The sequence below is a fragment of the Rhinolophus sinicus genome, linkage group LG03 (genome assembly GCF_036562045.2).
Source record: "Rhinolophus sinicus isolate RSC01 linkage group LG03, ASM3656204v1, whole genome shotgun sequence".
NCBI classification, from domain to species: Eukaryota; Metazoa; Chordata; class Mammalia; order Chiroptera; family Rhinolophidae; genus Rhinolophus; species Rhinolophus sinicus.
The window spans coordinates 102,570,022-102,640,760 of record NC_133753.1 but is presented as its reverse complement, the minus strand read 5'-3'; the positions used below and the strand labels follow the sequence as shown (position 1 = coordinate 102,640,760).

Here is a 70,739-nt window from a genome sequence, read left to right as displayed (position 1 = left end):
GCATGGGGGCCGGGGAGGGGGCTGCTGGGCCCCGAGCAGAGAAGCCTCATTTAGCCACAGTGGCCAGGAAGGCAGGACAGGGATGAACCCCCACCCCCTGTGGGGCCCCTGTTGGGTGGTAAACACAGAGACCCCCTTCATGGTTGGGGGTATCCCATGAGGAGGAAGATGCAGGTTCTGTCCAAGCCTATATGTAGCTTGGCTTGGTGGGAAGCAGAGCCCCAGGGCCCACCCCTAATCTTCAGGAGGGCCCTTTCACATCTCCTTACTGCCTCCTCTGCCCAGGCCCCCACCCCAGGCTCCAGGATCCCATCCCCAAGTCAGGGAACTCTGATTTCTCAGCCCTTTACTCTCACTGCTCTGCCCACGGTCTCCCCACCATCCCGCTGTCCTGCAAGCTGCACAGTGACATCCCCTAACACAGCTGTCTCTCCTGGGGTTGGGATGGGATCAGGAGCTAGAAGACAGGGAGAAGCCTGAAAAGGAGCCCCTCTCTCAGGGCTGTGGACTCTCGGGAGGAGCGGAGCTCGAGGAAGTACAGGGGGACTCAACGCAAGGAGGGGTCAGTGAAAGGCCAGGGACTTAGGCTTGGGACTCAGGAGGGGGCCCCTCACAGTCATGACAGGGTGGCCAGGGCCCTGTGTGTCTTGGCCCAGCGGGACCCCTGGGCCGCCAGGTATGTAACAATTCCAGCCATTTCCTGCCCTATTAATGAGAAAGGGGCTGATATAAATACACGCTCAGCATAAATAAATACAGTCCAGGCCCGGGACTGCATAGCAGACAGATTGCGTGGAGCTGCTGGCCAGCCCTTCAGCCAGTTCCCCCCACCCTGCCCAAGCCCCACCACCGCCCCCTGTCCTGTTTTCCCCCAGCAGGCCGGGGCCCCTCCATACTCACAGGCCTGAGACAGACAGATTGACTGCCCTCACCCTTGACCTCAGAATGGGGTCCCCGTATCCTCTGGGAAGGCGGCAGGGCCCGAGAGGAAGCTGGGATTCCCAGCACATCCTGCAGCACAGCCTGAAGCAGGTACTGCTCATGCCCAGACCGGCAACAGCCCTGTAGGGCCAAGGTGCTATGACTGTGCCTGTTCACAGGTGGGAAACTGAGGCTCCCCGGGTTAAGGGACTGGTGCAAGATCACAAAGCCAGGAGGTCCAGGATTCAAACCCGTGGCCTCTGATCTGCCCGCTGTGTGCAAGGGGCGGCCAAGGGCCTATTCTCGACCTCTTCCCTTTCTCCCAAGGCCCAGCCCCAGGATACCAGAGCCCTTGGGAAGACTGGGAGGACTTGCATTCAGGGCCTGGAAGCAGAAGTTTCATGGAAGCAGATCTCAGCTTGTGGAAGGGCCTGTCCACAGATCTGCACATGCTGGCCGGGCTCCTCGCCAGTCCGAGACCACCTCCCAGCTGGGGGTCCAGGACATTGAATGTTGACTGTCTCATCAGGGATCACCCAGTCTCCCCACATTGCACAGACATGGAAACAGTCCCAGAGAGGGCAGAGCCTCATCTAAGGTCACAGAGAGAGGCAGGGCAGAGCCATGGACACCAAGCATCTGCCCCCAACCCTGGGCCTTCTCCTCAGGCCTTCGGCTCGCAGTGGGCAGGGCCACATCCTCTCACTAGCATCTCCTTCTCAGTGCTGCACCAGCTCCCCAGCCTGCGCCCTTCCTAGGGCAGACTCAGGTATCAGTCTGTGTACCAGAACCCAGCCTGTGGCCCTGGGCACAGACCAGCAACGGCACCAAAGGAAACCAAGGTCAGAGAGGGTCAAGCCTGACAAAGCTCACACAGCAAGGGGCAGACCTAGGGCCAGCAACCAGGGTTTTGCCCTCTGACTGCAGTACATTTCTCTCTTGCAGGCCCAGTTCAAATGCCCCCTTCTTCAGGAAGCCTTTCCAGCCACCCCAGCCCAAAAGAATGCCTTCCTATCCACTCCCAGCTCTACTCTGACTTCAAGCTTTTGAAGTCTTCTCTCACAGCTGTATTTGCTAAGTGGGTACTTAGCCCAAGGCATGGCCACTCTAGAGTGTCCCCTGCAAGCCCCCTGTGGAAGGTAGGGGCTAGGCCTTTCCAAGTTGCAGTCTTATCGCCACCAGCAGCGGACAATTTGGGAGCCCGACTTGGGAGCCAACTATTGGCGAGGACGAGACGAGCAAGCGGGCATGCTCAGGGCAGCAGGGTCCTAAGCCCCAGCTGGTCTCTTGGCTCCACCCCACCCCCAGGTCCAGGGCCCAGGCTAGGTCCTCTCCCTCTGGCAGACTGGGGCTGTGTCCTCTCTGCCCCCAGCCCTGGTGCCTTCTTCCCAGGCTCACTCCAGCTGTGGGAGGTCTCAGCCCCAGGCCCCCAGGGATGCCACAGGAGAGGTGGGAGCATAGCATGTGGCTGGTCAGAGAAGAGCTCCCAGGGCAAGGGCTACCTCCCAACATATGCCCCTCCACCCGCTCACCAGGGAGTTCCTCTGAGGCCCACCCCCTCCCATGCTTCAGAGCAACACTGTGGGAAAAAGCAAACAGGAAGCTGACCTGAAGGCCTCAATACAGCCGTTACAAAGGATAAGGTATCCATGTGGATTGTCTTGGAAGTGGGTGGGTGGTATATTTTCAAATGCAAAAAAGCAATTTGCCTAAAGAGATGCACAGCGTGCTAGGATCTCATCAGCACAATCTATGGTGTATTACAGTGAGCAGGGCTGCAGATATGCAAAGAATCACGGCTGGAAAGAAGGAAGCAGCATGCAGACCCTGTTTCTCTTAAGTTTCGAACTAGAGAAGTAAACATTTTTCCCTTAACATCTCTGTATTGTTGGCAATGTTTAAAAACGTAGTGGAAGGAAAAGATACCAGTATCACATACACGGCCTGGCCTCTAACCCCGCTGCCCAGAGCCTCCCCACCGGGCTGCCTCCAGCCCATCCCCCGCTCCATCCTGGCTCTGGTCTTCTCTCCCGACGGGCAGGCATTTGCCACCACCCATCCTTTCCCCTCTTGGCCTTTGAGGTCCCTTTCCACTTGCCCCTCCTTAGCTCCCTGCCTCCTTCCCTCCCAGTACCCTGGACCCGGCCCCGCAGACCCCATGCTTGTGAAGCACCAGCTTGGTCCCTGGCAGCTCAAGACCCATCCAGCTCCACATGCTGCTCTGGGGCTTCCTCCCCGTCCCCCCAGACCCCACCCTCAGCAGTGGGCCAACTTCACACTCTTCTGCACTCAGCGTTCCCTGAAAGTTGGGTGCGTTCTGCAATCACCAGTGACTTGTAGGGCCTTCTCCAGCAGATATTGGGCTTCATTGGCCAGATGGAGCCCTTCACAAGTCTTCCCCCAGGGACAGGCCAGGACTGCTCCTCAGACTTGGCTGAAGGGTCTAGAAGTTCACCCCACACCCACCCTGAGCCATCTGCAGGTCCATATGGGAGGCAGGGCAGGAATGGGGCCCTAAATTCCCTGAGAACCAGAATGGGGAAGGAGAAAGCAGGGCAGAGCTCTCTGGAATATCTTCTCCCACCACCCTCAGGCTTGGAAGTGAGTGGGGGGTGATTGCAATAAACCACCCCTTCCCCCTCACAGTGTCACCTACCTAGGGGCAGTACCTGGGGGATCTGACCCACTGTAGCCTAAACTCTCAAAGCAACATCAGCCACCCCTCAGCAAGACTAGACAACTAGGGGTGAGTGCTAAGGTATGGATATTTCTCCCTCCCTGGAGGAGACGGATGGATCTGTGGATGGATTTGTGCGTGAGTGGGTAGGTGAGTGGGTAGACAGGCTCAGGGATGGATAGATAGGTGGGTGGATGGATGGATGGATGGATTTGTGGGTGAATGGATGGGTAGGTGGGTGGGTAGACAGGCTGAGATGAGTGGATGGATGGATGAGTGGGAAAGTGAATGGCTAAGTGTGTAAATGAATGGATGGGCTAGCTACAGACTGGCTCTGGCGTAACTACTTCTCAAAGGAATTTTCTGTTTCTTAAATGTGAAACCCTGGCACCCCCCAGAGGCCAGAGTCTCTAACTACCCATCTCCTTTAAAGCACTGTAAACCAACAATCCCGAGAGCCAGGGGCATGGGCCTAAAGAAAGTTAGGGGTTCTGGGAAACAAAAAAATCTAGGGTCCAGTGCTGGCTCTTCCCCTAACTACTCTTGGGATTGTTTAATCTTCTGAGGCTCAATTTCTCCTCTGGAAAATGGGGCTAATCAAATCTGATGCCTGTGTTGCTATGAAATTTAAACAAAATTGCATATGTAAGGTATTTGAGGTGGTTATCTGGCAAGTATCATGTGCTCACAAAATGTGATTTCCTTCCCATAGGCAGCCCTAGGGCACACATGCTTGTGTACACACATACATGCACACACATACATGCACACACACATACAGGCGCACACACATATACATGTATCCCTTCAAGACAGTGGGAAAGAGGAATGGAGAGTGAGACCCTAGACCGGACCAGACCAGGAGAGACAGATGGGGACACCTTTATTCCCCAGGCGTTCCATGCTCTGGCGGGACTGGCCCAGCCTTGGGGACCAAGGACTCAAGCAGCAGGGACTCAGACAAAGGGCCTGAGGCCTCCTGCAGCTCAGCCTCCTTGGCCTGGGCCAGCTGGGCGGTGTGTTCAAAGGCAGCCTGCAGCAGGTGTGAGGCAAGGCAGGTGGTCCAAGTGACAAGATAGGCCAGGTGCCAAGCGGTGAGTGCTGTTGTGCTCTCCACCCACCAGTACAGATGCTTCAGCAGTGCCAGTAGCTCCAGTACCACATGGTTCTCCAGTAGAGCCTGGAGGTGGCAAGAGGATGGGCAGGTGGCCATCATGAGCTTACATGGCTGCACTGCCTGGCTGCTAGTCCCCGCACCCAGCCCTGGTCATGCCCCGTATCCCAGGCCTGCCCTCAGCAGCCTGGCCGGCACCCTGCCCACCCACCTTGCTGGGCAGCCAGCCCAGGCTGTAGCGGTGGGCCTTCCAGCACAGCTTCCAGGGGAGCAGCAGCAGCAGCAAGGCTGCCAGCATCAAGCTGTGCAGACATGACAGAAGCAGGTCCATCCAGGTGGCTACAGACAAGCCCAGCCGCTCCCAGGCACCTAGCAGTGTCGGGGCCAGGCCCGTGGCCCGGGCACCGCCCAGCATGCCAGCCCACACTAGCCTGGGTGCCCTCAGTACCAACCATACAGGGACCTCTATCAGTGCCAGCCCAGCCCGTAGAACCCAGCCCACAGGGCAGGCTGCAAGGCCGGGCGGTGAGTGGGCCCGCTGGCCGCAGGACCCCTGGGCCTCCTGGACCAGCCCTGACAGCCAGTGGTTGAAGAGCATGACCTTGAGGAGAAGAACCTCGTAGAGATGGACCCGGTTCCGGACCAGCTACAAGAAGAGAGAGGGAGAAACAATCACCCACCTTCACTCACTCAGGGAAGGAACCTTCCCTGCAGCAAGTTTTATTGTAGGCGTGGGGCTGCCAGGTTACCTTGGGCCAAGCCCTCCTCCTCGCAAGGCCTCAGTTTCCCCACACATAAGAATTATCTTTATCTGTCTATTTCTAAGGACTCCATTCTCAGGAGGGACATTTAGAAGGTGTTTCATATTATATTTGGTTTTCGCTCCTTTAGATTTAAATGTTATTTATAATACTCCCGACTGAAGGAGTTTGGTTGATTATTCTTATTATATAAGGAGTGACCATCGCCGTCAGCCCTGCAGGATGAACCCAGGTCAGTTTCTTCTCCCAAGCACCTGGGCTTTCTCGCGCATTGGTTGGCTCGGTGTCACGAGGCCAGCTGGGAGCAAAGGGCAATATCATTAAGGTTAGAGAGATATGAGGCGTGAGGGGCATTGACAGAATCAATCACTGACCTACTGAGAGGGGTGAAGGAGAGGGAGGGACCCAAGAAGATGCCCAGATTTCTGACTTGTGTGAGGGTGGATATGATGTTTCCCATTCACTGGGAGGAAGAGTGGACTTGGGTGGGGAAAGAGTCTGCAAATGAGAAAGCTTCAATTGAGTCCTGGAGCTGAACGGCCCCTCCTCAGAGGGCTGAAATGCCCAGCCCCTGAGTAACACCAACCCACCAGTCTGGACCCCACGTGTCCCTGTTTACAGGACTATCTGGAGCCCTAAGGGATGGTGTGGGAGGCCTCCCTCTGGGGTTGGCCATGTAGCCCATCATAGGAAGGATTAGTGGAGCCAAGGGGGTGGAGCTATGCTGGGAAAGGGAGGGAACCCAAGAGTACAGCTTGAGGAGGAATTGAGATGCAGATAGGAAATGGCAGCTGCCTCCGCCTTGCCAACTCATAATGTTGAGACCATGGAGGACAGCAGCCTATTATATCCTACATAATCCTATAAGCTCAGTATAAGTGAAGAAACAGGCTCAGAGAAGTGGATTAATTTTCCCAAAGTCACACAGCTAAAGAGTGGAGCAGCCAACATTCAAATCCAATTGTCATCTCTTTCCACTGCACCATGTAATCCCTCCTTTCTACCAGCAGAGCCAAGGAAGCCTTTTCTGAGAACTCAGCCCACTGAGGAGCTGTGATTTGGAGATGTGGCCCCAGTCATCAGCATTTGCATGTTTTAAAAACATGGATGGGCAGGGCAATGCTTAGCCCACAGGAGTGACCCGCTATAGAGAAAATTCTGGCACTGTGGCTTGGGGTGGGGCTTCTGGGAGCTGACAGATCCCTCCAGGAAGCAGGCAGTCACCGAGCTTCACAGGTCAGGACAGGTTGCCGAGTCCAGCAGCGCTGAGGTAGCTGTGAAGGGCCAGGTGTGTGTCCCCTGCCCCTCTGTCCCCACCCCCACTCACCAGCACTGAGAGCTTTACCACCTGCAGCAGGATCCCCAAGAGGCTGGATCTGACTGAAGGGAGCACCTCCATGTCTGGCCTCCTATCCCTCCTCCAGCTGGGAGGAGCAGGGTGACCTCACAGATACTGCAGGGTGGGGGCTGAGTTACTGTGGGGACCCAATTGCCACAAGAGACTTCCCTTTACTTGCTTCCCACCCTTCACTGCACAAAGACTGGGGTATTTGTCTTCCATGTCCTGTCCACTTCCTGGTTGGAGACTGCCCCTAGGGACATCATCTCCACGAACCTGTGGGCTGCCCAGCACTGGCACCAGGAAGGCCCTCCAGTGGTCAGTGTGGATGGAAACAAGCTGCACCTCCTCATACCCTCCCAACTCCCCAAGTATCCAAGGCCTGGGAAACAGACATCTTTACCCCCAGGTGACAAAATGTTTGGAGGCAGAGGGAAGCCTCACCTGCCCAAACCTTTAGGCACCCTACCTAAGCACCCCCATCCCAATTTATTCTTCTTGCATTTTACTAAAGGTTGATCCCCAGTCACAAAGCAGAGGGATGATGTTATAACCTTCATTCTCAGATCTTAGTGACACCTCAGTGGGCTCAGAAACAAGGTTAGAGGAGAGCAGGGAAGAGAAAATGGACTTCAGAGTGTCCTGGAGAGGGCAGGTCCTGGGGAAAGAGGTTTTCTTTTCTTTGGATTTAAATTATTATTTATAATGCTCCAGACTAAAGGAATTTGGTTTATTATTATTATTATTATCATCATATAAAGAGTGACCACCCCCCTCGGCCCTGCAGGATTTGAACCCAGGTCAGGTTCTTCTCCCAAGCCCCATGGCTGAGTGAACCCCCTCAGGGACACAAGGGGTCACAGGAAACTACAGGCTGCCTGGAGCATCTTGGAAAAATTGCCAGAGCTGTGAATTGGGATCAAAGGCTTAGAATTCAGGGAGAATCCAGAACCTTGATCACAGCGTTCCTCGCATTGCTTTCCTGTCTGGGTCCCAGAAAATGGCTCCAGGAGGCTGCAGGACAAGGCTCTCAGACTTTTAGGAAAATTTTTAAAGCACGCCCTCTGGTGCATATGCCACTGTGAGTGCAGGGCTCTGCGAAAAGAGGACCCATCTGTGCAGATTGGAAGGGTGGGTGCTGCCCAGCCCTTGCACACTGAGTGGTTTCAGTCCTTACTCACTCTCTCAGCCAGACACCAGTGTGCAGGACACAACCTGCCCAACGGTACATGGCAGCCTGCCATAAAGAGTCCTTGGAATGTCAACGATGACCTTTACCCTGAGCAGTTCTGTTCACCAACTTATTTCCTCCCCTAGGGTAAGAGCTGGGGTCGAGGGTGGAGCGTCCAAAGTCCTTCCACTCTGTCCTCTGCCCTTGCCCCTCTCCCACCCACCTTCTGTGTCTCCAACACTATGGCACCGAGAGGTCACTGGAGCTTCAGAAAGTACACATTGAGCTAAGTTTTGAAGGATGAGTAGGACTTTTCCAGAGGAGAGAGTGTTAAGAATGGTCAAGGCAGAGGGAATAAATAGCATGATTCAACCAACTCAGCATTACTAGAGTATAAAGTGGGGCATAGGAGGAGCACAACGCAGGCAATAAGGTCAGGAAGGGCCACCTGGGTCCTGGAATTGTCTATTAAATGATAGGATCCATCGAAGAGCTGAAGCTGCAAGGCAACTGGCAATCACTGTGGGCTTTAGAACAGTCCCTCCAGCTGCATGAGGAGGCTAGACTGGGGGGCATGGGGTGAGGGGATCAGATAGGAACCCACGGCAATAAACCCTCCAGGCACAAGATGATGGGAGGAGCCTAGACGGGGGCTGTGGCGCTGGGAAAGGAGAGAAGTAGACAGAAGCCAAATATGTGCAGCAGGTGGAACCGGCAGGGTTGGAAGCTGCAAGAACAGTGAAGAGTCAAAGATTGTACCCTACTTGCAAGCTAACCAGCCAACCTGCCAGAGTTGTGCTGGTAGAAGGCACAAGACTCCTAGGTGGGGACAATTTATTACTCACTACACTAGCAGTAAACTAGAGTATATGTATTTTGCATCAGCTTTGAATCCCAAATCCCACAGGGTGACGTGAACAGGGCCAGATGACACCTGAACACCCAGGTGTTATGAAAGAGAAACCGTGAGCTTAGGGAACCCAAGCCTTTTATAATGGGCAGAAAGCAAGCTTGCACCTTGCTCCCAAGAGAGACATTATCTTTCTTATGGTGGAGAATGCTTGTGCTTTGTTCCAGAAGGAGACATTATATGCTCCAAGGCTGAGACACGAGCATCTTGGGAAAAATCATTCAGAACAAAGAACAATCAATTCCTTTGCAGAAACACAAGAAACCTATGAAAAAATTGTCGCCCAACAGAGGATTGAATAGGAAGAGTGGCAAATTGAGGCAGGGGTCAGGATCCACCTCAAAAGGGTAGGTGGTGATGCCGAGAGGAGGAGTGAATTTGGGGAAGAGTCTCAGAGATTGCTGAGAGTCACAGGGTGAGGGCTGAAACTAGAATTTGAAACGTGTTTCCCCTTCTTTTTCCTCCCCTCTTTGGCTTGTCACCCACCAGCACCCAGCATCACTGTACCCAGAATTTGTCACTAAGGCTGAGTTGATGGTCCTCAAGCTCATATTGAGCAAACTCCCTGGACCATGTGCGCAGGCAGAAGCTGGAGCTGAAGAGACCTCACTCTGTCCCCTTGCTCCCAGGGTGGCCACTCAGGGTGCTTCCCAAGTCCCATTAGGATGCCAGAGCCAGTTCTCAGTTTCAGCTCCCGCAGGAGCTGAGGCAGAAGAGCCCTCTCCACAACTTGAATCCTTCGGCAAGGAGTCCTCCACCCCTTCTCTTTCCTACTCAATACCTAGGTTCAAGGCCATCCCTGCATTATTGTGCTGTGTGGCTTTGGACAGTACCTCTCCTCCTGGCCCCGTCCTCGCCTTGCTGGGTAACAGGGAGGATCGGTGGGATAACCCAGTTATCAATTGCCGCTGCCTTGCCCGACGCCGGGAGGCGCCATTCTCTTGTCCCTGCCTCGCACCGCACCGCGGAGATTCCCTCCCCTTTGCAGGACCAAGCGCGAAAGGAGAGGCAGGAAGTCCACCTCCCATTCCTCCGAGCCCCTGTGCCGAACGGCTCTCAAGTGCTCGCCCCTGCGGATGCAGAACCGCGGCGCGGCCGCACGGGGGCAGCAGACACCAGGGACGCGGGACCCGGCGCACAGGGGCGTGCAGAGCGAATAAATGGGTGGAAAGTTTTCGATTGTTCATTTTGTCCCTTCCCAGCCTGAAGGCCAGTTTCCGTGACAACATTGTGTCATCTCCAGGAGATCATCTGGTGCAAGTCCCTTCATACCTGGGTTACTAGGAACGAAACCACCGAGAAATGATCAGGATATATGTTCTCCCTTCTTTCATGTTCTAATGTTACAACTTAACTTTATTTCAAGTCATTTTTCCCCCGAAGTACACAAAAATGATAAACATGCCTTTGTACTTACTGGAATTTGTTTTGTTTTGTTTTTTTCTTTCTAAAGATGGCTTCAGCGAAGCCACTTTAAATGGAAGAATTAATGATTTTAAACTGATGTAAGAAAGCATGAGGGAGGGACAGACAGGTTTGAACTGACCTCTGAGGCTTAATTACAAGTCTATGCTCCCTACCTTAGTTTTTCTTTTTTATTTGTAAAACTGGAATATACTTTGCAGAACCTACCAGGTGACGTTGTGGGGAGGAGTGGATGAAATTGGATCTGTGAAGTGCTTTGAGCAGTACCTGGCTGGCCCTCAGCACCTGTGGCTGAAAAGGAACTCAAGAATTTTTTAAAGCAAAATAAGCTATAAATTGTACAAAACTACTTTAAAATATGTGCAAATTTGTAAAAAGGAATCACCTCAAGAGTGTATAAATTTATTACTTCATAAACCAATATGAGGAAATATTCATTTCAACCAAATCACTTTCAGGCAATTCACTTGGAGCCCAAGACTGGATATTTGAAATTCCAAAAAAAGCACTGCCACATATAAACAAAGGTCATTGCTACCGTCAAATTAAGTCAAAATTTTTAGCACAAATAAATGAAATGCTTTGAAAGTGTTCTTTAAAAGCATTTAAAGTTGCCAAACCATCCCATTGTTCAAAAAACATTCACCTCCAAAATAAAAATTCTGATCAATGGACAAAACACATAAACACCAGCAACAGATTGCAAAGTCACACCTGTGAGGTACAAAAATCAACATATGAAAAAAACAGAAATGAGAAATATAATTTTCACCAATTCATTTATTGATCAGTTTGTTCTGAACCAACGTGTTTAGTGCACTTGTTTTCTTCCAGCTCATTTAGACTCTTACCCGGGTGCTCTCCCACCCACCAGCCCCATCTTCAACCACAACCACTCCCTTTTTCCCTGCTTGCTCTTTACTCTGCAGGCCGGCCTCTTGAGTCCTAAAGAAAATGTTCCTCCACCCATTAAAGGATATTTAGGTTGTTTTCATACATTGGCTATTGTGAATAACGTTGAAATGAACATGGAAGTACGGATATCTCTTCATGATTCTGATTTCAATTCCTTTGGATAAATACCCAGAAGTGGGATTGCTAAATCATAAGGTAATTCTATTTGTAATATTTTGAGGAACCTTCATGCTGTTTGCTATAATAGCTGTACTAATTAACATTCACACATGTGAGATCCTGCCATTGTGATGACATGGATGGAGCTGGAGGACATTATGCTAAGTGAAATTAGCAAGACGCAGAAAGAGAAATACTGCATGATCTCATATATGTAGAATCCAAAAAGGCTGGACTGTTAGAAACATAAAGTAGAGTGGTGGTTGCCAGAGGTGGGGTTATAGGAAATGGGGTGTTGCTGGTCAAAGGGTACAAAGTTTCAGTTCTACAAGATGAATAGATCTAGAGATCTAATGTATACTATCGTCACTATGGTGATGATAGCCAACAGGATAGATCTTATTAAATCTTCTCAACACACACACAAATGGTTACTGTGTAGAAGTGATAGACGTGTTAATTAGCTGGATTGTGGTGATCATTTCACAATATATATGTCTATCAAAACATTAAGTTGTATACCTTAAATCTACACATTTTTTATTAAAAGAAAAAAAAGGAAATGTTTCTTAGCGCCCCCTCACCGAACCATTTAAACCATGTTGTTGAAAGGAGTCCTACAGCCACCTTATCACCCCCGGCAGCCACCTTATCACCAACTTCTGTCCCCATTCCCCACTGCCACTGCCCTGGCCTAAGTCACCAATAAACTCCTTGCTGCTGAATCTGGTGTAAAGACACCAGGAGCAAAGCCAAAAGACAGTGAGAGCCTGGGGAAAATGTTTGAAACCCATGAAACAGTCCAAGGACCAATATCTAGAATATCCAGAACATCTAAGGAACTACTGTAAACATAATAATAAACACTAAGATAAAATCAAGTGACTCAAAAGAACGTATAGGTAATGGCAATTCACTGAAGCGGAAACCCAAAGAGCCAATAAACTTATAAAAAGTTGTTCAACTTCATTAGTAATCAAGGGAAATGCAAATGAAAACCACAATGAATGAGATTCTATCTTGTACTCATTTGGGAAAACAAAGAAGTCTGACGATACCTGTGCATTGATGAGACTGAGTCCATGGGGGAACCAGCCCATCAGACAGAACTGTGCCCTGAGCCAGCAGTCCCATGTGGAGTTTTCAGATCCCAAGAGCCACCCAGAGAGAGAAATCTATTGTACAAAGCCACCCATTACACACACGTGAAACTGAAGCAAGAAGTTAACAAAACAATAATTACTCTTACTACTTGCGATGAGCTATTTTATTTTCTATTCATTCTATTTCACAACCAACTGAATTGTTTTCACTACTGTCTAATGCATTCCAAACCCCAATCTAAAAAGCACTCTTTCGAGAAATATCTACATGTGAACAAAGAAACATGTGCAAGGCTATTTATGGTAGCATTTTTTTTCTATCAATAGGGAAACGACAAAATGAACTGGGCATAATTGTCTAAGGGATGAGAGTAAGCAGTGGTTAGAATGAATGAGATATGCATCAAAGTGGAAAGATCTCAAAAACATAATGTTAAGTGAAAAAGGAAAGTTACAGAGTAACAGCTGTAAAATGATCACATTTATATATATTTTTTCAAACCCATTAGCAATATTAGATGTTGTTTGGACATCAAATTTATACAGTAAAAACATCATTCCAGTTGGACACATTTTAACTACTGAAACTGAGTGATGAACAAATACGTGGAGGGGGGCGGGGGGGGCTACTGTACTAATCTCTTCTTTTGTGTGTGTTTGAAATTTTCCAGGAAAAGTTTAAAATAATAATCAATACTACCTTTGGCTACTGTGAGGAAAATGGACTGTGGGTGGGGGCAAAGGGGGAGGCAGGGAGGCCAATGAGAAGGTTGCTGCAGGGGTCTGGGTGAGAAGAAAGGGTGGATGGGGCCAAAGTGACAGAAGTAGAGGAAAGAGGCCAGAGGATTTGCTGATGGACAGAATGTAGGACAGGAGAATGACAGCTTGGGCTGAGCTCTTAGGTACATAGTGGTTCAGAGGCACCTGCCGAGACAGGAGGCCAAGAAGGGGTGGATTTGGGAGTGTGCAAAAAGGAAGCTGGGTTTGGGCACGTTGCCAGCAAGAAACCTGTGGCCTCCAAGGGGAGATGGCAAGTACACAAGTCCAGAGTTCAGAGAAGAGTCAGGGCTAGGTGCCACCTCTTTGGGAATGACTAATATATGAATAGTATTTAAAACCACAGGGCTAGCTAGATGAGATCACATAGGAAGTGGGTGTAGATGGAGAAGAAAAGAAGTCCCACAACTGAGCCGAGATCTCCTTTCTTGAGGTGGACAGGAGCGGAGAAGAGGGGAAGAGAAAGGAGGGGAGGGGAAGGGGGAAAGGAAGGGAGGAGAGGACAGGAGAGGAGAAGAGGCTGCAAAGGAGAGATAAGGAGCAGCTTCTGGGATAGGAGGAAACCAGAAGGAAAGGAAGTTGCTCCCTTGTCACCCCAAACCTCACAATCTATCAACGCCAAGGCAGCCCCCCCAAGGCAGCCCCTGAAACTGATCAAAATTCCAGCTGTCACTTACATAACTGCAACGACCTCGCAACTTACATGCTATCCACTCTCCACACTGCTTTCAGGCGCCATCTTAGTAAAATGTAGACTGGACGCTTTAACTCCTTGTAATTCATTCAGGGTTGGAAACCAAGTGCCAGCCTGGTGACCATGCTCCCCGTGGCCTGGGTCCTGCACATCAGCAGCTCCACCTATATGTCAGACACGGACACACATGTGGGTGCAAACATTCACACACCCCGAGGAGCAGCGCTGTAGCTTGCACCAACAGCAAGTCCCCCCTCCCTCCTTCCCGAAGGCAGACTTCCTTTCTCACACCCCAGCCTGGAAGTGCCAGATCACACTTTCCCAGCTGGAGCTTCTGGGAAATATCCTCCCCACAAAGAAAAAGACAGAGACCAGGAGACAAGGCCCATCCCGAGCCTGCCTTGGGGCTTTGTATGTGAGAACACACAAATGCCTGAGCTGCTGCCACCATCTTGAGAGTAAACAGTGTGGCAAATGAGAGAATGGGTCTTGGGTCCTTGGTGAAATCTGTGGGCCACTAAGCCAGCCTTGGTACTGCTGACCACTGGACTTCTTGTGAGGAGAAATAGCAAACCCCTACTATTTCAATGACGTTGGGGTGGGTTTTTGTCTCTTGCATTCAGAAGTATCCCAACTGACCCCCCAACACACACACACACACATGCACACACTCCTTCCCCCTACAGCCTGGCCCCCTGAAAGTGTGCCATCCCCCAGAACTCATGCTCACTGGCATCACCATGTCTTGTCCTGAGAGGCCCCCATTCTTGCCCACTCACTCTGGCACAGGATGACTCTCACCTCTCCTCAGCCACCCACAGCCCTTGGCCTTCGGCTTGTATATCTGTAAGACTAGAGAATACTTTTGAAACACGAACTGCTGCTTTTACTACCCCTCCTCAGCCCCACACTATATTCTATTACCCAACCCTTCCCCCATTTTGGCAGCAGCTTAACAAGATGGTATTCCCTGACTCGGGAGGATCATTTTCAGCAAATGACACAAAAAGGATTTAGGGTCCCAAAAGTTTAGGATTTGAGGGGACTAAGGATTAGAGGAAACAAAAACACTTGATGAGTCAGAGTAAAGCTTCCTGCCCCAAGGCTAGCGCAGGATCCTGAGTGGAGGGAAAAGTCAGTGGGGCCTGAGATCCATACCTGGAAGGAGCAGAGCAGCACCCAGAGACCACCAGCCCCCACTAGTGTCCCCAAGGGCAAGTCTCATCCTCTACCAGGGCCCTGGAGCCATCGCTGTAGGAGCCATGTTGGTGCCCACAAACTGTGCAGCCCTCATCAGTGAGCGGGATACCACTCACCCGCATGGATCTCTCCTGGAGCAACCCAAGCCATCCTCTGATGGTCCAACAGGACTATCTTTACTGGGGCGTCTACCTTACCTGAAGGGTTATTCCTCACTACGACATCTCCATCACACCCACCCACCCCCACCCCAAACAAAGGAATGGTCCTAGACACCCAGAGTGGGGGTGGTAGCTGAGAAGGAAAAGCCTGCACAGATACTGAGGAGATAGTGAACAGAGCCGAAACAGGAGAACACACCCCTTCTGCGCCTCTCTCAGTAGACTGGGTTGGAGTGGGGCCTGTTTCTTACTCATCTTTGTGACTCCAGTGCCCAGCCCTGGGCCGAGCAAATAGAAGATGCACAATAAATATTTATTGGCCTAAACAGGATATGAGGCTACAGAGATGGGACTCACACAGTCAGCTGGCTGAGCTAGCCTCCGTCCCCAGCCTCTGTGCAGGCTCTCATCTTCCACTGAGGACTCAGGATTGGCCATGTGATCCAGCCTGGCCAATTGGATGAAACAGAAGTCACGAGGCAGGGCTTCCAATAAAGGTTTTATGATGATGAATAGACTAAGCTGGCCTAGATTTGTGCCCTTTCCCCTTAGTCATGTCCAGAGATGTAGCAGCCATGACCAGGTGACAGCCATGAGGACAAAGGCCTCCATGCAAAAGGTGGCAGACAGGGAATATGACAAGAGCCTGGGTATCTGACAGTACAACTGAGCCCCAAACCATACTGCCCAGTGTCAGCTTCCTTTATTAGACCAGTAAATCTCTCTCTAAGTCACTGCTATGCAGGTGTTCTGATATTTGCAGCTGAACAGAACAGGTGCACACATATTCACCACACACCTTTGGACTAAGACAGAATTGGGTTTAGATTTTGGACTAAGACAGCTGAAATCTAAGTTTCCTCTGCTCTCTCCACTCCCTCAAAACTGTTCTTGCCAAGGTGACTGTATTAAGGAGAATGACAATAGCTTTTGTCATAGACAAATCCTGAAATATCAGTGGCTTAACATAATGAAAGTGTATTTCTTGTTCATGTTGTTAACCTAAAAATAAAAGGCCAAAGTAAGAGGTAACAAGCATTTATTTGAGATCCAAAAGAATAGCTATTAAGAAGCTGTCAATGTGGGGGCCAGCCCAGTAGCTCAGATGGTTGGAGCTAAGTGCTCCTAACTCCGAAGTCTGCCGGTTCGATTCCCACATTCTCAAACATAAGGTTGCCAGGTTGCTTGGTATATATCAAGTCCCGCAACGGATAGTGGGCTGCACCCCCTGCAACTAACAATGGCAACGGGACCTGGAGGTGAAGTGCACCCTCCACAACTACGATTGAAAGGACAGAGACGTCATCAAAATGGCGGCGTGAGGTGAGCCTCTGTAAAGCTCCCCTGGAATTTACAACTAATTGAACAACAATAACTCCACAAAGGACTCCCTGCACAGCAGACAGGCAAGACAAGGAGACCCACTGCTGAATTCACCTAGAGGAGGGCGAATCGTGTGAGCGGGGGAGAAGGGTGGGGAGAGGTGCGCAGGATGCAGACCCAGCTCAGTGCTCCGAGCTAGTGCTTCCCGGAACGACCGCAGCTGCTGGAGAGGGAAGAACTCGGACTGCTAGGGCTCCGCTTATGGCCCACAGGGCTGAGGGGACAGCATATAACATGGCTGAACCCAACGCTCACGGCAGAGACCTCGGAGAAAAGACTTAGGGAAAAAGGGTGAAAATGGTGGTTTAAGCCCTCACTGCCGAGCAGAGAACGGAGCCTTAGGCACTGAGACTAGCCGCCCCCTCCCTCCCCTCCCAGAGCTCGCCCCGCCCCCACCTGCCCGGTGCTAGAAACGGAACAGTAGCAGTGTCAGATCAAAAGAACAGAATATTTGCAGTTCTGAGAACTGTGGACTGCAGACAAAGATTCGCAGCCGAACTAGTTCCGGCAAAGGGAGGGAGCTGTGGAAGCAGGACCGGCTGTGGTGGTGGTCGCCACCATTGCTCTGGGCCACCTCTCACAACTCACCCTGCCCCTGGCCCCACCTATCTGGGCGGATCCCTGCAGGAGTAAACAGAACTGCTGAAACACACGGGCTCTGAATCTGGTGCAGGAAGAGCTTTGGAACTTCAAAAGCTCTCCGCATACCCACTGGGACACTGTGCCATGTGACCCAGGTGAAGTATTTACAGAAGAGAAGCCCATCTCACAGGGAATCCCCCCATTGTGTGAGAAGCTGGAATAGTGCAGAGAAAACATAGCACTACCATGTGTGAGAGAGAAAAAGACTAAAGTCGGAGAGAAAATAAAACATTCTACCAACAAGTACTGGAAAACAAAAGAAAGATCTCTTCCTATCAACCTGTTGCAGAAGCCACGCCTGTAGATGTCTAGGAAGAAAAATAATAAATCAGTAATTGCCATGAATAACCAAGGCAACAAGACAGCTCAGAAAGAAAGTGAAAAGTCTCCAGAAAAGGAACTTAAATATAGGGAAATATGTGACTTAAATGACAGAGAATTCAAGATTGCAGTTCTGAAAAATCTCAACGAGATGCAAGAAAACACAGAGAGACAGTTTAATGAACTCAGAAACACAATCAAAGAACAACATGCGCATTTTACAAAAGAGATTGAAATTTTAAAAAAGAAGCAATTAGAATTTCTGGAGATTAAGAACTCAATAGAAGAAGTTAAGAATGAAGTAGCCAGCTTAGGTAATAGAGTTGACTAGATGGAGGAAAAAATCAGTGACATCGAAGAGAGAAACCTGGAAATTACACGGATGGAAGAAGAAAGAGACTTGAGACTTAAAAGAAATGAAAGAACTCTACAAGAACTTCCTGACTCCATCAGAAAGAGCAATATAAGAATAATGGGCATACCAGAAGGAGAAGAAAGAGAGAAGGGAACAGAGAATATATTCAAACAAATTGCTGATGAGAACTTCCCAAACTTGTGGACAGAACTAGACCCTCGAATCCAAGAAGCAAATAGAACACCTAATTACCTCAATCCCAACAGGTCTTCTCCAAGGCACATTGTATTGAAGCTGTCTAAAATCAACGACAAAGAAAGAATCCTCAAGGCAGCCAGGGAAAAGAAGACGGTAACCTACAAAGGAAAACCCATTCGATCATCATCAGATTTTTCAGCAGAAACTCTACAAGCCAGGAGAGAGTGGAACCAAATATTCAAACTATTGAAAGAGTGAAATTATGAACCAAGAATAATATATCCAGCAAAGATATCCTTTAGCTATGAAGGAGGAATAAAGACCTTTCCAGACATAGAGAAGCTGAGGGAATTTTCTAATACACGACCTGCACTACAAGAAATACTAAAGGAGGCTATTCAACAACCATTAACAGGGACAATTTGTGGCAACCGAAACATAAAAAGGAGGAGAGTAAAGGCCTGAACCGGAATATGGGAATGGAGAAAGTAAGCGTGCTGAAGAAAATGGAATACTCTAAATATCAAATTTTCTTTTAAATAAACTTAAGGGTAACCACTCAAAAAAAAATCCAGAACTGAAATAGATACTGTAATAAAAGAAGAAACAGAGGGAAATATCATAGAATACCACCACACAGAAATAATAGACAACAACAAAAAGGCAAAGAAACAATGGAGAAACAGCCATACCAGAAAACTAAAGATAGAATGACAGGAAATCCTCACATATCAATAATCACCCTAAATGTAAATGGACTGAACTCACCGATAAAAAGGCACAGAGTAGCAGATTGGATAAAAAAACTAAACCCAACAACATGCTGTCTCTAAGAGACACATCTCAGCTACAAGGACAAACATAGACTCAACGTGAAAGGGTAGAAATTGACACTCCAAGCAAACGGTACCCAAAGAAAATCAAGTGTAGCCATACTGATATCAGATGAAACAGACTTCAGTGTGAAAAAGGTAACAAGAGACAAAGATGGACATTTCAAATGGTAAAGGGGACTATACAACAAGAAGATATAACAGTCATCAATATTTATGCCCCCAATCAGGGAGCACCAAAATATACCAAGCAACTACTAACAGAACTACAGGGAGAAATTGACCAAAACACAATTATACTAGGGGACTTAAATACATCAATTGACAGCTATGGACAGATCATCCAAACAGAAAATAAATAACAAAATAACAGCCCTATATGACGCATTAGATGAAATGGACATAATTGATAAATAGAGAGCACTTCATCCTAAAACATCAGACTACACGTTTTTTTCTAGTGTACATGGAACGTTCTCAAGGATAGACCATATATTGGGACATAAAATCAGCCTCAGCAAATTTAAGAAGATTGAAATCATACCAAGCATATTCTCTGATCACAAGGCTTTGAAATTGGATATCAACTGCAAAAAAAAAGCAGGAAAAAACACAAATACATGGAGATTAAACAACATACTTTTAAAGAACGACTGGGTCAAAAAAGAAGTTAGAGGAGAGATCAAAAGATACATAGAAACAAATGACAATGAAAATACATCCTACCAAAATTTTTGGGATGCAGCGAAAGCAGCTTTAAGAAGGGAATTTATATCATTACAGGCCTATCTCAAGAAGCAAGAAAAATCCTAAATAAATAACCTCATGTTACACCTTAAAGAACTAGAAAAAGAACAAGTGAAACCCAAGGTCAGCAGAAGAAAGTAAATAACAATAATCAGAGCAGAACTAAATGAAATAGAGAACAAAAAGACAATAGAAAAAATTAATGTGAAAAAGAGCTGGTTCTTTGAAAAGATTAACAAATTGACAAACCGTTGGCTAGACTCAGTAAGATAAAAAGAGAGAAGATACTAATTAACAAAATCAGAAATGAAAAAGGGAAAGTTATTACGGACACCACAGAAATACAAAGGAACATCCAAGAATGCTATGAAGGACTATATGCCACCAAATTCAATAACCTAGAAGAAATGAACAATAGCCTTCCTAGGTTGAACCATGAAGAACTGGAAAATCTAAACAGACTGATCACCAGTAACGAAATTGAATCAGTCATCCAAAACCTTCCCTAAAGCAAAAGTCTGGGACCAGATGGCTTCACTAGTGAATTCTACCAAACCTTCAAAGAGGATCTAATGCCAATCCTGCTCAAACTCTTCCAAAAAATTGAAGAAGAGATACTACTCCCTAACTCCCTAACTCAGGGCCAACATTACCCTGATACCAAAACCTGATAAGGACAACACAAAAAAAGAAAACTACAGACCAATATCTCTGATTAATACAGATGCAAAAATCCTAAACAAAATTCTAGCAAATAGAATACAACAATGCATTAAAAAGATTATTCATCATGACCAAGTGGGGTTCATCCCCGGAGCACAAGGATGGTTCAACATCCACAAATCCATCAATGTGATACATCACATAAACAAAATAAAGGACAAAAATCATATGATTATATCAATTGATGTAGAAAAAACATTTGACAAGATACAACATCCGTTTATGATTAAAACACTTAATAAAATAGGTATAGAAGGAAAATACCTTAACATAATAAAGGCCATATATGACAAACCCTCAGCTAGTCTCATAATTAATGGTGAAAAACTGAAGCCTTTTGCTTTATGCTCAGGAACACGACAGGGCTGTCCCCTATCACCTCTGCTTTTCACCATAGTGTTGGAAGTCCTTGCCAGAGCAATCAGGCAAGAGAGAGAAATAAAAAGCATCCAAATTGGGAATGAAGAAGTTAAATTGTCACTCGTTGCAGATGACATGATGCTATATATAGAAAACCCTAAAGACTCCACCAAAAAGCTATTAGAAACAATCAACGAATACAGTAAAGTTGCTGGCTACAAAATCAACCTCCAAAAGTCCATTGCCTTCCTATATACTAACAATGAAATCTCAGAAAAAGAAATACAAAAAACAATTCCTTTTGCAATTGCTGCAAAAAGAATAAAATACCTAGGAATAAACTTAACCAAGAATGTGAAAGACCTATATGCTGAAAAATATAAGACATTTTTAAAAGAAATTGAAGAAGACACAAAGACATGGAAAGACATTCCGTGCTCATGGATTGGAAGAATCAATACAGTTAAAATGGCCATATTACCCAAAGCAATATACAGATTTAATGCAATCCTCATCAAAATCCCAATGGCATTTTTTTTAAAGAAATAGAACAAAAACTCATCAGATTTGTTTGGAACCACAAAAGACCCCGAATAGCCAAAGGAATCATAAGAAAAAAGAACAAAGCTGGAGGTATCACACTCCCTGACTTTAGCTTGTACTACAGGGCTACAATAATCAAAACAGCATGGTATTGGCAGAAAAGCAGACACATAGACCAATGGAATAGAATTGAGAACCCAGAAATAAAACCACATAAATATTGACAGATGATTTTTGACAAAGAAGCAAAAAACATACGATGGAGAATAGACAGCCTCTTCAATAAATGGTGCTTGCAGAGTTGGATAGCCACATGCAAAAGAATGAAACTAGATTGCTGTCACCATGTACCAAAATTAATTCAAAATGGATCAAAGACTTAAGCATAAGACCTGACACAATAAACTGCATAGAAGAAAACATAGGTACTAAACTTATGGACCTTGGGTTCAAAGAGCATTTTATGAATTTGACTCCAAAGGCGAGGGAAGTAAAAGCTAAAATAAATGAATGAGACTATATGAAACTTAAAAGCTTCTGCACAGCAAAAGAAACCATCGACAAAATAAAGAGGCAACCAACTGAATGGGAGAAGATTTTTGCAAACAGTGCCTCCGATAAGGGGCTAATATCCAAAATATACAAGGAACTCATGCAACTCAACAACAAAAAAACAAACAACCCAATTGAAAAATGGGCAGAGGACCTGAAGAGACATTTCTCCAAAGAGGACATACAAATGGCAAATAGACATATGAAAAAATGCTCAACATCACTAATCATCAGAGAAATGCAAATCAAAACCACAATGAGATATCACCTCACCCCAGTCAGAATGGCTATCATCAACAAGACAAATAGTAACAAGTGTTGGAGAGGCTGTGGAGAAAAAGGAACCCTCATACACTGTTGGTGGGAATGCAGACTGGTGCAGCCGTTATGGAAGGCAGTGTGGAGGTTCCTGAAAAAATTACGAATAGAATTACCATATGACCCAGCAATCCCTCTCCTGGGTATCTACCCAAAAAATCTGAAAACATTTATACATAAAGACACGTGTGCTCCAATGTTCACTGCAGCTTTATTTACAGTGGCCAAGACATGGAAACAACCAAAATGTCCTTCGATCGATGAATGGATAAAGAACATGTGGTATATATACACAATGCAATACTATTTGGCGGTAAGAAAAGATGATATAGGAACATTTGTGACAACATGGATGGATCTTGAGAGTATGATGCTAAGCGAAATAAGTCAGACAGAAAAAGCAGAGAACCATATGATTTCGCTGATATGTGGTATATAAACCAAAAACAACAAAAGAACAAGACAAACAAATGAGAAACAAAAACTCAGAGACACAGACAATAGTTTAGTGGTTACCAGAGGGTAGGGGGGGCGGGGGGTGGGGGGTGGGAGATGAGGGTAAGGGGGATCGAATATATGGAGATGGAAGGAGAACTCACTCTGGGTGGTGAACACACAGTGGGATTTATAGATGATGTAATACAGAATTGTACACCTGAAATCGATGTAATTTTACTAACCATTGTCACCCCAATAAACTTTAAAAAAAAAAAAAAAAAAGAAAGGACAACAACTTAACTTGGAAAAAAGCCTGGAAGTACACATTGTTCCCCAATAAAGTCTTAAAAAAAGAAGAAGGAGGAGGAGGAGGAGGAGGAGGAGGAGGAGGAGGAGGAGGAGGAGGAGGAAGAAGAAGAAGAAGAAGAAGAAGAAGAAGAAGAAGAAGAAGAAGAAGAAGAAGAAGAAGAAGAAGAAGAAGAAGAAGCTGTCAATGTAAGAAACGTCCATACCTGTAGAGGATTTTTATATAAGTTTATTTGAGCCAAATCAATGACATATGCTGGGGGGGAGGGGGTAAGATCTCAAATGCTTCCAAGAATGGCCGTTTGTCGTTTCTTTTATGCATTTGAGATTAAGGAGGGAACTAAGGAAGAGTACAAGGAGATGGGAGAAAGCAAAGTTGGGATTGGACAACAAGATAGTTTAAATTAAGGGCTCTCTTGAGGGTGGTCACACTTTAGAAGGAGTCTGAAAGAGGGCATTTCAAAGTGTGTTAACCTAGATGCACAGAAACCATGGATAGGGCCAGCTTAAGGCAAAGATAAGCCTTTTACTAAAGAAGTTACAGTGGTACCTCAGTATTCTAATGTAATCCATTGCAGAAGACCGTTGGAGTTCTGAAATGTTCGAAAACCGAGTCACAGTTTCCCCATAGAAAGTAATGCAAAATGGAATTAATCCATTCCAGACCTTTAAAATCAACCCCTAAAATTGCAAATTTAGCATGAATTTTACTATCTAATGACACCATAGATCCATAAAATTTATGGCATTCATAAACCAAAATGTTCATCAACAGAGACGTTCGAAAACCGAACGTCTGTATATATGTACCACTATATATGTATATGCCTGGGATGTGACTACCCACTATGACCTGCCCAGTTAGGAATTTATATTCACATCATCCTGTGAGGTTACTTTGCATAGAACCCTTTTTTTCATCTATCAAGCTATTGTACAGTGATTCAGGAAGAAACCCAGTGTTCCAATTAGGAGGTAAAGTCAAGTGGTACTTATGAGAAAGGGAAGGAGAATAATTACATGAACAGAAGGAAGGAATTTCTATAGATGCAGACAAACTAACATAGTGATGCTAATTCTAAAGAATATCTTTGGGGGCAGCGGGATGACTCAGTTGGTTAGAGCGCGAGCTCTCAGCAACGAGGTTGTTGGTTCGATTCCTGCATGGGATCGTGGGCTGTGCCTCCTGCAACCGAGATTGAAAACGGCTATTGGTCTTGGAGCTGAGCTGCGCCCTCCACAACTAGAATGAAGGACAACGACTTGGAGCTGATGGGCCTTGAAGAAACACACTGTCCCCCAATGTGCCACAATAAAATTAAATATATATATATATATATATATATATATATATATATATATATATATATATATATATATATATATATATATATATATATATATCTTTAAATTTCAGTACAGTAGTCAAAATGTCTGCTTCGCTGTTAGCTTTGCAAACAGTTGTTTGGAATGGAATACTGCTTTAGGCCCAGCACAAAGGTTATTTTGCCCAGTTTTAACATTCCAAAGGTTTGAAGAGTAAGACAGCAAGGCCATTCCTCTGGATGGCAGCTTCAACTTCAAAAAGTAGCTCTCTTTCTATTATTTGTCACAGTGTTACAGTCTAATGCAGATTGGTGAGGAGAACACTGCTCCACACATCATTTAGGGTCCCACGGTAGCCCAACTGTCCTCTGGTGCTTGCAGTCTGCTCCACAGAGAGTCATACAGGAGATGTTTATGGTCTAGGTCTGGAAACGAAGCACTTCATGCCTATTAAATAACAAAATTCAACCAATTTGAAGATCTAATCACTTTATTCAGTGATTCATGAATCAGTCAACATCCTGTCTAGCAACTAGAAGGGGACTTCAATGACTTTTACGAAAGAGAAGGTTTTTATAGGCAGAAAGAGAGTTGGACTAAGAAGTTAAGAGTGGCTTATTTCAGGCAAGGACACCTTCCCTTAGGGGAAAGCTGGAGGTCTTATCAGGCAGATGACCTCACTAGTGTGATCAGGAAATGTCAGCCTATTGGTTTAAAATTCCACTCCTAGGAGAGGTTGAACTGCAATCAGATTAATTATTAGTTTGGGGTTGGTGACGAGGCTTAGCAAAAGTGACTCCATTTTGGCTTCCTTCTTTTTTTAACACATCCATATACATTCTACAAGCCAGGCCACACCTACACACGAAGGAGGCTGAGATGCATAGTCCAACTTGGGAAGAAGAGGCAAATTGGGCAACTGGTATACACTGCAGGGTCTATATGTTAGGCCACCAAAGACTCCACATCCCTACATCCAGTGCTTACTTCTTACCATGTTTCCTGAAAATAAGCCCCAGCCAGACCATCAGCTCTAATGCGTCTTTTGGAGCAAACATTAATATAAGATCCGATCTTATAAATTATATTATGTTATGTAAGACCTGGTCTTATATTTTACTAAAATAAGACTGGGTCTTACATTAAGTTTTTCTCTAAAAGATGCATTAGAGCTGCTTGTCTGGCCAGGTCTTCTTTTCGGTGAAACAGGGTAAGCCTCATTTTATAACACCTGTCAGCAACACTGGGCGGTGCTGGCCATCCTCTATCTTTTCTGAAACTCATTGCTGTTGGCATCCTTACCAACTTTCTCTGGGTTTTCTCCAACACTCCTAGACCCTCCTCTTCCACCCTGAGTCCTCTCTTCCTGTCCTTGCATAATCTCACCTTTACCAGATGCCTCAGTCACCACCAGTTATACTCATGACCCTGAATCTGTCTGACCTCTCCTGAGCTCAAGACTCTGGCATCAAACAGCCTCCTGGACATGTTCACATAGACACCTCCAACTCAACTGCCCCACACTGTTAATATCTTCTTTGCCCCACACCTACCTGCCCCTCCTCCTGGGTTCCCATGTTGTGATTGGCACCACCATCCACCCAATGGCTCAAGCAGAAACCTGGCACAACTCCTGACATCTTGGTTCCCCATGCCACACACTCTCAATCATCAGAGCCCTGCTATTTCTACTTTCTAAATATCTCTGAACTTCATCCACTCTTCTCCATGGCCATGCCCTTTACCCAAATTCATGCTACCTTGAAAAATAATATAGCCATGTGCCACTTAATGATGGGGATATGTTCTGAGAAAGGTGTCCTTAGGTAATTTTGTCATTGTGGGAACATCATAGAGGCACCTAGACAAACCTAGGTGGTATAGCCTACTACACACCTAGGCTATATAGTATACCACAGTAGTATACGGGGTCCATCGGTGATGGAAATGTCATTATGTGGCACATGACTGTAAATGGGGCCACTTCAAAATTAGAGTTGGAGCTGCCATCACAAAGGAACTACCTTGCACATCTTACTCCTCAAATGTTTGGAATGTTAAAACTGGGCAAAATAACCTTTGTATTGGCTCTAAAGCAGCATTGCATTCCAAACAACTGCAAAGCTAACAGCAAAGCAAACATTGTGACTACCAGACTGAATGTTAAAGGCATTCTTTAGAATTAACATCACTCCATGAGCTGCTTTACACCTATGGAAACTCCTTCCTTAGCTCTTTAACATGCATAGAAATTCCTTCCTACTATTTATGTAATTATTCCCCTTCCCTTTCTCATAAATACCCTTTGTTTTCACCTCCTAATCAAAACACTATTTGGGTTTCCGCCTGAATCAATGCTTCCCAAATAGCTATTCTTTGGGATCTCAAATAAACACGTTTGCCTTTTATTTTTAGGATAACACTACCCTCACCTCTTGCTGGACAACTGCAACAGCCTTCCAAATTCTGCCTGCTCTAACTTTGATCCCCTGCAAGGGATCAAAGGCTAGTGCTTCAGAAACTTTAGCTACATAGAAATCACTTGGAGAGTTTGTTAAGACACAAATTTCTGGGCCCCGCCTAGCCCCCAAGAAATCAGATTCTGATTCCGTAGGTCTGGAGTGGGGCTCAATAATTCGCATTTCTAACAAGCGCCGCTAAGGGCCTCCCCCGGAGCAAGGCAAGCTAATCATGCTGACCAGATGCTGCAAGTCTGTGGACCACACTTGAGCAGCAAGGCTCCCCACGCTGTCCAAAACAAAAGCCACTAGCCACAGATGGCTATTTAAGTTATTAAAACAAAATAAAATCTGAAACTCAGTTCCTCAGTACCACTAGCCACTTTTCAAATGCTTAACAGCCACATGTGGTTAGCGGCTACCATACTGAACAGAGTACATTAATAGAACATTTTTATCACCTCAGAAAGTCCTACTGGACAGCGTTGCCTAGACCTTGGTGAATGTTCTAAAAACGAAGGCTAATCCTAGCTCCATTTCTTTCCCATAAGAATTCAGAAGCTCCCACTGTCTAAAAGCTCATGTGTTAGAACGCATAAAGGACGTCGGGAGCCGGGAGGGAACAATGACACTTGATACACCTGGATACTGGGAATAAAACGTCTCCAAACAGTCTCGATCTTCTAAGCTGCAGGAGGGACAAGAACTTTGAGCTCATTGGCTGGTGGGGGAGGGGCGGGCTGCCAGTGATTTCCTTTGATTGGGTTGTTTTTCTTAGAAGAAAGCCAATCAGCGAGGGCGGTTGGGGCGGAGCCCGGCTCGCCGTTCAGGCCTCATCCAGAGTTCCGTCGCTCCCCTACCGTCGGTGGGTGAGTTCTGTCTGTCCCCCTCTACTGCCGTAGAGATCTTTGCGCGCTGGAAGCCCGCTCACAGCGTCAGGGGTGAGGCAGTGCGGGCAGGTCCTCCCTCCCTCCGCGGGAACTCCCCTTCGCCACCCGTGAACTCCAGGAGTCCGGTCTCTCCCTTTCTGTGCTCAATGTCCCCGCCTGTGAAATGGGATTGCCCCAGTGACCTGGAGAGGCCGCTTCCTGACAGGCTCTCCTGGACACGGCGGGTGGGAGAGGTGGGGGTGGAGGTTGAGATGGGTCTCAGGACACGGAGGCCATGTCGCCGCAGGATGGCTCAGGAGGAGGACGGGAGCCTGTCCAAGGTGCAGGCGCGGGTCGGAGCCTCGCACGGCATCACTGACCTGGCCCACAAGCTGCACTTTTATGATAGCTGGGCTCGGGACTATGACCAGGTAAACCCGTGGGAGTCCTTGCCTCCACCTCCATCGCTCACCCAGCCCCAATTTTCCTATCTGTACAGTGGAAATAGGTAGCCTTGCATCCCACGATGGCTTGTGAGAATGAAATGAGACCTGGGAATAGGCTTACAGTCCTGTCCCCCTCTTGGACTGGCCCTTCTTCTGCCTACCCACAGCAGCCTTGCCCTCTGACCAGACCCACTGCTCCACAGTGGCAGCCCCTAGAGATCAGGGGCCAAGACTTACCCACTCTGGGACTGCAGTCCAGGCAGAAGGGCTGCCTGGAGGAGGTGCCATGGAGGGATCACTATGGACTAAGCAGAGAGCACTGCCTTGGCCAACAGAGCAAATCCCAGCAGTGGGCTGGAGGCTGATTCTCCAGTCCTGGCCCTTTGGCAGAGGACAGCACCTTATGCCTGGGTCTCCTCTCACTGTAGTCCTAGCAGGCTCCAGGCTGCCAACACACACACACACACACACACACACACACACACAGCTAGTGCTGGCTGACTCCTAGGTCACACCACACAGGTCCCCCAAACGTTGGGGCATGGGGTGGCAGTTGACTCAGCATTCTGTTCCCAGGATGTGGCCACCCTGCAGTACCGTGCCCCCCGCCTCGCAGTGGACTGCCTTACCCAAGCCCTACCAGGCCCGCCCCACACCATGCTGATCCTGGATGTGGCCTGTGGCACTGGCCTCGTGGCTGCCGAGGTGAGGCCTTTCCAGATCCCCTGCCCTCTCTTCAGTCCCCTACTTGTTCTAATTTCCTGTCACCCCTTGACCCAAGAACTCTGCCTCTCCCCTCAGACTTACCGGTTCCAAATACTTGGGCTACATCCATTGCAGGGCCCACTGCCCTCCCTGAGGTGCAGGGACCCAGCTGGGCAGTGGCAGGTGTGAACTGTGACTGAATCCTTCTACCCCAGCTGCAGGCTCGGGGCTTCCTCCAGCTTCATGGGGTGGATGGGAGCCCTGGGATGTTGGAACAGGCCCGGGCCCGTGGCCTTTACCAGCACCTCAGCCTCTGCACCCTGGGCCAGGAGCCTCTGCCCAGCCCCGAAGGTACTTCCCCTCCTAGCCCAACACCCCAAGGCCCACCCTCTGACCAAGCGCACCTTCACAGCGCCCCTCTCTCTTATGAAATCTCCACCCCTCTTGCTGATCCTTTCATGAGCCCCTTCCCATACTGAGCCCTCATTCCCGTCTGAGCCCCTCAGTGCCTCACCGAGCCCCTTACTCTGAGCCTTCCATCCCATAATCTGACCTCAGCCCGGGACTGGGCCATACCTGCCATGTTCCCCACAGGATCTGAGTCCTACAGACACTGGTCCCTCCCCAGGCCCCACATGGGTACCATCCTCCAGGGTGTTCTGAGGCTACACCGAAGACAAACTACCACATCACATCCACACACCCCACACAGGGACCTTCGATGCAGTGCTAATGGTGGGTGCCCTCAGTGATGGCCAGGTGCCCTGCAGTGCGATACCTGAGCTCCTGCGAGTTACCAAGCCAGGTGAGAAGCAGCCTGTCCAACCTTACGCACACCTTCCCCTCCGCACCCCCACAGACACAGGCCTCAGAATTCCTGAGGCCAAGTAAGGGACAGAGTCCTGCCCCTTACTTGGGTCACACTGGATAAAATAATGTCTCTAAGGCTTTTGCTTCAGTCCTGGCATCTAGTAGGGCCTCAGTTCAGTCCCCTCATCTTCTAGCTTCCTCACTAACTCATGGACAGCTATTAGGTGAGTCTCTTTCTTTTTCCTGGTCTCAGTTTCCTCATCAGTGAAATGGAGCTGATTATTGAGCTCCTACTATGTGCCTTGCCCTGTACTAGCCTTGGCTCTAGGGAGAAGGTACATACCCTGCCCTCTGGCCTTGATCACCAATCCACTGTGTCCCAGGAAGGGACCAGGGGAAAAACACCAGGCTCAAGATTGGCCCACGAGAGCTGTGCGTGTTCAGTGCTCTGAGACTTCAAAGAAGGGAGTCAGTTCCCAGGGCTGAGATGGGAGTGAGAGCAGTTCACACAGGGACACAGCCTAAGTGAAGTCACAGGCAGAAAGGAAAGTAATGGAGCGTGAGGAGCGTGAGGCACTGACCTGGCTAGAGGACAGGATCAGGAAGCCCCAAAGGTGCCCCTACCCCTGCAAGATCACACTTTCTCCCTGCCCCACTAACCCTGACATGGCCCAGCAGGGGCTGTGGCTGAGCCTGGGCAGGTCTGGGCAGCAGGCTTCTGAACCACGGAGGCTGACAGATGCAGAGGTATTGGTGGGTCAGAGGGAGAGGTAATGATTGGGCTCAGGACAGGAAACTGCCATCGTTTAAATCAATAAGGACCAGTCCTCCTAGCCCAGCCTGTGTTACCAGGCCCCTCAGCTGGCCAGAGCCCTGCCTGCCTGCCCACATGTCACAGACTCCCCTCCTTCAGAGCCTTTCCTCTCATGGAGACCCCCTCCACCAGCAGGGCCCTGCTTCTCCTCACCCCTTCCTCCAGGAAGCCTTCCAGAGAACAGTCTCTCCTAAATATACCTGAGTCCATACTAGGCATGCTATGGGTGCCTGGAGAATATTTGAAGGGACGAGGTCATTCAAGCCAGTGCTTTACTGACTGCACCGGCCTTCCTGTGAGACAGGGTAAATAATTAACCCCACTCTGCAAGCTGGGAAACAGATTCAGAGAGGTGAAAGGACTTGCCCAAGGTCCAAAGCCTTGGACCTTCCTACCTGTGCATCCAGACACAACCATAGCCTCCAGTAGAAGGGCTGGGTGAGCAGTAAGGAGAGAGCCACCTCTGCCCGGGGAAATAAGAATTCCCAGTTTAAAAGATACTTGGGCCTTAAAGGGTACATAGGAGGCCCTCAAGCTGAGAAAGTAGAGGGTATTCCTGGGGGCAGGAAGAGTGAGCACTAAAGGCTTAGGAATGGCAAAAGGCTGACCTGGGGACAAAGCTGGGAGAGTTTGTGTCCTTCAGGACATGAGGCTGAAGGAAAGAGGACTACCTTCCCAGGCAGGGGCAGGCCTGAAACCTGGAACTTTGGTTCCTGCTCCTCCCCCACTCAATTCCCTCTCCCCGCCCCTCTTCTTCCCTCCCCAGGTGGTCTAGTGTGTCTGACCACCAGGACCAACCCATCCAACCTTCGATACAAAGAGGAACTGGAGGCCACCCTGGACAGGCTGGAGCAGGCCAGGGAGTGGGAACGCCTCGTGGCCTGGCCTGTGGACCGGTGGGAACTGGCCACCTCTCAGCTCGAGGTGGTGTCTGGCACTTCTGACAGTGATGGCTTCATCTCCGGCATTGTCTACCTATACCGAAAGCAGGAGGTGGCCGAGGTGGAGGGAGTGAGGCCCAGTGCTCAGCCCCCGGCTGGCCTCTGACCCTCCACATGGCCTCAGCCAGGCCTGTCCTTGAGCCTTCTGCACTTCATTTGTAAAAGGGAGCCTCTGTGCCAACGCTGCCCCTCAGAAGATCTCTGCCTATTAAATGAGTCCCAGAAGGGGCGACAGGACTCTGGCTCTGTAGTTCTCTCACCCCAGGAAAGTGTGACCTCCCTGTGGAGGGCAGAAGTGAGAAAAGGTAGGACAGAGAGGGCCCCCACCAGGAGTTGTCCCTGATCCAGGCCTGATAGGGTCATTGATGTGACTTTATGGCCCCTCCCAGAGTGGTGGGTCCTTTCACCTATAGCTTACGGACCAGAAAATCCACACTTCCGAATCTGGGCCTTGGCCAAACACTTTCACATATCCAGGACTCAGTTTCCTCTTCTCTAAAGGGATCAGAACACGAATCGCAGGGTGTGGCTTGAAGGCTGCCCCGGAAACAGGGCTGGTGATAATTCCTCCAAATGGGACCGTGGGACGTCTTCATGGGGGAGGAGGTTCAGAGCAGAGCCTTCAGGATAAGCAGGATTCAGAGGGGTGGAGAAAGAAAAAAGGACATTCCAGACCAAGGGCAGGGACAGCCTGAGCAAAGGCCAGGAAGTGGGGACCTGGAGGGTAAGCAGACTATCCTGGCTGCCCAACAAAGATGGGGAGACAACAGGTGGCCCACCCCCCGGGGCTGGGTGTTCTCATGACCTCACTCCTGGAGTCGCCAACACTTCAGGGTTCCGGGCACACAGTTTCCTGTGTGTGGGTTTCACCCTCTAACAGATGAAGGGCTTGAACAAGGTGTTTCCAAAGGCCGGGCCAGTGTGATTTTTTCACAATTTGCCAAAACCAGTGTAAGTGTTCCCGTCCTGGCACTAGTACAGCGGTCCTGCCACGCACTGACACCCTGCCCAGGCCTCCAGCCCTTCCCTGCCCACCTCCACAGATGAAACCAAAAACATACCAAGTTCCTGTGCACAGGTCCCATTTATTGTAGAAAATAATAGTAATTACCGTGACAAATAGATCTTAAATTACAAAACAGAAACCACAGAGATAGTAGGGGAAAGTTCCAGGGCTTCCTGGGATAAAGTCCAGAGAGAGACCATTCCCCCTGCCCCAGGCTGACCAGTGACCTTCGCAGGGACTGCAAATCCAGAGGTGGCCAGTCTTGAGGGCCCCAGGGTACTTGTGCTGAGGCTGCAGGACAGGCAGGAAGGGGTACAGGTAGGTAGTCAGGGCCACCTCTATGGCCCCCTCCCCCATCACTACCCAAACCAGTTTGTAAAACCTTCACCCCTCCCCTCTAAACCTGTCTGTCAACTCTGGGCTCCTCACGCAGGTAGGCGAGAGTCCCCAACCAATCTCAGTGCCACAGGTTTCTACAGGATGCAGTTAAAGGCAGTGGGGAAGATCAAAGAAGGGGACAGTGGCAACAGGGACGTGGGCAGGGCATCCACTCAGAGGCAGAGCCCAAGCAGAGTCAAGGCTGAGCTGTCCTGCCAGCAAGAGCCAGCTCCCCGCTCCACTGCCGCTCCCTGTTGCTGCCACCCCCTCCCCTGTATCGACCTGCCATTCAGAGGAGGGTGATTCGGTAGTCTCAGTTCATCCTTGTTAATGTAGAGGAGGCCTTGGGAAGGTGTCCGAGGGGTCCAGGAGGGGCTGAGGGCTGCCGGCCATCGGCCTGGCTCAGTTCCTGTTTGCCCAGTCCCTGGCAGGCCACGCTGAGCTCAGTCCAGGGAGAAACAAAGCTGACCTGCAGAGTTGAGCAGCTGCACCTTACACGTAGTTGCTGGCGGGGGCGGAGCGAGCGGCGGAGTACTTGGCGGAGTAGGGCTTTTCGGTGCGGGGTGGGCAGTTGCAGCAGAGCAGGGCCCCACCGAGCATCATCAGGCCTGCGGCCGCCCAGCCCACATAAAGCGAGGCGCCGATCTCCCGCTTCTGGCCAGCGGCCACCAGGGGGTTGTAGAAGTCGCGGATGATGGTGTTGGCCGTCCAGGACACTGGCACCATCACCAGCAGGCCGGCCAGTAGGAACACCACGCCCGCCACAATCATGGTCTTGGCTTTGGCGCTTTCATCCTCCAGGCAGTTGGTGCACTTGCCACCCACCACGGACAGCAGCACGCCCAGCACAGCCAGGATGATACAGACGACGATGAGGGCACGGGCCGCCTGCAGGTCCTGTGGCAGCGCCAGCATGGAGTCGTACACCTTGCACTGCATCTGGCCGGTGCTCTGCACCACGCAATTCATCCACAGGCCCTCCCAGATGGTCTGCGACGTGACGATGTTGCTGCCGATGAAGGCTGTCACGCGCCACATGGGCAGCGCGCAGCTCAGTATGGCGCCCAGCCAGCCCAGCACGGCCAGCGCAATGCCCATCACCTGTAGCCCCATGGAAGCCATGGCTCGGCGTCTGCTGGGGTCTAGAATCTGGAAGGCTTCTGAGATCCGGGCCTGGGGGCTGTAGAAATCCAAGTGCTGAGGATGGACACTCAGTGTCCACAAGGAGCCTTTTCACTCGAGTCCAGAGACAAAGCCAGTTGTGGCAGCCACCAAGTATCTCTCCCAATAACCAGCAACAAAGTCCAGCGAGCGTGACCAGACTGCTTCCTTCCTGCCGACAGCTGCCACTCGCTCTCAAGCTAGAGCTTAGGGCGGTTATATGGCTCGGGGAGGGGGCGGAAAGAGGGAGTGGTTTCTGTTCCTGGGAACCTCCCCCTGACCAGTTTCTCTGGATTCCTGAGCCCAGGCCAACACAACAAAGGCACTTTGAGGCCCCAGCCCTGGGCCCCTGAGTCACAATCTCAGAGGAAACTGTCCTCTGCCTCTGCCCCCAGCCCCATGCTGAGGTCAGCCAGGAGACAGACACTGAGTCACAGCCCACGCCACCTGGACATGCCCAGGGCAGGGGAGGCAGCCAGACCCAGCCAGGTTGGGGGCCTGAAGATCAGAGTCCCCACACCCTAGGGGGCCCTTATTCCAGGCTTAGATGGGCAGACAGGGGTGGGAAGCATCCGGAAGATGGTCTGAGGATGAAGTCCTGGGAAGGTCAAAGAGCCTTGTTTACTGTTGCTGCGTGCTTAGCACCTTCACCACTGCCCCGTCACTACTGTTAAGATTCTCATCATCCATTCATTTGCCTCACCAGCAGTCTTAGCATTGGCCTGATGAGGTCCAGTTTGGAAGAATGAGGCGCTGGGAGGCCAGGAGTCCTGTCACCCACCCTCCCCATCCCTCACTACCACTACTAGCTTCCAGCCCTGCCAGAGAAGGGGGCCTTGGAGGTGATGCCCTTTCAGCCAAAGAAGAAAGGCAGCCTGTCCCCTGGGTGGGGGCGGTCACCAAGAGCAAGCCATGGGCCAGACTCTGGGGACATCAGCCCGGCAAATGGGTGTTTACTCTGTGAAGACACAGAAAGCAGTAGGTCGGTCAGATAAAAGCCAGGAGGGGTGCAAAGTCCCATGAGACTTCAAAGGGGCAAGAGAATTCAGATTGGGGTGGAGGCCGGGGTGCTGGGGAGGGGGCTTGACAGGAAGGGGCACTGAATTCTTGGGTCATACTGCAGAGGCACTGATGACAGAAATCTCCATGCAGGACTGGGTGAAGTAGGATTCGGAGGAGAGAGAACACCTAGGGCAAAGGTACCACCAGGTGGGGAAATGCAGCTGTTCTGAGAACCAAAGGAATCCAGTCTGACCAGAGACGCTGGGGTAGTGGGGGAAGGGCCGCAGTGAAAGGGCCAGAAATCTCTGTCTCAAGTGTCACTGAGCCCAAGCCTGGGGCTATGCAGAGGTACAGGGATGAGCAGGCTGAGAGATCTCCAAACACCTTTCATAAAGGTGTTTCAGGAAACAACAGAGAGAAGGTGAAAACAGGGCAGGGGGTCCAGAATCTAAAAGGACCTGGTTCAGGGCAGGGAGCTGAGGGGACCTAGAGGAAAGGGGCATTATGGGGGTGACAGAAAGTGGCTGGGGCTCATCCCAGCTGTATCAGGGGAACCTCTCACCCTCCATATGGTCGCTGAGTGTCTCTCTTCCCGACCATGCAGGGGGCAGGGAGGAGCTCAGGAGCCAGGGCTCCAAAATGTCCCTGAGCCTCAGCTTTGTTCAGCACTGCATTTGGCACCGTGGGGTGGCTGTGCATCCAATTCCAACCAAGACTTGTGGACCTCGATCTTCCTGCAGGAAAACCATCACGCATTCGTGATTTTGGTTGAAGCCATCTATGAGCTCTCAGCACATGGGAGGCATTTGAGATGGGTATGTTGGCTGCCTGATGAAACAGGGCTGGCGGGGACAATTTAGCGTGCTGGAGAAGTGGAGCTCTTGTATTTGTTTACTAGTAAACACCCTGCTCCTCTACTAGGCTAGGGCTCCTGGAGGACAGAAGCAATGCCTTATTCAACCTCAGAACTCCACACAGGGTTGACACATAGTAGGTGCTCAATTAATGCTCAGGGTGCTCAATAACATAGGAGGCCTTCTCCAGGTTCCCAGCAGCCTCCCCCACACTCCCACACCTTTCTCCCCACAGGCACACACACCAACCAAACAGGGATGCTTTCTGCCTAGAGCACACCTCCCTGGGATTTACCTTACAAGGCTCTGAGGAACAGCAGGCAGGGAGGCCTGTGGGCTGAACAGCAGAGATAACTACACTTTAAGATTAACATAAGTGCTTTCCTTCGATGACCTCATCACACCTTCCCTGTCAGTACACAGAGCAGAGACTCTTATTGCCTTTACACAAATGGGTAAACTGAGGCCCCAGGGGGGCTTGCCCAGGACCAGGTGGGCACTCCATCACTGGAGTCTCCTTACCCAGGTGCCCCTTACCCATTGTCCCAGCCCTTCAGCAAGCTTTCTGAAAGCAGAAGTGAGTTGGCCAGATGGCCAGCCCCCCACCCCAACCCTGCTCCCACTGCCTCCAACATCCTGTCCTGTTCTCCTGGGACACAGCCAACTGGCACTTGGAAAAGCAGAAGTGGGGGAAGTGAAACATGCAAGCCCTAGAACTTTCCATCTGTGGCTCAACAGAAGTGACTAAGGAGGTATCCTTCCCAGCCCAGCCCAGCCAAGCACAGCGGAGGTGGGGGCTAGGTGGAGAACTAGGGGGAGGGCAGGTAGAGGAGGGGCCCAGGCAAAGGACAGGCCCAGGGCAGGGGAAGTCTTCAGGGAGCTCAGGTGTGAAGGAGGAGCAGGAGGTGGGTTTTAGGGGAGCAGTGAGCAGCTCTGCACTTGAGTGGAGCTGGACAGATATTTGTTGATGCTGTATTTATCCCAGCAGCCACTGCCTGTGTCTCCCCCACCTGGGGCAGGAAAAATGCCAGCAAAGCCGAGGCACTTTTCCTGCACCCACTCTGCCTCCTTGAGCCTGTCCCTCCCAACAGCTCAGACGGCTTTTTACTGTGACACTTTATAATGTGTCTGCATTCATTTTCATCACCTTTGCTCTGGGGGCAGGAAGGTCAGTGTTAGCACTTATTTCTTCCTCTTTCTGCCAACATACACTGTACAATCTGATGCCAATAGAATTATATCCTAGGGGCCAGCCTGGTGGCTTAGGTGGTTGGAGCACCATGTTCCTAACACCAAGGTCACCAGTTCGATTCCCACATGGGACCTCTACAGCTAAGATTGTGAACAACGGCTCCCCTTGGAGCTGGGCTGCAGTGAGCTGCTGGAGCTCTCGGCATGAACTGCTGTGAGCTGCCATGAGCTACCAGGAGCTACCAGGAGTGGCCGGCAGTCAGTATGAGTGGCCGGCAGTCGGTGAGAGCTGCCATGAGCTGCTGTGAGCAGCTGATTGACGACTGGCGACCAGCTGCCTCAGCTGGGGGAGCGCAAGGCTCATAACACTAGCATGGGCCAGGGAGCTGTGTCCTACACAAATAGACTGAGAAACAACAGCTTGAACTGGGGTGGGGGGGAGGGGAGGCAGAAAAAGGTGGGGGGGAAGAATTACATCCTACATGCTGGATTTCATGAAGGACAGCCCTCTTATCTACCACACCAATGCGTGTGCCTTTCCCTTTTTCCCATCCCTCCTCATTCCATAATCATATTACCACCTGTGATCTCAGGGAGTTCCCATCTCTGAGCCTCAACTTCCCCTTCCCCTCAGCCTCAACTTCCTCTTCTGGTCAGCCTCAACTTTCCCTTCCCCTCTTTAATCCCTTCCCCTCTTTGTAAGCCCCTCTTTGTAAGAGGACATGAGCACCCCTCCATGAGCACCCCTCCCCTGTCTAGGACAATTGTGAAAGGAGATAAAGATATGCAAATACTTTGTGAGCTGAAGAAGTACCGTGAGGGGAGAAAGGAGCCCAGTTCATGGCACAGTTCCTCCTCACACCGGATGTACCAGGCAGGAGCTAGGGCTTCTCAGCCCTCTGTCCCCAGAACCCCAGGGGCTCAGCCAAGTCCTTAATCACACACACACACACACACACACACACACACACACACACACACACACTGCCCTGCATTCAGCTGCCCGGATGGCCCTAGGAAAGGGGCAGATAAAGTTCCCCATCCCACCTTGAGCTGTCCTGCTATGTTCTGAGCCCAGGACCTGCGCCTGGCTTGCCAGACCCCTGCCAGGGCGGCCAGAAGAATCTCAGAAGGGCCCAATGGACACAGGTCCCGGGACCTTTATTCCTTATCGTCTGCGAATTGGAAGACTAAAGTCAGGGGAGCTGGTGCCAACTTAAAGTTATACCTCCCCACTATACATTTTCATCCTTACAAAATCAGAAGAAAAATATTAAAAATATATTTAAGGATATAATAAATATCCTTGTAGAATTGAAGAAAAAAAGAAAGCAACCTCACCCTCAGCTTAAAAATTAGTCTAGCTGGGAGTTGGTTGAAAACTATATTTGCCAGAGTTCACTAACTTCTCAGCCCACAGACACAAGTCAAGATCCTGTTCTTTTCTTAACCAGAGAAAATGCCATTAAGTTATCATTTTTTTTTAATTCTAGTAAATAATCTGCAGTGGGAGATCATAGTCAAGATTGTGTAAAGATTGTGTCACCAAATCATTTCAGAGCCACGTCCCTGTATTGTTCCAGAAGGCAGATCTCCTGGAATCTTACAGCAAACACAGGCGGACAATTCCAGACCCGGGCGGGTGTGGACTGGCCACCTCCTACATGGCTCTGGCAGCCAGGGGATTTCCCCAGGGCGGACCCAGCACCGGCTGGGAGGGCTGGGCCCCCAGGCTGGGATCTTCAGAATCTTCGGGAAGATGTGGTGGCCCCTCTATGACTTTCATCTGACATGACCTCAGCCCTCCGTAGGTCGAGTCCCAGCTCTGCCACTACCAGTTCTGTGACACTGGGCAATAGAATTAAACTCTCAACTAATTTCCTCATCTGGGTAAAGAGGATGACAACCCTCCCTCCCAGGCACCAGGAGGTTCAGTGAAGACAGAGTAAAGGCCCTGGGAGCTGGACCCACTCAGCCCACTGAGATTCTTCTGGCCACCTTGACAGGGGAACCAGTGCAAGCCCCAGAAAGCCACAGGCTCTGGTCTCAGAAGTGGAGGTCCAGTCCAGGCTGAGCAGGTAGCCCCCAGGCCTCAGCCCAGCAGCTAACACCAGTGGCCATTCTCTCACTTGGCCCTGGACAGGGTAATGACAGACCTGATTGCACAGGCCTGGCTGCCTGGCTGGCCAGACTGGCTGAGCAAGTGCTGCCCCCAGACTGGGCCCCACGTGGGCTGAGGGAGAAGGTGGGGGTGGGGTGGCCTTGTCTGGGAAGTTTCCAAGGAAGAGAAGCAAGGTCACACTGCTGCATGCTGGCTGGAATTCCACAGTCCAGGTAGGCACAGAGGGCACTTCTAGAGACAAGACAGAAGGATGGGAGATGGGTTCACAGCGTGGTAGGGGCTGAGTGAGGGGGATGGGAGTTCAGTGAATAGCCTTAGAGAGTGGGGCTCAGATGGGGGGAAGAGGTGGAGGCTTAAAGAGAGGATGGGACTGAGTAAGTTTTTAAATTACGTTCCATTAAATTGAACATCCGATTCCACTTTCTGTCTGGTGGTTTCAAAAGCCCCATATTCATGCATGACCTTGGTCTTCCTCGCCATCCCACACAGCTGGCCAGCCCTTCCTAGGCTACTTCCCTACTTCTCAGAGAGGTCCATCCCAGGCTCCAGACATAAGACCTCCATCCTACCCACCCCACCCCTCCCTCCTGCTCCCCCTACCTCACTTCAGGGCAGCCCCTTTCTCTGATGGTCGTGTCTTCAACTTTCCAGAAACAGTAGAAGGAGAGACCCTGAAGGCCAGGGGATTCCTGGGGGCCCTCTAATCTGATGGAGTTGTCAATCCTGCCCAGGCCCATCCCTCCCCAGCTAGGGAAGCCTCCTCCCATCCTCCCTAAATCAGTTGGTCAGCAAACACTTTTTGAGCACCTGCTATAGGCCAAGCACTTGGCTAGGTGCCTTAGTATTACAAGAAATCATTTTATCTTACTACAAAGCCATGCAGGGCATTATCATTCCCATTTTAGAGATGAGAAAACTAAGGCTCTGATTGCTGATGAGACATTCTAGGGCCACCGGAATAATGACAAGACCAGGATTCACACCCAGCCTTGCCTGACTCTGGGACTTATCCTCTGCACCTACCTCTCATTTATTACTCTTCTTTTGTTTCTTCTTTTATTCTTTCATGAAAGATATACTGAGTACCTGTACTGGGCCAGGGCTGGGCATGGAGCTCAGCAGAGAATCAGGCTGATGTCTGTCCTCCAGCCTCCCCACCCCATCTAAATAGACAACTCCTGACACCAGAGAAGCCAGCTCTGTGTAAACTCCAGAGAAGAAACGGTCAGCTCCACCTGAGGCCCGGGGCAGGCTTCCTGGAGGAGGTGGCAGGTGGGAAGGATACCTGAAGGGTAAGAAGAAGCTTGGAAGCTTATGAAGAGAGAGTTCTCCAAAAAGGGGAGTGGCAAGGGGCAGAGGCAGGGTCTGGAGCTGGACTGGAAAGCAAGTTGGGCACATCAGGAAAGGCCTCAAGTGCCCAGCCCAGAAGCTTGGGGGCACAGGGGAGCCATAGACAGGCTTTGAGCAAGGACAGGCTTGTCCAGCTGTGACTTGTGGGGAAGTACCTGGGCCAGTGGGGCAGGTTGATTGGAGGGGAAGAGACAGGGAGCTGCCCTGCTTTTGGGTGGATGATGGAGCCTCAGGACAGACGAGGTGAGGCTTCACTGAGGGGGCATCTTGACCCACGACCATCCCAGTCACCCAGAGCAGCCCACAGCCCCAGGGCCAGAACAGGCCTGTTTCTAGTGGGCAGAGCCAGGGGTGGAGGTGGCAGTCATCCCAATCTGCTTCCTCTCCACCTCACAGGTGATAGCCCCAGAGGATCCTGGAGCCCAGCAACCCTTTCCTCCAAGAAGCCTAGGCAGGGCATACACCTGATGACGACAGCTGACAAAGAAGCTGTTTCTGCTTCCATGACACAGAGAGAGAGAGAGAGAGAGAGAGAGAGAGAGAGAGAGAGAGAGAGAGAGAAACCAGCAGGTGACCAGGGGACTCTCAGGCAGGCAGCCAGTGGTGACAGGACTCTCAGGCAGTGAGTCAGTGGTGACAGGCTGGGGACAAAACCCAGAGATCCAGGGATCATCAATGCCCAGCCCCAGCTGACTCAGACATTATATCACCCTTCCTCCCAGGGCAGAGGCCTCCTCCAGCCTCCCTCCTGCTCCATGCCTCCTGGCACGGATGGGTGGACATCACCGAGACCATTCCTGACACACACAGATACCCACCCCTTGCCTTCTTGGGGCCCGGAAGTCCAGCTGCCAGATCTTTGCCTTACTGCCACATGCACCCACCGACCCTCATTCCTTTCTGGCTCCCAGGTCCGGATCAGGCTAGCCCCAAGGAAGGGCACACCCTGCACCATCAGCTGGGGAGCAGGAGGCGGGGCCAAGCCGGGAACAGCCATGCTTGAGGTTAGGCTTGCTTTTTTTATTTTTAATGTTCTTTTTATAGCAGGGCTTAACGTACATGTTTGAACTTCTGACGTATGCCTGAGTGCTCACTCCCAGCGCTCACTCACTCACTCACTCACTCACACCCTCACTCTCTCCCTCCCTCCCTCTATCCATATACTCCCTGCTTCTCTCCAGCTGATCTGAGGAAGCTGCAGATGTCCAAAGGGCTGGCCAGCTGCCACTGGCTTGGTGTCACTACCCCTCAGCATCACTCTATAGCTGTCCACCCCCACACTTCACCCAGGCCATATGAAGTTCCCACCACACACCTGAGTGTACGAGGGTCCCGTGTTTCTTTTATTTTTAATTATAGTTGACATACAATACTTTCTTAGTTTCAGGTGTACAACATAGTGATTCGACATTTGTATACCTTACAATGTGATCACCACCATCAGTCTAATGACCATCAGTCATCGTACATAGTTATTATGATATTATCGACATATTGTGCTGTTTCTGTTTAGTTTAGTTTGTTTGTTTGCTTTTGTAGATTCCACATACAAGTGAAATCATTGTCTTTCTCTGTCTGACTTATTTCACTTAGGATACTACCCTCTAGGTCCATCCACGTTGTTGCAAATGGCAAGATTTCATTTTTTTTTTTATTGCTGAGTACTATTACATTGTATAAATGTACCATATCTTCTTTATTCATTCATCCATGGGTGCACACCCATGTTTCTTTATTTTCAATCAACTTCATTCCAGTTTTTTGCCATCTCAGCAGGCGGGCAGGACTTTCCAGCTTGGTCTTTTCTGAAGCTCCTATTCTGATGAGGGATATTCCAGGTCCCAGGACACTGGGAAGTCGCTCTTTGTCCAGCCACTGCCAAGCCCTGGCTGCCATGGAAACCTCCAGGCTCCCGTCAGTGAGAGCCCTTCAGGGCCTGGGGCTCTGGCCTCCCAGCCACACCGAGGATTCAGAAATCATTGGTCAGGAGCCGTGCAGCCATCAACTAAAAGGTCCCACCTTTTGTTCCTATGAATAGTGCCCGGCACCTAGTAAGAGGTTCCCCCATACCACACACTGTCAAGTGACTCACAGTCCCTAATCATTGTCTGCCAATGGAGGAACATCTTCTCCATCCTTCCTCTCTGTTCCCACTCTGGAAACACCAAACCCGGGCTCTCGGTCAAGCTCACATAGAGCCTCTGCCTCTGCCCTGCCTCTCTTTCCACCCCACCCCAGTCCAAAGCTTGGCCAGTTGCTGCTGGAAACGGGAAGGGGAGAGAACAAACACACATTTCTATGGCAATAATTTCACTCACACCAGCCATTGTTTCCTCAGCCTCCTCACTGGCCTCCTGAGGCCTCACTCTTCACGTGGAAGCCACAGTGACCTTTTGCCACACACTCACCCACTGAAGTCTTTCCAGGATTCCCTGAGCAAGTGAGATGAAGTCTGACCCTAGGTGTGGATACTGAAGCCTGCCATGGTCTGGCCCAGCCTTTTTCCCCTACTTCACATCCTGATATCCTGACATCCTGCCTGGCCACCATCCCCACCAGCCACTGGTCCCTCAGCTTTGAGCACAGTGTCCCTCTCAGGTCCGCTAGGCTTTGCACACACCAGGCCTCTGCCTGAGGTGCCCACTCAAGATTTTGCCATATGGGAAACCCCGTCCCATCCTTCGAACCCCAGCTCCAAGGCTGCTCAGGGACTGCCTCTGGGCTCCCCCAAATGCTTGTGATCACCCCCATCAGAGTACCTGCTACACTGTGTGGCTGTGGAGCTAGGCTGGGAGTTCCTTGAGGGCAAGGACAGTGATTTCCTCTTCTCTGGCTTCTTCCCTGTGTGTATCAGAATATGCATCAATGACAGGTTACTGAATTATTATTACTGAACAAGAGTAAAAAAAAGAAGCCAGATATTAATATAAATAAATGGTTGACTAAATAAATAAATGGAGGAGAAGAGACAAATCTCCCATGCAGAAAAGTTCCAAAGAATGTATGTACCAGTAGATACTGCACCCTCATGGAAAGGGAATATATCCCCTCCTTACATGTGGGCTACGCAGTGACTTCCTTTCAAAGAGGACAGTATGAAAAGGAGGAACAAAGAGTAACTTTACAGTGGAGAAACCTGACAAACATGTCTCAGCCAGGTGATCAAGGTCAACATCAATAGCCGTAAATCATGCTGATAATATATATATTCTTGATATAGTGTGAAAAAATGGCACTTTCCCTCCATGATCTTCATCCCCAAAACCGTAACTCCAGTCTAATCATGAGAAAAACATCAAACAAATCCCAGTAGAAGAGCATCCTATAATATATCTGACCAGAACTCCTCAAAACTGTCAAGGTCATCAGAAACAAGGAAAGTCTGAGAAACTTGAAGCCAAGAGGAGCCTAAGGAGACATAATGACTAAATGTAACATGGTATCCTGGATGCGGTCCTGGGACAGAAAAAGGTCATTAGATAAAAACTGGAAATCAGTGTAAAGCATGGACTTTTGTTAATAATAATGTAAATAATAATGTACAATATTGGCTCATTAATTGAAACAAATGTGCCACAGGAATATGAGATGTTAATGACAGGAAAACTAGGTGTGGGGATTATATGAAAACTCTGTACTATCCTCTTAATTTTTCTGTAAATCTAAAACTGTTCTAAAAAATAAAGTCTATTTTTAAAAGGAAAGAAGAAAAAGAAAGAAAGGAAGGAAAGAAAGAAGGAAGGGAGGGAGGGAGGGAGGGAGGGAGGGAGGGAGGGAGGGAGGAGGAGGGAGGGAGGGAGGGAGGGAGAGGAGAGGAGAGGGGAGAGGAGAGGAGAGGAGAGGAGAGGAGAGGAGAGGAGAGGAGAGGAGAGGAGAGGAGAGGAGAGAAGAGAGAAGAAAAGAAAACAAGCTAGCCTAAGTGCCCCCAGGGAGCCCTCCTGGTTCACGCTTGGGCAGTGAAGGGGCACCCAGCAGCCAGGACTAAGTACTCAGCCTTGCTTATGTTCCAGAACCTCTAATGGGGAATATCCTGTCCTTAGGAGATGGATGCTGAAGTATTGAGCAGTCAACTGTAATGGCGTATTCATGTAACTTTCAAATGGTTCAGAAAAAAAGTGCATAGGGAGGGAAAAGAGAGCGTGCAAATGTGGCAAAATGTTAACAATGGGTAAAGGGTATATAAATGTTCGTTGCACTATTCTTGTAACTTTTCTGTAGGTTTTAAATTCTTAAAAATAAAAAGTTGAGAGAAAAATTAAGAAGGGACCAGTCAGGTGAGTGGGTAAGGGGAACCCACTTTCCAGGTGAGGGAACCACATGTGCAAAGGGGTGAGGCCTGGAAGAGGTGCTGCAGGATGAGAGGCCTAGAAGGTGGGGGAGGGGAGTGAGGAGAGGGTGGGTAAGGTGGGAGGTAGAGAGTGGTGAGGCCTGAATCCTCCAGCCAGTCAGGCCAGGGTGAGATGCTGAGGTACAGTGGAGCCTGAGTGGGGACAGCAGCAGCCCACGTGCCATCTGTCCGGCAGGGAGAGAGTTCCTCCGGCCTGGCTTCCCCATTCCAGCCCATTCAACCACCCTGCCAAGGCTCCAGAGGGTACTGGATCACAAAGGTACTGCCCACCCCCACCCCACAAACACACATACAAGGGCTTTCCTGGCTCCTGTGTCCCCAACCCCATGTTCACTGATGCCCTGGTCTCTCCCCAGCACCTGACCCAGCACCATGTACCCTGAGTTTCCCTGCTGGTGGGGAAGTGGCTCCCCCACCCTACCTCTCTGCCTCCTCAAGTCTCCCTTTGGGATGAGTCTGGTACAAAACAACCCTGTGGGTTCTCTGTCTTCTCTGTGCTCTGGCCAGGCAGGGGAGCTCAGGCCTCTTTTGTTGGAGGATAAGGCTATAACATTAATAATAATAACTATCTGAATGTTCATAGAAGCACTTTTCTAATAGCCAAAAAGTGGACGCAACCAAGTAGCCACCAATGGATTAATGAATCAACCAAATGTGCTGCGCCCATACATTGAAATTATTTGTCAGCCATAAAAGAAATGAAGCACTGATACATGCTACAACATGAACGAACCTTGAAAACATTGTGCTAATTGGACAAAGCCAGACATAAAAGGGCACACATTGTATGATTCTGTTTACATGAAATGTCTAGAATAGGCAAATCCATAGAGACAAAAAATAGATTAGCGGCTTAGGGCTGGCGGTGAACATGAAAATATTCTAAAACTGACTCGTGATGGTTGCATAACTCTGTGAATGTACTAAAAGCCATTGAATTACACACTTTAAATGGGTGAATTATAAGACATGTGAATTTTATCTCAACAAACCTGCTTTACAAATAATAACAATTAGCACTTTTCAAAGGCTTGTCGGGTGCCAGGCAGGCCCCAAACAACCTCTGTTAACCCCTGTTAACCAGGACACCGCGATCGAGACTACAAGCCCATTCTACCAGTGAAGAAAGTGATGCGTGGAGCATTTAAGTGACTTCCCAGGAGCCCACAGCTTGTAGAAACAGGATTTGAACCCAGAACTGTCCAAAACCAAAACCTGTGTGTGTAACCACCATAATATGCATCAGGTCAACTCAAGTTTGTTTCCGAGACGTTACTGAGACCCAAACTCTCTGGAGCTGGGGAGAAACTCAGACCACCGCAGGCCCTGTGTTCAAGGCCTGCTGGTCCCTCTTTGGACACTCAGGAGCCGGTCGACCTGCCTGTGATGGTGGGGCTGGTGTGAAGGGTGCGGGGAAGTAACAGGATTGTGGAAATTCAGGGTCCCCTCACTCCCACTCCCAACTGTAACTGTCCAGAACTAGCTGAGACGCCCAGCAAGGAGGCGGAACCCCTGGAGTGGCGCGGCAAATGTTAAGTGTCCACCTTCCCGCCAAGGCGGGCCCGCGGCAGCCTTCCCAGGAGTCGCCCCCTCCTGTTGGCTGCAGGGAACTGCAGCTCCGGAGGTGTAACCCACCAGCTCACGGACATTTTGAAAATTGCTTCTGTGCTATGGCGTGTGGAGAAGACCTGACAGGGAGAAATGCGATGGGGCCGCCAAAAATACCCTCCAACTGGGGTTCAGTAAAGGGAGAGGGTTCAGTGTCAATGATGAGTCATTGGTGGGGTTTACAGATTTTTCATCATAATGAAAAATAAAAGCTGCCCAGTGCCATGTGCGTGGCAGACATCCAACGTCCCCAGGGAGGGTCCGGATGGGCAGGCCTGAGGCCTCAGCAAGCGTGGCTGAGCCCCAAAGGCAGAGGCCGAGGAGGTGGCCATCCATGGCAGGACGGTGAGGTGCGCCGGAAGCTGGTAGCTCACACCTGATGGGGAGGTCACAGGGTGCTGGAGAGTGCCCCCGAGTGGAGGCGAGCGTCTCTGCAGTCCTCGGCCAAGTCTGGAAGAAAACCCTGGCACCCAGTTTTGGGTCTGTCGGGAAGGGTGGGGTAGAGGTTCCTAGCCCAAGGGCTGGGATCTGAGGGCTGAGAGCCTGGGGATGAGGGACAGGATTTCTCCTGGGCCCTCCACGGGCGGGGCAGGAAGGAGAGAACGTAGATGAGTGTGTGCTTGTGTGAGGAGAGAGAAGGAAGGGGAGGAGAAGCAGGTGCTGTCCAGGAGCCCCTGAGATAGTGGCAATTCCAGAGTTGCAGCCTCCTACTCTTTCCCCTCCCCAGCACCCGCTTCAGTCCCAGCCAGGCCCACCTGGGCCTGGAAAGATGGTGAAACCCTGGCCCACCCATTCGTAATGGAATGGAGAGCCAGCCAGGCCAAAAACAAGCTGGCTGTCTCCCAGACCTGGCCCTGAGCCCTCTCTCAGCACCAGCCCTCTCACCAAGCTCCTGTTTCTGATCCCACCCATGTTCTCCCATGCTCCCTCCACCACCCCGAGAAACAGAGCTTAGTGAAGAGACAAGGCACAGAGAGTGGAAGGGGTCTCAAAGGGGGAGACTCAGTGAAGGGAGGAGATTCAGTGAGGGGAGGGGGCTCAGGAAGGACAAGGGAGTCTGGGAGGGGCGAGTCTCAGAGAGCCAGGCGCTTAGCATGGGCAGGGAGAGCTCAGGACCCAGAGCAGTATAGACCAGGAAGAGCCCGGTAGGGGTGGTCTCCAGCCACGTAGTCCCCGTGGGGACTGGGTCCCATCTAGGCAGCACCCTTGGCACAGCTTCGAGGCAATCCCCAGGCTCAGTTTCAGCCCGCCTGGCTGAAGATGGAAGTAGCTTGGCAGGGCCTCTTTATGGCTTCTGGTGAAACCTGGCCCTGAGGACAGGGAAGAAGTTTCAAGGGTGGGGAGGGAGGAGTGACTCATTCCTCTCTTCCAGGCTCTGTGACACCTCAGAGCCTGGGAATTACCCCAAAGCAGCCAATCAGGCCAGTTGGAGAGAAAACAGCTCCACCCTGTCCTGGTCACTCTCACCTCCACCTCCCACCATCACACACAGGAAGAGACAGACCACACCCAGAACTGTGGACACCCTGGCTGAGAAACACACACCCTCTCACATAAGCAGGAATCCACACAGACACATCCAGGCACTAAATCCAAACACCAGCACCCTCACCCAGAAATAAACCCTCGCTACCCACAGACAATTGCAGGCACCCGGACACAGTCCCTCTAGTTCAGGACCCGGAGGACAGTCCCCCGAGAAGCCCACCACAAATCCTACCACCCAAATGAACACAAAGACCTGCTTACAGGCACAGCCACCCACACCCCAGCTGGCCCCAGAACCAGTTTTGCTTCTCAGTTGGCCAGTTTAAGAGGCTCTTTAGGGAAAGGGAGGGGAGGACACCAGGCAGCAGAGGTGGGTGAGGGCATTCCCTAGTGACCTTGCTGTGAGGAAGGGCCCGGCACTTTATCACCACAAGAACCTGACATGTCCCTCCCCTGCCTTCATTGCCAACTGCTGCCAACATTTTCCCTACTGTAGGCTAGGTCTCAGTAGGGAAAAGCTTGACATCCCAGCACAGGTGTCTATATAACAAAGCTGCCTGCAAAATCACCTCTCCAAGAAGTCCCCGGAACCAATAGCCCCTGACCACATTTGGTCATTGCTGTCAGTGCCGTACAGCAGCGACGTACAGAGCCAGGGCTTCCAGGCTGTGGCATCTGCTGACTTGTTTGCCAGCTTCTGGTATATGTGAATCTTCCGCATTTTTCTGCCCCAGACTGAGGCTTTCCAAGGCAGGGCCTGTGTCCCCTCAGAAAGGTCTACACAAAGGCAAGACCAGATCTCTCCAATCAGACCAGGACACCAGAAGAGAGCGGGTGTGCTAGATATGATTGTTTTTATTGAAAGCAACAAAAACTGACAATGTTTAACAAGTCACAAAAAAAGTTATGGGAATTGCGGCAAATAGGATGCAATAAGAGTTAATCATAAAATTCCAGAAAAAGCATAAACAGAGACAGCTTGGGGACGAGCATAGTGTAATCACATGTATATGAAATATATATAAATTCTAATATAGATACTAAAAAAAAAATTAAAGCTCTAAATGAAAAGAATTGTTACGGGAGTCTCCGTTCTTCTTGCCGATGCAGTGAAGAATCAAAGATCAGCAAGCTGATTAATATGCAAGCAGGTTTATTAGTGATACGTTCTCAGGGAAGAGAATGGGCCTAGTGAGGTGGGGGAGAGAGGAAGAGAGGAAGAGAGGGAGAAGGAGGGAATGAGGGGGGAGAGAGAGAGAGAGAGAGAGAGAGAGAGAGAGAGAGAGAGCTGACGCAAAAAAGTGGGGAGGGGTGAAAGAGCGCCCTTGTCTCCAGGACTTATAGTCTGCTGGGGGCGTTGAGGGAGTTACATATTGATTTGGCAGGAAAAGCAGTGCCTGCTCTTCCACAGGAGGTCGTGACCTCCTAGGATGGGTGGAGGTCTGTTGACTCATGTCCTTATCTTGCTCCCGACCACCTCTCATCATCTGTTGTTGTAGAAACCAATGCGTGGCTGGAAGCAGTTAATCAAAGCTATTTGATTTTTCTGTAGGCACTATGGACCCCCTCCCACCCTCCTTCTCCTATATTTTCTAACTTCTACCTAACAGAACTATAAAACTTTTACAAGAAAATAGGGGAGATATACCTATTTCTTGTAGCTAGGGAAGCATTTCTTAAATAAGGTACAAAAGATATATGAAAAAGAAAACAGTTGATAAATTTGGGTACATTAAAAAGCTGACTTGATTTAAAAAACAATGAAAAACGTATAAAATCAAACATTTTGCAACCGACATAGCCAACAAATTGTTAGCAATCAGAATATATACAGAACTTTCACAAATCCATAAGAAAAAGACAACTTAATAGAAAGAAAAGGCTATGAATTGGCTTCTATAGAAGAAACTGGAATGACTAATAAATATATGAAAGGTGTTCAACCTCACTAGCAATCAGAGAAATGCGAATTACAATGAGTTGCCATTTCACATCCACAAAAGAACAAAAGTGAAAGTCTGACACTATCAAGTGTTGGCAGAGATGTGTAGCAACAGAAACTCTCTGACATACTAGAGGGAGTATTCGTTGATACAACAATTTTAGAGAATCTTTTGGCAATATCTGGTAGGTGAGTGATGCGTTATCCTTTGACCCAGCATTCCCACTTCTAGAGAAACTCTCAGGCATGTGTACCTGGAGGATAAAGATGTGTGTCACATCTTATTTGTAATAGCAAAACAATTATAAACAATCCAAATGCTCATCAAGAGAAGAATGAATATAAATTGTGACCTATTTACACAAGGGAATACTATGCAACAATAAAAAAGAATAAACTACTGACACACTCAACAATATCAACATACCTCACACACATTATGTTGAGTTTAAGAAGCCAGATACAGATGAACATACACTGTGATTCCATTTGTATAAAGGTAAAAAACAAGCAAAAGTAATCAATGGCGAGAGGAGTTAGATAGTAGCCACCTTTGGGGAGAGGGACAGGGAAGGGACACCAGGAAACCTTCTGGGGCTATGGAAGTGCTTTAAATCTTGATTTGGATGATGGTCACATGGTGCATACAAATGTAAAAACTTCATCATACTGTATCTTTAAGATTTGTGCATTTTAAGGACCTTTCTGAATGTATTTCATGTCTCAAAAAAAAAAAAAGAAACTGGCAACAGACACCATAAAAATGGTAAAAGATAAGCCATAGTCTGGCAGAAGATATTTGCAATCCATATAACCAACAAATGATTGGTACTCAGCACATATAAAGAAATTCTTTAAATTAATAAGAAAAGGACTGACATCCCAATGGAAAACTAGGCAAATGCCATCAAGCAGTAGCTCGTGAAAAGAACATTGAGATAAATAATAAACAAATGGAAAGATGCTCAATGTCGCTAATCATCAGAGAAATGTAAATTAAAACTACAATAAGATGCCACTTGACACCCACAGAATGAGAAAAACAATAAAAAATCTGATGCTTCCAAGTGTTGGCAGAGATGTGTAGCAATACAAACTCTCCAACATGTTGGAGGGGGTGTCAATTAGTACAAGAATTTTATAGAGTCATTTGGCAATATCTGGTCAGGTGGAATGTCTGTATAGCCTGTGATCCAGCAGCTCCACTTCTAGAGAAACTCTCATACATATGCACCTGGAGGCAGTCACAAGGATATGTGTCACATCTTATTTGTAATAGCAAAACCGTTGGAAACAATCCAAATGCTCATCAAGAGACTGGATATGAACTGTAGCTTACTCACTCAAAGGATACTACACAACAGTTACAATGAATGAACTAGAGCTTCTTGTATAAACGTTGAGTAAATTTTGAAAAAATAAGGTCAATAAAAAAAAGCAATTATAGGATGGTATATACAATATAAGACCATCCACGTAAAAATGTTTAATGCACAAGATAGTTCTATGTATTGTGAATGGATGTATACCTATTTAACAAAATTATAAAAACTTAAACAGAAAGATAGGTCAACTTCAGAAATGTACCCAGAGGAAGAGAAGTGATCGGAAAGGGGAGTACAAAGGGCCTTCAGCAAAATAAGGCTTGCTAAATCTGAGTGGTATGGTCCTATGGGCATTTTTATGTTATTCTTTTTTTTTTTTTTTTAAGATTTTATTGGGGAAGGGGAACAGGACTTTATTGGGGAACAGTGTGTACTTCCAGGACTTTTTCCCAAGTCAAGTTGTTGTCCTTTCAGTCTTAGTTGTGGAGGGCGCAGCTCAGCTCCAGGTCCAGTGCCATTGCTAGTTGCAGGGGGCACTGCCCACCATCTCTTGTGGGAGTTGAGGAATTGAACTGGCAACCTTGTGGTTGAGAGCCCACTGGCCCGTGTGGGAATCGAACCAGCAGCCCTCAGAGCCAGGAGCACGGAGCTCCAACCACCTGAGCCACCAGGCCGGCCCTTTATGTTATTCTTTATACTTTCCTGTGTGTTTGAAATATCTCATAATTTTAAAAATATGTTCAAACGGAAGAGGGCAATTTTACAGTCTACCAGCAAGATGGTGGGCTGCCGTCTTGGTTTCTGCAGCTGATCCCAGCTTATGCCTTCCTTCCTTCACTCCACAGTTCAGTGTTTGCAGCCCCCCAGCTGGGCCAATGCTCTCTTCCCACACAGGTGACTTTACCGTCATTCCTGGGCCTCCCAGCCATTGATGATCCTGTCTGGGATGGTGGTGGTCTTCTGAGAACATTTATTAGTTCCTGGATCCACAAATAACACTGAGATCCTGGAGATCTAATGCAGCCCAGGCTTGGTGTCACAGTCACAGAACATGATCTAGAGGTGCATAGGAATGCCCTACCCCACACTTTTGAGAGATGTCTTTTGAGAGATGTCCAAGACACCGAAATATGTGGTCTACCGCAACACAGATGAGAACTTCCTTTCTTCTCCTCTCTTCTCACTTCACACCCCACACTGGTACTAAGCAGATCTTCTAGAAGCTGCCCCCAAAACCCATTTCCCACACCCAGTCTAAAGAGCCCTGTTCCTCCCCTGCCCATCTCAACACTTCAATATATAAGCTGCATAGCCTTTTCCGCAGCAAGCAATTCTTCCACCTTCTGATTAGTGAGAGGGGGTAGGAGGGAAATCCGGGGCAATTATTGAATCCTCTTTAGCAGACCAGGGAAGGAGGAAGTCTGTGAATGCATGTGTTCTGCCTATAGGAGAAACAGCATGAGGTGTAAGGGCATCTGCAAGCTGGCAGTCCAACCTCCCACACTGCTGTCTCCCAGGTAGAGCCAGGGCTGTCTTCAAAAGGCCATTCCATCATCCTGCAAGGCCAGATGCTTTGAGATGGTGGGGTTCTTGATAAGAACAGACTCCCAGGACATCACCCCATACTTGGTGTAAGGCAGCTTCTAGATCAAAATCAATATTGCAAGATTCACCAGAATAGCATATGAAGCATTAATAAGTTCATGAATAGTGGTAGTGGAAGAACATGATATGCAAGTAAAGTAAATTCAAACCCCAAATAAACATCTATCGAGGTATGGACAAATTGCTGATGACCACACAGCAGAAGGATGGAGATGGGTTCACATCAGCCTACCTAGTCCCTAAGGAAGGAAGGTGCTGTATTGGATTCAGGATTGGTGCTATTTTGCTGCCAGTGGGCACTCGGGTTGGTCTCAGTGAGAGAAAGCTGGCATGTCCTCCTTTCTTGCCATAGTGGCCACCGTGGTCATGGTGCATTGAGCAGACACTGGGCTGGCTGGGGAGGAAGGCACCCACAAGGCTGTTTATCAGCCCACAAAATTATCTGAGCCTTTCCAGCAGCAAGACTCTCCTTTGGGCTGGAGCTTAGTCACGGCACACAGTGCCACAGGGCTGCCATAAGAGGGGACCGAGGCCTCTATCAGTGATAAGGCAAGAGGCACAAAGGGCTAAGTAATCTCTGATAGAGCACTATCTTAAATCAACTTCTCTCTCCTTGAGCCTCAAAAGCTGCTTTGTTTAACTGTGTACTGTTTGGATGAAGATATGATAAGGTCCCCAAGGTTTAAATAAACTTAGAAGTCAAAAGAGTCTGTTACCCTCCATTCTCTGGGAGGGATGTTTGTGAGGTGAGAACACAGGACCCCACAGGGACTGGGGACTGAGGTTTCACATTCCTCTTTCTCCTGCAGTCCCCCCAACCCCAGCCAATCCCAACTGAGTTTCCCGTAGGTTTTTTTCCTTTTCGTATTTCTCATTTTGGTTACCAGTAGGGGACCCAGGGCCAAAACACCAGGGGTCTCAAACTCAAGTAGTCACAGGGACCAAATGGGTTATGAAAAACCAACTGAAAGACAATAAGTGGGGGACTTCCACTTCCAAGAAAAAGGAGCAGACATGTGTTTCCCTATTCCTTCTGCCAGGTACAACGAAAACCTCAGGACTTTATCAATAAAAACAAACAGGAGAAGGTTGAAAGGTGGAGAAAAGGCAGATTAGCTAGGGACCTCTGGACCCAAGGATGTGTGACATCCTCATCATTGTCACCATCCTGCTGGCCGCCTTTGGGCTCCTTGTGGCACATGGTGAGTGCGCTGGGTTTTCTTTTTCTCTCATATATCCCAGACACGGAACTGAAGAAGCAGGCAACTGGAAGACACTAATAGGCACAGACATAAAAAGTCCCAACAAAAACATGCTTTCTCTAGTCAAGGGACCCGGAAAAGGGCAGCCTAAAAAGACAGAAAACTTTTAGACAATAACCACTGTACTCTAGCCAAACACTAGAGAAAAAAACTATGGCCCTACCCCACCCACACTGCAAAGATCAGGTGGAGAGCCTACACTTCCCTCAAGAGACTGTAACCAAGCACCTCAACACCCCCACCAAGGTGGTATCACAACCCCCACTCCCCCCAGTGCCAGTGGAGACTACATGGGGAGTCTAGCCTTCTACACCCACCAGGTAGTAAAAAGGCACCACACCCAGTCCACACTGGGTTGGGGTCAGAGGAGCCTACTCCCACCGTGCCATCAGTAGAAACCATATGGGCAGCTGGAACTCCCACCCCTGTCCGGTAATAACAAGGAGCCACCTTCCTCCCCTGCCCCAGGTGTCAATCAAGGCCAAATGGAGAACCTGGACTTCTGCTTCTACCTGGCAATATGAGGAAGCCCCTCATCCTTCTCCTGCAGTGTCAAAATAAAGCAGGTTTAAATACGATACATACTCTTGGAGCATAATACAAAAATGCCCCAGATTCAACTGAAAATCATTCATCATACTAAGAACCAGGAAGATTTCAAACTGAATAAAAGAAGACAATCAATAGATGCCAACACCGAGATGACAGAGATGTTAGAATTCCCTGATAGAGATCATTTTAAACCACCCATGATATAAAATTATTACAGAAGCAATTATTAATGTACTTGAAATAAGTGAAAAATATAAAATTTTAGCAAAGGAATAGGAGATATACAGAACCATATAGAAGTTTAGAATTGAAAAGTAAAATAATTGGGGGAAAAAAAGCTCAGTGGATGGGCTCAAAAGCGGAAGGGAATGGACAGAGGAAAGAATCAGTGAGCTGGAAGATATAACGATAGAAATTACCCAATCTGAACAACAAAGAAAAAATAGACTGAACAAAACCTAAAAAACTGAACATATATATATGTATAGTCTATGAGATGATAACAATAGATCTAACATTTGTGTCATTCAAGTCCCAGGAGTAGAGGAGAAAGAGGCCAGAACTGGAAAATTATTTGAAGAAATAATGGCTGAAAACTCCCCAAATTTGGTAAGAGACATAAACCTACAGATTCAAGAAGCTAAGCAAATCTCAAACAGGATAAACCCAAAGAAATACACACCAAGAAATACCATAATTAAACTTCAGAAAACAAAAGACTGAGGGGGAAAAAGTCTTAAAAGCAGCCAGAGAAAAATAACACCGTACCTATAAGGGAAAACAATTAGAATGACAGTAAATTTCTCATCATAAACCATGGAGGCCAGAGAAAGCGGCACAATATTTTTCAAGTGTTGAAAGAAAAGAACATAGAATCCTATATTCAGTGAATATATTCTTCAGGAATGAAGGAAAAATCAAGACACTTGCAAATTAAAAGAAAAAGACATTTGCAAATTAAGGGAAATTACCTTATCTGTCACAAGCAGAACTACTATCACAAAAGAGCTAAAATAAATTTCTAACAGAAGGGAAATGATAAAAGAAGTAACCACAGAACATCAGAAAAGGAAATAAAATGGTAAGCAAAAATAAAGGTTATACACAAGTGGGCAATTCAATCTTGAAAAAGAAGAACAAAGTTGGAGGACTCACAGTTCCTGATTTCAAAGTTTATTACAAAGCTACAGTAATGAAAACATTGTGGTACTGGCATAAAGACAGACAAATAGGTCAACAGAAGAGAATTGAGCGTAGAATAAACTCTTGCATATATGTTTAAATGATTTCCAACAAGGGTGCCAAGAACGCTCAATGGGAAAGGGCAGTCTTTTCAACAAACGGTGTTAAGAAAACTGGATATCCACATGCAAAAGAATGAAATTGGACCCTTACCTAACACTATATACAAAAATTAACTCATAATGGATCAAATACCTAAGCATAAGAAATAAAACTATAAAACTCTTTGAAGGAAACATAGGCCAAAACTCACAACCTGGATTTGACAACAATTTCTTGGATATGATAACAAAGCACAGGCAACAAAAGAAAAAAACAGCCAAATTGGACTTGATGAAAATTTTAAAATTTTATGCATCAAAGGATACTATGGACAGAGTGAAAAGGCAACTCATGGACTAGGAGAAAATATTCACAAATCATATACCTGATAAGGAATTAATATCCAGAATATATATAAAACTCCCAAAACTCAAAAACAATAAAAACCATTCAAAAATGGGCAAAGAACTTGAATAAGTGTTTCTCCAAAGAAGATATACAAATGACCAATAAGCACATGAAAAAATACTCAATATCACTAATCATTAGTGAAATACAAATCAAAATCACAATGACATGCCACTTCACACCCATTAGGATGACTAATGTCAAAATTTTTTTAAATGTTGACAAGGATGTGGAAAATTGGAACCCTTATGCACTGTGAAGGAAATGTAAAACGGTACATCTACGGTGGAAAACGATACAGCGTTTTCTCAAAAAATTGAAAATAAATTTACCATATTGTCCAACAATTCCACTTCTGGGTATACACCCAAAAGAATTGAAAGCAGGGTCTCAAAGAGATATTTGTACACCCATGTTCATAGCAGCTTTATGCACAGTAGCTAAAATGTGGAAGCAACTCAAGTGTCCATTGACAGATAAATGGATAAGCAAAATGTGGTATATACATACAATACAATATTATTCAGCCTTGAAAATGAAGGAAATTCTGACACCTGCTACAACATGGATGAACCTTGAGGATATTATGCTAAGTGAAATAAGCCAGTAACAAAAAACAAATACTGTATGATCCCACTTATATGCAGCATAGAATAGTCAAGTTCATAGAAATAGAAAGTAGAATGGTTGTTGCCAAAGGCCAGGGAAGGGGAAAAGGAGGAATTAGGAAATAGTGTTTAATGAGTATACAAGGTCTGACAATTAAGTTTGTGAACTTGCCACCGTGCACTTACATAGGCAGCACTGTACAAACAGCTCGGTGAGGTTTCATAACCTTGGTATATCAGTGTCTCTCAGCTGTGTTCGTGTCTACATGTGGCGGTGTCTTTCTGAGTGGCATTCATTATTGTTGTTGCACGTTTTTGTGTGCTGTCGAGAGAATGTCTGAGCTTGAGTTAGAGCAACAAACAAACATTACATTTCTTGTTAAACTTGGCAAGAGTGGAAGTGAAATCAGGGACGTGTTAGTCCAAGTTTCTGGGGATAATGCCATAAAGAAAATGGCAGTATACAAATTGATTAAACGTTTTTCTGAGGGGAGAGAACGTGTCACTGATGAGGAGAGGTCATGGTGTCCAGTAACGAGCAGAACTGACAAAAACATTGCAAAAATTCGTCGAATTATGCGCTGAAATTGTCGGCTGACTGTGAGAAGCAAAGCAGACCAAGTAAACGTCAATAGAGAAACAGTTAGGAGAATCTTAACTGAAAATCTTGGCATGAGAAAGGTGTGTGCATAAATGGTCCCGAAGGAGCTCACCGATGAACAAAAGCAAAGGAGAGTTGAAGTTTGCCAAGACCTGTTGGAGAGGCAAGATGATGTTTGGGGCCGTGTTATCACTGGTGATGAAACATGGGTGTACCAATACGATCCTGAAACAAAGCGTCAAAGTGCACAGTGAAAGTCAGCCAATTCTCCACGACCAAAAAAGTTCTGTCGGTCCAAATCAAGAGTCAAAAGAATGTTGCTAACCTTTTTTGATATCAGAGGGATTATTCATTATGAATTGGTACCAACTGGACAAGCAGTTAACCAAGTTCACTATTTGGAAGTGCTGAAAGGCTGCGTGAAAAAGTTAGGCAAAAACAACCTGAACTTTTCGCCAACAATTCATGGCTCTTGCATCACGACAATGCACCAGCTCACACGGCTCTGTCTGTGAGGGAGTTTTTAGCCAGTAAACAAATAGCTTTATTGGAACACCCTCCCTTCTCACCTGATCTGGCCCCCAATGACTTCTTTGGTTACCTGAAGATAAAGGAAATATTGAAAGGAAGACATTTTGATGACATTCAGGACATCAAGGGTAATACGACAACAGCTCTGGTGGCCATTCCAGAAAAAGAGTTCCAAAATTGCTTTGAAGGGTGGACTAGGTGCTGTCATTGGTGCATAGCTTCCCAAGGGGAGTACTTCAAAGGTGACTATAGTGATATTCAGCAATGAGGTTATATAGCACTTTTTCTAGGGTGAGTTCGCGAACTTAATTGTCAGATCTCGTAGAATTTCAGATTTGCAAAATGAAAAGCATTTTGGAGATGGATGGTGGTGATGGTTGCACAATATGAATGTATTTAGTACAACTGAATGATACACTTAATGGTTAAGATAGTAAATTTTATGTGTATTTTACCACAATAAAAAAGTAAAACTTTTAAATTTAATTACAGTATGTTATAAAACCGTAGTACAGTTGGTTAGAGCATGGTGCTGATAACACCAAGGTTACCGGTGCTATCACAATCCCCATATGGGCCACTGTGAGCTGTGCCCTCCTTTAAAAAACAAAAAACAACCCGTCAAAACAAAACAAAAACACAGTAGTACAATAGGACAGTATTCATTTAACAAGTACTTAGTGCTTGCTCTCTGGTGGGCATCACAGTATTCTAGTACTGAAAATACAGTGGTGGTGCAGACAGACAAGGTCCCTAGGGTCACCAAGTTTACATTCTAGCAGATCCCACTTTTGAAAATAAATGACTAGAAATGTGTCTTGGGACTTATACAAACAAATGTCAGTAATGGTACCTTTAAGTGGATAGGATTATAATTTTTCTAACGTTCTTTTCCATTTTGATTTGCCTATATAAACAGGCATTGCTTTTATACTTAAATAATAGCCAAACTCAAGCAATTAAAAAATGTAGAAGTTATACATATTTATAAAAATATAAATAGGCTTATGCAATAGGTTTTCCTTCTCCTCTTGAATTTTCTAAATTATGCTTGACAGTTGAAGCACAAATTATTACACTGATGTGTTTCTAAATATATAGAGAGGAAATATTTAAGACAATTAGATTATAAATGGGAGAGGGTAAAGAAACATAAAGGGAGGTAAAGTTTCTATACTTCACTTGAATTCTTGAAATTATGGCACCAATAGACTGCGATAAGTTATATATATATATAAAATGTAATGTCCAGAACAATCACTAAAATTGCTATACAAAGTTATACACTCAAAAACAGGGTTCCAGAGAAACAGAACTAATAGGATATGCAAGCATATCTACGAAGTGTGGTCAAACAATATGGTGAAAGTTTAAATAAAAAAGAAATTATTGCAGTAAAAGACACATTGCCATTAATCCCCCTCAAAATACTCCCCCTCATTTCGAACACACTTATCCCATTGTTTTGCCACTTTCTGAAGCAGTTCTGGAAGTCCTCTTTCGTGAGCGTTTTTAGTTGTGCTGTCATTGCTGCCCCGATGTCCTGAATCATTTTGACTTTGGAGAAGAACCAGAAGCCGTGTGGTGCCAGATCCAGTGAATAAGGTGGATGAGGACACACATGTAGTGTTTTTATTGGACAGAAATTCCGTATACAAGAAGCGATATGTGACACGGAGCATTGTCATGATGGAGGATGATTTACAGCACACTTTAAAACACACTTTCTCTCAACCATAGCTTATACCCAACTGACTGCACCGAACAAGTTGAAATTTGTCACACACTGTTATTAGGGTTCGATACACCACTTCCCATATTGAAGATCCCTGCCTTTCTGTTGGATGGCACTCAGCAGCAGCATTCAACAAATTTTGTGATCACAATGGAAAGGCTCCATGTCACACATCGTTTCTGGTGTGGCAATTTCTGTCAAATAAAAACATTACTGTGTGTCCTCATCCACCTCATTCACCAGATCTGGCACCATGCAACTTCTAGCTCTTCCCCAAAGTCAAAATGACCATGAAAGGTAAACGTTTTGAATCGATTCAGGACATCGAGGCAGCCACGACAGCACAACTAAAGACACTCAGGAAAGAGAACATCCATAACTGCTTCAGAAAGTGGCAAGAACGATGGGATAATTGTGTTCGAAGCAGGGGTGAAGGGTATGGGGGGGCGGGGGGCAGGAGTATTTTGAGAGGGTTAATGGCAAATTTTTTTATTTAAACATTCACCATATTTTGTGATCACACTGCATTTATATCTATATATCATATATTGGGGGTGCCAAAAAAATGTATATACATTTTAAGAGATGTTAACACTTTGGTCAACGTTGTTCAAGCAGTAGTTAGTCATAATCAGAAGTATCTGGACGCTGATGGTAACCACTTTGAGCACCTCTTGTAATTGCAGAAGTCAAACGTGAATTGTGTTCATCTTTCGTTATTAGTATATATTAATACAACTTTTTCCTTTCTTAAAATGTGTATATAAATATTTTGGCACCCTCGGTATATAGATATATATGAAGCAATTTGTTACAGGAATTGGCTCACGCATTTGTGGAGGCAGAGATGTCCCACAATCTGCCATCTGCAAGCTGGATAGCCAAGAAAGCTGGTGGTTTAATTCAGTTCAATTCTGAAGGCCTGAGAACCAGAGGTGTGAATGTCCCAGGGAGGAAAAGGTAGACGCCAGCTCAAGAAGAAAGAGAAGGAATTCACCCTTCCTTTGTCTTTTTGTTCCACTGGATTTGATGGTTCCCAATGGATTGGATGGTGCCCACCCACACTGGTGAGTGACCTTTTTACTCAGTCTACCAATCCAAGTACTAATCTCTTCCAGAATCACACTCACAGACCTCCCAGAAATAATGTCTTCCCAGCTATCTGGGCATCCCTTAGCCCAGTCAAGTTGACACATAAAATTAAACATCACATCTATAAAATTTTAAATAAGAATTAATATCATTTCTACATAATCTCTTCCAGAAAAATAGAAGAGGAGGGAACATTTCCCAACTTATTTGATTTAGTATAACCCTAATACCCAAACTAGACAAATATAGTACAAAAATAGAAAACTTCAGACCAATGTCTCTCATAAATGTAAACTTAGAAAGCCTTAACAAAATATTATCACATAGAATTCAGCAATATATAAAAAGAATTATACACCATGATCAAATGGGGTTTATTCCAGGCATGGCTGCTCTTACCACTCTTATTCAACTAGTGCTAGAAGTCCTAGACAGCGCAATAACGCAAGAGAGAGAGAGAGAGACAGACAGACAGAGACAGAGACAGAGAAGGTATACAGATACGAAAGAAGGAAGGAATAAATCTATCCTTATTTGCAGACGACAAGATTGTCTATGTTGAAAATCCTAAGAAATCTACAAAAAAACTCCCAAAATAACTGAGTTCAGCAAAGTCACAGGATACAAAATAAACGTATAAAATAAAACATAAAAATACAGTTTTCGCTCTGTGGAAAACTCTGTTAAGAGGACAAAAAGACAAGCTACAGAGTGGGAGAATATTTTCCAGCCACACATTCAACACATTCAGCAAACACAATATATAAAAAACTCAAATCTCAACAGTTAAAAAAAAAGCAAGGGGGGCTGGCTGGTTGGCTCAGGTGGTTGGAGCTCCATGCTCCTAACGCCATGGAGATCTCAGGTTCGATTCCCACATGGGCCAGTGAGCTGCGCCCTCTACAGCTAAGATTGTGAACAACAGCTCTCCCTGGAGCTGGGCTGCGGTGAGCAGCCAGAGGTTGGGGTAAGTGCTATAGCGGGCAACCGTGTGCTGCCGTGAGTGGCCGGCAGCCATTGTGAGCAGCCAGCAGCTGGAGAGAGCTGCCCTGAGCTGCTGAGAACGGCCCACCAAAGACTGGCGACCTACTGCCTTGGTGGGGGGGGGAGCGCAAGTGTCATAATACCAGCATGGGCCAGGGAGCTGTGTCCTACACAACTAGACTGAGAAACAACGCTTTGAACTGGAGTGTGGGGTGGGGAAAGGCAGAAGAAGAGGGTGGGGGAAGCAAGCAATCCATTTAGAACATAAACAAAAGACATGAAGAGACAATTCAATGAAGATATACAGATGACAAATTAGCACAAAGATGTTTAACATCATTAGTCACTAAAGAACCGCAAATGAAAACCACAATAAAATACCACTACACACCTATCAGAATGCCTGAAGTAAAATATAGTGACAATATGCTGGTGAGGATGCAGAGAATCTGGATTGCTCACTCACACATTGCTGATGGGTATGTAAAATAGTACAGCAACTCTCAAAAACAGTTTGAAAATTTCTTAAAAAGCTAAATGTGCAACAACCATACAATCCAGAAATTGCATTCCTAGGCATTTATCCCATAGAAATGAAGACATGTTCACACAAAATCTCTGGCAAAAAGGACCAAACCTCAGCCCCCCAACCAAGCCTAGTCACAATGCCTGGGCGTTCTGCCCCCGTTCAGAATAAAAGCCACCCCCACTAACCAGGAAACTAGCAGCGAGCCGTCCACTGAAATGGACCTAGGCTCCACGAACTTCCTCCAGGGCAGCCCCCACCCAGCACCAGCTGGGCTCTCAGGCTCGGCACTCCCAGCCCTGCCCAGCCTAGCCCCAACAGGCCCCGCCCAAGACCTTTGCCCCTGCAAGAAGTAGGACCCTGGTTTCCGTGGGCCTCTGGCCCTGTTTGCCTTACTCTTCTATCACCCCAAGACTTGGGCACTTATAGAAAAGAACACAGGCTACATGCCTGTGATTTGAGAGATGTGGAGAAAACCAGAAAAACCTCTAGGTCCGGCTCAATGAAGTATCTTATCTAGCTTGGAAGTGCCCCTGGTTTCTACTAGATTACAAAGCCCTCTGATTCAGGTAGCACACTTGTGTCCCATTGTCAGTCATTTATGCCTGTAGGGGGGCCCAGGCCAGCAAGGTTGCAAGAACACAAGAAAGTGATGCCTTTCCTTCATTCATGTCATGAAACCAACTTTCTCTTGAGTGCTCAACACTGTTCTAGGAACTGAAGATACTGCAGTGAATAAACCCAGCAGAAATCCTTGCCAGTTTGGAGATATTCTGGCTGTCCCAATGGAGCTGACACACTGGAGCAGAGAGAGAATAAAAGACAAATAAGACAAATATAGAGTATAACAGGTGGTGTTAAATGCTGAGAAGATAAAGTACGAAAAGAGGACAGGGCACTGTGGGGTGAGTAGTTGTAATTTTAAATAGTGTGGTCAGGGAAGGCCTTGCTGGGAGCAAATACCTGAAAGATGGACGGAGTGAGCCATGTGGTTATCTGCAACTGTCTCACTGTCACAGACATAGACGCCCTGAAGCGAGAGCATGTGGCATGCTGGAGAAATAGCCAGGGGATCCAAGTGCTAGAGTGTGAGGAAAAGAGACATGGGGGAGGGGCAGGGGCAGGCAAGACAGAACGTCCCAGGCCAGCTCTGAAGGGCTCTAAGCAGGGTGAGGAGTAGCCCAGGTGTGGGAGCAAGGACGTTGCAGGTAATGTCTCTGACTTCCCACTTTTGCCCAGGTCAAATCACTTTCACCACCTCTTCATTAAGGTGTATCTCAGCACTGACTGAGGCCCAGAGGGAGGAAAGACAGGGAGGGCTCTGTGAGAAGAGGGGACTCAGTAAGGGAGTAGGGGGTGCTTCTGTGAGGGGAGAGCAGCTCAGCCAGAATCCAGAGTCACTGCGAGGGATAAGAGCTGAGAAAGCTGCAGGGAGGCTGGAGGAGAATTTGAGTTCAGCAGTAGCTCAGGGGCATCTTCTGGATGCCTTTGCGGACGGTCCCTGGCTGCTGAGCCCAGACCTCCAGGGCTGGCAACCGCATGGTCCTGAATCAGGCTGGGATCCGGCACCGCGAGTGCTGCCTCAGAGGCTGGAGGGACCCAGGAGCAGGTGCACAGCTCCTAGGGCAGCGGCCCAGTCCGGAAAACAGCCGCGGCCACGCCCACCCTGGTCCTTCCTGTCCGGTCAGATCCCAGGCAGTTGGCAGCGACCCCTTGCCCACGCTGCCCGTGCCAAAGGCGCCGAAAATGCGGGGGCTCGAGGGATCGTCAAGTAGATTGTGATTTGCATACCATCCTGGAACGCCCTCCAGGAATTAGTTTCAGAGCAGTGAGGGACAAGGAGCGGGGGGGCTGGGGCTCAGGCCCCCGCCCAGGCCCCGCCCCCTCTCGACACCCACCTCTACACACCCCTGCGCTTCGCGCCACCCAGGGCGGAGTCCTTTCTTCTAGGGCGCTCGGTAAAGGTGGGAAGAGGGGCCACGTCACTGCCCCAGGCCCGGGAGAACGCAGCTCCGCCCCTCCTGCCCCTCCCGCCCCCGCCGGAGAGCTGGGCACGGATCTAAGACCAACCGGCCCCCACGCAGGGCCAGATCAGTCGCCGCAGCCTGTTCACAAAGCCACAGGCAGGTGCAGACGACGCAGCCGCTGCGCGAGCGGGCAGATCGGAGCCGTTAGCGAGCGCGCGGTCAGTCTGTCCGTGCGTCCCGGCGTCCGTGAGTCGGCGCGCCGCAGCTCCAGCCCAGGCCCAGCGTCCGCCGCCCCTCGTCGTCCCCGCACCCGGTGCCTCCCAGCAGAGCCATGTCCATGGGCCTGGAGATCACGGGCACCTCGCTGGCCGTGCTGGGCTGGCTGGGCAGCATCGTGTGCTGCGCGCTGCCCATGTGGCGCGTGACGGCCTTCATCGGCAGCAGCATCATCACGGCGCAGATCACCTGGGAGGGCCTGTGGATGAACTGCGTGGTGCAGAGCACCGGCCAGATGCAGTGCAAGGTGTACGACTCGCTGCTGGCGCTGCCGCAGGACCTGCAGGCGGCCCGTGCCCTCCTCGTCGTCGCCATCCTGCTGGCTGCATTTGGGCTCCTCGTGGCGCTCGTGGGCGCCCAGTGCACCAACTGCGTGCAGGACGACACAGCCAAGGCGAAGATCACCATCGTTGCGGGCGTACTCTTCCTGCTGGCCGCCCTGCTCACCCTCATCCCGGTGTCCTGGTCGGCCAACACCATCGTCCGGGACTTCTACAACCCCCTGGTGCCGGATGCTCAGAAGCGCGAGATAGGCGCCGGCCTGTACGTGGGCTGGGCGGCCGCAGCGATGCAGCTGCTGGGGGGCGCGCTGCTCTGCTGCTCGTGCCCACCGCGCGAGAAGAAGTATGCGCCCACCAAGATCCTGTACTCGGCGCCGCGCTCCACGGGGCCGGGCACTGGCACCAGCACAGCCTACGACCGCAAGGACTACGTCTGAGGGGCAACAGCGCGAAGACCCCACCACCCCCACGCGCTGGAGCGCCCATCAGTCCAGCGAGCCGCCTTGCGTGGGAGAGCAACCCACCCCAGATGTCCCGCAGCCCCTCTCGCTGGACTGGGAGGGGCCAGCCCAGCGTCCCTTTTCCCCAGCTGCCACCCCTTCGGGGGCAGGGAGCGGGACAGCGGAGCCCAGGGACCAGCCCGCATAGACAATGAAACCTCCGCCTCTGGAGCAGGGGGTAGAGTGGCCCCCCTACTTGCCCTCCCACTTGGGCCGCGGCCCCAAAGCCCACGTTGGGCAGAGACGGGCAGTCTTGAAAAGGGCCGCTTGATGTTCTTTAATAAAAGTCTTTCGTTTTGCAGTTGCCGGCGCCTCCTTCTCCTGAGCACCGCCGACAAGTCTCCACCTCCCTGCAAGGGTTGGCCTTGGCTGGATTCTGCTGGGGATGAAGCTTAGAGGGACAGAGGTTCGGTAACCAAGAAAGTGGGATTGTAAACTGAGCTGGGTGCTCTCTAGGTGGGCATTTGGCTTACTCGCTTACTCGCTAGGGATTCAGAGGATTAAGGACCAATCTAGAGAGACAGGCCTGGGCACTCCCAGCAGGTTGTGGCAGAGAGAGGCATGGGGGTGGGGGAGGGGGTCAGGGACCCTCTTCTCCAGGCTGTGCCATTTGGGTTTGTGCTTCGAGCATCGGTTTTCTACAGCGTGGCTGCACATCTGAATTTTCCCTGTGCCGCATGAAAGAGCATATTCAATGCTATGATTTCATATTTGGAAAAGCAGAACAGAAAGGCCTATTGTTTTTTACTAAAAGTAAAGCTGGGAAGAATCTTCTCACCTGAAGGAAAGATGAGTGAGGGGCCTCATTTTCTTCCTGGGGCCCAGGAGGGAGGGAAAGAGGAGGAACTCAGAACCCTCTGGTGACACTAATGCTGGAGGTAAACAAGGTGGGGAAACACTGGCATCTTACAGAAAATGAAGGAGGTTCAGGCAGTAGGAAAGGGGGCCTGTGTCCAGGGCCAGGAAATAGAGATTCCACATGGCTGGATGGATAGTGAGGTGAGAGAGGAAGTGATAAAGAGGTCCAGGGGCCCAGAGGAGACCAAGGCATGGAGAGTTTCATGGGCGGAATGACAGACTTTGGACCTTTCTCTGGTGTTACGGGAATCATGGAAGGGACGCACCTGGTTAGTTATGCTCTAAAACAACCTCTCCAGCCGCCCCTGCGGAGCCGGTTTTCAAGGAGGCCAATGAAGGTGGAAGACTAAGGTTATATAGCCATCCTGATGTGAGATGATGCAGTGCAGAAATAAGGCAGGGATAGCGGGCCGGGGGCAGAGCCTGGCAGGAGCTGTTACAGAAGCAAGATGACCAGGACTTGAGAATCATTTGGATATGGATATGTGGGGTGAGGGAGAGGGAAGAAGTAGAACCCTGATTTTCCGTCCTAGGTCAGTGACTGGATGGTGGTGCCATTTACCAAAATAGGAGACCAGGTTGTCGGTGGAAGAGGATGGTTTCAGTTTTGAGTGTACAGAATTTGGAAACCCTGTAAGACCACCAGGCAGAGATGCCCACAAAGTGGCCATATGTAAAGCTCTGGAACTCAGGAGTGGTCAACTTGGTTGTTAGCATGTAGAAGGGAACCGAAACCAAGGGAGTAGATGAGGTCAGTCTAGAAACCAAAGAGAAAAAAAGATTCAAGAAGGCAGACATTGGCCATGGTGTCCAAGGCTGCAAAAGTGGTCAGGCAAGATGAAGCCTGAGAAGCAGCCATGGGACTAAAAGCAGCAAGGTGGTCACTGGGGGCCTTTGCAAGAGGCGTGGGGGCAGACACAGTGGGCAGAAACGTGAGTGAGAGGTGAGAAGCAAAAACAGAACATGTAGACTCTGCGTTCCAGAGGTTTGCACATAAAGGAAATCTAGGTCAAGTTAGCAACTTGACAAGGAATGAGGGTCATGGGACAGGTATTTGGGGTTGGGGAGACTATAAATTATTTCAAAATTATTGTATCTTGAACTTCTTTGCCTGCAGCAAAGCTAAAGCAAAAGGTCCCCATGGCAGCCAGATTTTGCAGTAGAATATTCCACTTAGCTCCCAAAACGTTTTCCTCTAATTAAGGAAACTGACATGTTGTCACCCTGTATGACCCAAGGAAGAGGAAGTAGATTACTATAAATAATAAGAATACCCTAGCTTTAGGTCATCCTCTGTGAGATTCAGTAAAGGACTTGGGGTGCCATTACTCTCCAACTGGTTTGCCTTTGAGAACCACTCTTCGCCTGGGAGGAAGGAAACAGGGAGAGTGACTGAATATGAAGGTGAGGAGGACAACTGATGGAGATGGGTCCTAGGGAGAGCTGGAGAGGGCACGTGGGCTCAGAAAAGGCCGAGGGGCTCAGCGTGAGATGCCTCAGCGAGGTGAAGGGAGCATAGTGGGGGGGTCAGTGAGGGGAGGAGCCCAGTGAAGGGGAAGGGACCCAGTGAAGGGGGTCGGTGAAGGGGAGGGGGCTCAGAGAGGGAGGAGGCTTAGCAATAGGTGAGGGGGAGGCTACTGAGGAGAGAAATGTTCTCTGGGCCTGCCTGAGATAGGATTTGGGGGGTGGGCAGAGCGGTTGCATCTGCTTTCACCCCCCATAGTCTCTGGCCAGAGAAGCCAGGGAGCCGGGTTGGCCCAAGCCAGAACTGAGAGGTACCAGGAGGCTTCCTTGTCCCAGAGAGCCCTGAAGGCAGGAGCAAGTTTACTTACTTACCACCAGCTTCAAGAGAGCAGCCTGGACAGGCAGAGCTGCAGCCTGAGGCCCAGAGCCAGCCAGCCCCCCCACCCCCATCAGCCCCCAAGTCAGAGGGATGTGGCAGAGAAGGGAGACAGACCCGATCCTGATCCTCGGGTAGGGTGGGAAGAGCTCTGGGGCCTTGGACCCTCCCTGGGCTCCCTGGGCTTTCCCCAAGCCTGGGCTCCGCTGGGGCCACCTGGGGGGTAGTGATGTATCCTACTCAATTCTACATGGAACAGGCACACACATCCTTGCCTGGCTTCAGGATCTGTCCTAACTCAACCTCCTCTTATCTTTTCTGGAGATTAGGTCCTAAACAGAGGTGGTGGAATTTTCAGCATACAGACCACAAGCTGAGGAGAGACCCACATGAGGGGTCACAGGAGTTCTTCAGAAAGCTGGAAAAGAGAAAGGCATTTGGGGTCAAGGAACACCCTGGATTGGGAGTAGGCTGGTTTCTAGTTCTGCTCCTTTTCCTGTGACTCTGAGCAATTCCCTTCCCCTTCTGGATCTCAGTTTCCCCATCATCTCAACAAGGGGATTGGACCAGATGATCCATGAGGGCCTCTCTAACTTGTCTTTTTCATCCTTATCACACCTCACAGAAGCAAATTAGTCAGAACCAAACTGACCAGGAAGCAGAGCAGTTTCCTCCTCTGGGCCTCAGTTTCCTCATCTACAAAATGGGTATGATAGTAGCACTGGGCTGTGTTGAGGATTAGTTAAGTCATTCTCTGGGTTCCCACGTAGCCTCTTCTCATCCCATCACAGCACATACTACACAGAGTTGTTTCGTTTCTTGTCAGATTTCCCCATCAGAAGGTCATTTCCCAAGGTCAGGGGAACTGTCCTGAGTTTCTCTCTGTCTGCAGGACCCAGTGCAGGGCAGCACCAGCTTGTGAAATGAACGCACTGTGTATGAAAATTACCTGGTATGATGCTAGGCACACAGTAGGACCTTAATTAATGTGAATAAGTATAGTAAATATTTTGGTGTATTCAGCCAGGCAGGTGCCTGGTAACATGAGAGAAATGGCTAGGTCTTAAGAAAGTCCCCAGATTTCAAGATCCACAGCCCTGGAGCCCCCTGCCAGGCCCTGGGGCTCTGTCCCACCCTACCTCCCACTGTGGTGCCGCAGGCTACCCTGGTCTTGCCACACCTGTTCTAGCTCTTCCTGCTGTGGAGACCAAAAGCCAAATGCTTTATCAAACACTGCATTTATTGTGGCTCCCTCAAGGTCTGCGGCAGACCTGGAAGAACAGACAGTACCTTCCTCCTCCCTCCCCTACCAGGGCTCCATTTAAGGTCATGTGTGCCAAGGCAAGTATGCTGTGCAGAGCAGGTAAAGAAGAGAGCCAGAGCACTGGTTCTGGTGCCCGCTGAGGGGCCTTGGGCAAGTCACGGTCCACCTCTTGCTCTCACCGGTAGAGAGGTGATACAGTCCCTGCTCTATGTTATCCCCATAAGAACCCTGCAAAGTAGGCATTACACAGTGAAGCCACCAAGGCTCACAAGTTGATGTGACTGGGCTTCAGGTCCTGCCAACTCCTGTCAATTGCCAGCCCCTCACCGGTGAATCTTTGTCAACCTTTCTTCTTCCCCACTTGCACTACCATTACTCCAACCAGGCCACAGCCACCTTCCTGTAACAGCCTTGAGAGGATTTCCTGCCTCCGGTCTCCCTCTCCACAATCCCAACCCAGCTATGCTGCTTTCCAAGCCATTCGTCTCAGAATAACCAAGTGATTTTCTGAGGGACACAGTCCTGAATCTGACCATAGCACTCCCCTACTTAAAATCCTTCCAGTCCCCTACTCCCAAATGGCTCTTGGAATCCCACCCAGACTCCGTGGCATGCCTTAAGAAGTCCTGCGAGGGCAGAGCCATGCTTGCCTTTGTTTCTGTTTGCACTCTCCATATTGTCCCACTACCAAGGCCCAACCTGATTAGACCTCCTTCGTTTCCTCAAAATCCCTGCACTCTCTGGACCCTCAGCACAAGGTGATCTCTCTTCTGGACACAGTTTCCCCACCTTCACCTCACCTTCTTGGCAAGCTTGGAGGTCACTTCATGTCTCAGCTGAGGGAAGCTTCCCTGATATTCAGCCTGTTCCCATAGAGTCTTATGCATCCAGGACTACACCATGGCATTTGTCACTCTGTGCCAGAATCATCTCTTGTTGTTCTCCTGCCCTTAGACCCTTAGCTCTTTGGGGGAGGGGCCCTATGCATCCTGTTCACCTTTGTTTATGTCCCCAGTGTAGCAGAATGCCCAGCATGGAGCTGACACTTACTAAAGGAGAAACAAGGCCCATGCCCTTGGTGCAATTTGAAGAAAATGGTTGTCGTAAGTGCAATCAAGGAACAGCAGTTTGGTTCCAGAAGTATTCAGAGGTCACAAAGAACTGTAACGGTCTGGGAAGGTTTTGTGGAGGGGTCCGTGAGCCAGGTCTTGAATAAGTTGGTTTTAGATGGGCACAGCTAAGAGGAGAAGGCCTTCCAGGCAGGAGTCACTGACTGGGCAAAGGCAAGGAGGAAGGCACAAAAACAATATACATGGGTGTGACCAGAAGGCCAACTTGGTTGAAGTAGAAAATTTGTATATAGGTAAATAAGAG

The 70,739-nt window shown here is 48.6% G+C and overlaps 4 protein-coding genes and 1 long non-coding RNA gene across 5 annotated transcripts; 3 read left to right on the top strand and 2 right to left on the bottom strand.

Moving 5' to 3' along the window:
* Positions 1 to 4,481: 4,481 nt before the first annotated feature.
* On the bottom strand, positions 4,482 to 6,872 carry TMEM270 (transmembrane protein 270). The gene is made up of 3 exons (XM_019754930.2): positions 6,801 to 6,872; positions 4,924 to 5,358; positions 4,482 to 4,778 (listed from the first exon to the last, which is right to left on the bottom strand). The coding sequence occupies exons 1-3, from the start codon at positions 6,870 to 6,872 to the stop codon at positions 4,482 to 4,484; spliced, it is 804 nt and encodes a 267-aa protein (XP_019610489.2).
* A 20,699-nt stretch (positions 6,873 to 27,571) lies between these two features.
* METTL27 (methyltransferase like 27) lies at positions 27,572 to 31,653 on the top strand. Its single transcript, XM_074328428.1, is given in 7 exon segments — positions 27,572 to 27,700; positions 28,008 to 28,131; positions 28,723 to 28,851; positions 29,067 to 29,202; positions 29,564 to 29,656; positions 31,242 to 31,362; positions 31,364 to 31,653. Coding segments are annotated over 6 exon segments (729 nt in total). The 5' UTR covers positions 27,572 to 27,700; position 28,008; the 3' UTR covers positions 31,491 to 31,653.
* Positions 31,654 to 32,481: 828 nt separating this feature from the next.
* Positions 32,482 to 34,172, bottom strand: CLDN4 (claudin 4). Its single transcript, XM_019754934.2, has one exon. It carries the CDS (start codon positions 33,920 to 33,922, stop codon positions 33,293 to 33,295), a length of 630 nt encoding a protein of 209 aa, XP_019610493.1. The 5' UTR covers positions 33,923 to 34,172; the 3' UTR covers positions 32,482 to 33,292.
* Positions 34,173 to 38,827: 4,655 nt separating this feature from the next.
* LOC141570658 (uncharacterized) lies at positions 38,828 to 44,200 on the top strand. The gene is made up of 5 exons (XR_012494932.1): positions 38,828 to 39,342; positions 40,204 to 40,422; positions 41,392 to 41,484; positions 42,254 to 42,492; positions 42,819 to 44,200. It is a non-coding gene; the product is annotated as an uncharacterized LOC141570658 (long non-coding RNA).
* Positions 44,201 to 64,315: 20,115 nt separating this feature from the next.
* CLDN3 (claudin 3) lies at positions 64,316 to 65,704 on the top strand. The gene has a single exon (XM_019754935.2). The coding sequence runs from the start codon at positions 64,678 to 64,680 to the stop codon at positions 65,338 to 65,340; it is 663 nt and encodes a 220-aa protein (XP_019610494.1). The 5' UTR covers positions 64,316 to 64,677; the 3' UTR covers positions 65,341 to 65,704.
* The last annotated feature ends 5,035 nt before the right edge of the window (positions 65,705 to 70,739 follow it).

What these genes read in the sequence shown, in the direction of transcription:
- TMEM270 (XM_019754930.2), bottom strand. Translation starts at nt 6,872, where the DNA reads ATGGAGGTGCTCCCTTCAGTCAGATCCAGCCTCTTGGGGATCCTGCTG. An exon ending in TGGTAAAGCTCTCAGTGCTG is followed by an intron (nt 5,359 to 6,800) that starts GTGAGTGGGGGT and finishes CTCTTCTTGTAG; the next exon opens with CTGGTCCGGAACCGGGTCCA. An exon ending in TGGGCTGGCTGCCCAGCAAG is followed by an intron (nt 4,779 to 4,923) that starts GTGGGTGGGCAG and finishes TGCCACCTCCAG; the next exon opens with GCTCTACTGGAGAACCATGT.
- CLDN4 (XM_019754934.2), bottom strand. Translation starts at nt 33,922, where the DNA reads ATGGCTTCCATGGGGCTACAGGTGATGGGCATTGCGCTGGCCGTGCTG.
- CLDN3 (XM_019754935.2), top strand. Translation starts at nt 64,678, where the DNA reads ATGTCCATGGGCCTGGAGATCACGGGCACCTCGCTGGCCGTGCTGGGC.